Consider the following 72089-nt stretch of genomic DNA (forward strand, 5'->3'; position numbering starts at 1 on the left):
TCAACTCCTAGAGGCCCTGTGTAATCTTTTCTATTATTTGTCTTGCAGTGACACCTGGCCATATTTAAATAATTTAAATGATGTCCAAAACATCAGAAACCAAATACAGTGCAGTGAAATCTTGAATATTTTTGGGTTGTGGAACGAATCATAGGAGCTTCTATTATTTCTTATTGGAAAATATACAAGTGCTTTGATATAACAAGCACACTTTCAGACTGAATTATGCTTACAATCCATGGTTTAACTGTAATTCATTTGGTATTTTTTATTTACAACATAATGTACACGGTGGTGTAGTGGGTAGTAGCATTGTGGCCTCGCACCATCAGGGTCGAGAGTTCAGTTCCCACCTTGTATGTTCTCCCTGTGGTTAGTGGGTTTCTTCCAAGTACTCCGGTTTCCTTTCATAGTCACGCTGACTGGGTAAATCAGCTGATCAGAATGTTAGGGCACTGATGTTTTTGTCCTAGCTCCACCAAGCTGCCATTGTTGGGCCCTTGAGCAAGATCCTTATGCTGGGATACGTGAAGGAAGTGGCGGTACGTCTTAGTGGTGCCATGCACCTCCAGGGTCCGGGTTCAGTTCCCGCCCTGGGTCTGTGTGCATGTTCTCCTTGTGATTGGTGGGTTTCTTCTGGGTGCTCCAGTTTTTTCACACAGTTCAAAGACATGCATGTGTGAATGAGTGTTTAAGTGTGCATATGTGTGTGTGCCCTGTTATAGATTGGCATCTTGTCCAGGGTGTACCCCACCTAGTGCCCCAAGACTTCTGGGATAGACTTCAGGTTCCTGCAACACCGTATACACATTAAGCAGTGTAGTTTAAGAGTAAGTAATGTATGTGTGACAAATAAAGGCTTAACATGAATTTTCTTTAGAATTAACATAAAATAATTGGCATTCCCGAAATTGCCTGGTGTGTGTGTGTAATGATGAATGAATGAAGATACTGGACACGATTTGATTCACAATTTACCTTAAAAATGATTTTTCACATATCCCAGTTAGTCGCCGGAGCAGATAGGGTTAAGGGCCTTGCTCAACAGCTCAACAGTGGCTGCTTTGTCAGTGCTGTTGATTGAACCCCTGACCTTCCGATCAGTAACCTGGAGTCTTAACCGTTTGAGCCAAGACTGCCGCTTAAAAGCAACAATTTCCTGTAAAGGACACTGTGGTGCAAACAAGCAATATTTACCTTAGTTAGTCTCCTGGGTGTCTGTGAGTCACAGCGAGGAAGTCTGTAGTTTCTTTGTTATTTTGTTACTGTAGTTATTAAAGTTTGGATTTATTGTTAAGTTGTTCTAGTTGCTACTTGTTTGACTGGTTAGTTAAATTGAATGGGTTTCACTCCAAGCATCACAAAAACAAGCTAGGCTAATAAATAATATTAACTTGGGTATACCGTGTTCTGGAAGTGGAAAGTTTAGGAATAAGTCTTTTTAGTGACATGACCTGTGAAATGTATTTTACATTTAAACAAATGCATTTACATGCAAAACATTTGAAAACCCCCGCTGTGGGACCTTTCAGCCATTCATCCGTAGTCTCTAGGTTTTACCCTAGATTTAGGATTGCCGGGCCGCCGAAGGCATAAATCACACACCGATCATGAAATCATCCTTTAAACAAAAATGACTAGAAGCATAACCGTGACTGGCAGTAAAAAAAAACCTCAAGCACATGATCTCAGTGCTTTAGGTTTCAGAGAGCTGGGAGGCCACAGGAGCAGGCCAAAGGGAGATGAGTAAAGGCTGAAATGGGAGCAGACAGGCGCGAGGAGGCTCGCTGAAGCATGGCAAACTCAAAATGTAAACAGTCCCAGCGCTCCCTCAGGAGTTAACCCCCTTTACCAACATGCATGTGTGAGCGTCTCACGATACAGGCCTGTCAGCCCGCATTTTGCCATGACGGCGGTCCAGAGAAGCAACAGAGAGTCAGCGACATTTCACACACAGTGGGGAGGTGGAAATGGGTTGGCAGGTCACACGGGAACTGGACCTGATCTGAGATATGGCTCTCTGGCTATTATGATAATAAACATTATAACCATATCACTTACAGTTGATCAAAATCAATCAACAGATGTAAAATCATTTATTCGACTCAAAATAAGTGTTTAGGTAATGTTAATTAGGAAAATTATAAAATCAGATCAAATGATCAAAAGTCCTAATCGGTTAAAATCTTTTAAATGTCTCTAAGCACAAATTTCTAAGAACTCTAGAAGAGCCACAAGATGGCGTAATAGACCACCATGATACCTTTACTCCTTCAGACCCTGGTGTCCTTGGTGTTCTCCAACATCTTGTATGTTGTATTATCTCATAATTTCGGACTGGTCGATATTGTAGGCATGAACTAAAAGTAAATAAATAAGTAAATAAATCAAATAAAAATTCACCTTTATGCATCTACTTGTACATGATCAATTATCCAATCTGTCAATCATGCGGCGAAAGGGGGATACATACAATCAAGTACATACAGACATTTAACAGAGTTTTAGCTAATGTTCATAATCAAATATGAGAATGGGGACTCAGTGACCGTGGCATGAGAAACAGGTTTGAGTGTTTTAGAAACTGCTGATCTTCTCTCTAATGTTTAAACAGAATTCTACGAGGAAAAAAAATGAAGCAAGGGGCAGATCCATGACCTGAAAAGTCTTGTAAAGGAGAAGATTAGTCTAGTTAGTGCTGTCAGGAAGGCATTATTAAATAAAAAAATAAGAATTTTGGTGATAAGAAAAGCAATTTAGAGCATCTTGAACATTGAGGAAGACTGAGCTAAAACAGCAATCAAGATCCAAGAACTCGAATGAGCCTGAATTTGGCACTGATATTACTCCTGCTTATTTTTGTATACAGGGTCGTAGGGGGCCTGGAAATTGTCCCAGGGGGCTTAGGGGCCAAGGCGGGGTGCGACACAGACACACACGCTCATTCACACACTACGGGCAATTTGGGATGGCTAATTAACCTAAATAAACCTCTAATCTTTGGACTGCTGGAGGAAACTGAAGTACCTGGAGGAAACCCACCACCCTCGGGGAGAACATGCAGACTCCATGTGCACAGACCCGAGGTGGCGATTGAACCCGGACTGTAGAAGTCCAAGCTTACAGTGCTAACCAGTAAGTCACTGTGCTGCCCCAGCTGATATTAGTGTTGACTATTTTATTGGTTTTATAATTAATAACATTTAACCATATATTTAAATAGAAAAAAAATGTATAATGCCTTATTTGGTTTGTTTTGATTTGGATAATATAACAGATACAAGCATTCTAATTACTTATCCAACAGGTCTGTTTTTATACAGGAAGTATGGAGAAATCTTATGGAGAAATCACATTAACAATCCGGATTATGTGTATAATGCTCTGAAAATGCGAAAAAATAAGCGAACTTAAGTAAACATCATATGAGCATATGAATAAAAGTACAAATATCCCTTAAAATAAAGGAATTGTGAGAAACATATGTTTGTTTAAATAGATGTGTGAAAAATATAGATATAAGATAGAGACAAAAAAAAAAATCACCATAAGTTATGTGATCACCATTTATATAAACTTCATGCAAACTTTCTGAGCAAATCCTGTAAAAATGAGCCCTCGTCTAAAGACCTAGTGCGTCCTTCCTATAATGTACCTCTCAGCTTGTAGTGATCATCAACCTATAATTCAGTAGGGCCAAATTTAGTGCACTTGATTAGAAGGGCAGGGAAACACTTTACAGGGTTATCAGAGGGAACCGTATGAAGGTGACAAGATCCATGAATAATTCACAGTGAAACCAAGCAGAGCGTCCTGTCAAGCTCTGCATTACGTACGGCTCCCTCCGGTTCGGCTGGGCTGATTAAAAAGGCAATTAATCATTAAAAATGATGATCCTGTTCTGTACGTTAAACTAATGAGTGAGCATGTCCTGTTGCGAAAGGCTGCTTTAATGTCCTGATTAACACTACAGGGTGCCACGTGGTTGTCCTTGATCGATTCCAGAGTGAAGAACTCAGACAGGAAGAAGACAAGTGGTCAAGCAATCAAGGAAGATCTCTTCAGGCTTTCAATAGGGTTTTTTATGATATGGCAATCAGAAATTGAGGTATTTTGGTCATATTACACGGATATGGGATATATACATATTCTCATATTTATTCGCACCTAGAACTTTTTAAAGAGTGGAGAAAAAATCTAGATAAAACCCCGTACAGACAAAAGGAGAACTTGCAAAATCTAACATTAACCATGCTCAGGATTCAACCCTGGATTTTATTTAATTATCCGTAAATTTAAGCCTTCTGCTCTTTTTAAGCAACTTCCCCATAGGCAAAAGTTTCCGAAAGGAAAAGGCCACCCGATTCCATCTCATTCCATGACTGTTATTTGTTTCACTGACATTTTTTCTGACATGTGGAAGAAAAAAAAAAAAACAGCCAAATCGAAGGAGTGAAAACTGTATGGCCTTTATTGCTGTCTCCCATCCTCCTTTAATCCCTCCTTTACTGCTAAGGATGCATCGGAGTGTACAAGATTAATGGCAGGAGGAGGTCAGGGTATTGGTTGTGTCACTGCTGTAATAATTTAGAGTCAGCAGGTTCACATGAGTGGGTCAGTTGGAAAGAAATATAGCCTATTGGAATCGCAGCGTCTATTTAATATGGCCGAAAATGGCACATAGAGCATCTTCTGCTTGTGTAATCTATTCTGTTTGATTCAGTACAGAAAAGCTCTCTGTAACCAGGAAAAATCCCACCAATCTACTGAGTTAAGAAGAGAATAGTGTAAATAGCAACATGTGGTTGGGAATGATCTGTGATCTCATTTCTCTTCCTTTTTCTTGTCTATTTATTATTCATTTGTTTGTTTTTCCTCTAGGTCTCCACATCATCAATCATCATTATTGTAAACAATTTTTCTACAGCAATGTGGCCTTGCACCTCCAGGTTCTGGGTTCGATTCCCGTTTTGGGTCTGTGTGCATGGAGTTTGCATGTTTTCCCCGTGCTTGGTGGGTTTCCTCCGGGTACTCCGGTTTCCTTCCACTGTCTGAAGACATGTAGATTATGCTAATTAGCGTTCCTAAATTGCCCATAGTGTGAGAATGCATGTGTAAGTGTATGTCCATGTGTATGCGCCCTGCAGTATATTGGTACCCTATCCAGGGTGTACACCGCTCATGCCCTAAGTCTCCTGGGATAGGCTTCAGGGCCCTCACGAACTGGTATACAGGATAAAATGATATAGATTATTAGTGAGTAAGTAAGAGTGTTAATTATTTGAGAATTCTGTTTCTGATAGAGCGTAGCTATGCGTTGCTGTGAAGGGGAACTTGTGACTATCTCTGAGTAAGGAAAATCTGTATAACTTTGGAAAAGGTGAAGTTTTTTGTATATTTCTTCTCCAGTGTCAGTATTTTGTAACAGCCAAATAGAAGGAGTGAAAACTGTATAGATTGTGCTTTATCTATCCCTTTCTGACACATAATAGTCTTCGGAATTGAGTTTTTTTCAACCTGGGTCACATGCCAAGCTGCATTTCTGACTCATAACTTCTAAGAAGGTGAAAAAATATCCTTGTGTATAGAGAATAGTGTAAGTGTTTATAGGAACTGGCTTCTTGCACACAGGTTGCACACGACACTAAATGCAACTATAAATGAATAATACATTTAATAAATGGCATTCTCTAATTAACTGAAATTGTGGTTAATTGTTGCGGTGTAAGAAGTATACAGTAAAACACTGCTGTGAAGAGTAAGAGTGTCTCCTCTTCATATTTGTCTTAAAATTAGAAACCTCAAACCTCTGAACAATGCTGCTCAATCCCCCTGGTCACCTTTCACCTGTATGCTGAGACAACCCAATAGAATAAGTTTATAGAGATGTTTAAAAATGTAAATCCTCCAGTACTTTTGCGTAAAACCTCCTACGTTTTATGACGTTTTAATATATTTTTTTTTTTACTGCTCTGCAGCTTCTCTTGATGATATAGTAAGTACTCTACCTGTCTTTAAGGAGCGGATTGAAAAAGGTGTTCTTACTTCAAACATAAAATAATCATAAGATTGTTATAAAGTATAAAGTAATGCAAAAGTGGGCATACCTTTTTTTTTTTTTTAATCGGCCAAGGTTGTTCAAATTACAAGCAATTCACTTGCACCATCATTAAACCCAACTCTCAAATCCTCTTTGTCACAGTTGATGGTCTCCCATTGCGTAGTTTGACTTCAGTGCTGTTTTGCCTTTCTTTATGCTTCTTCATCCATCTGTGCACACTGCTCTTCTCAATAGTGTCATCTCTGCAAGCAATCTGTAGCTCAGTGGGAGCCCATCAAAGTAGCTGTACATCTGTTTTATTCCCTGTCCGAGAAAATCTGACATTCTGACAATGAATATTGCACATCAGAAAATCAGAGACAAGTTGTTAGCACTTGAAAACACTGCTCGCAAATCTATATGAGGTGCATACAGGTCAACAATCATTGTCAGTTTGTCCCTGATGAGCAACTCAGGGACAAACTGGTGGAAAACCTTGGTGGATCCTTTGGAAAGAACTACTGTAGACTGCGAAGAGAACCCATCCTCATTTGGGAGATATCAGCTAGTGCTGCCATAAATCATTTCTTGCTATAACTGTGTGCTATCACAGAAAAGGTGTTTAGGTGAATGCATGGTGATTTACTCAAAAGAGAATCTGAATATTCTGTATCCTGGTGCCAGACACCACAGCACACAACCAGAGGACTTGTACTTGTGGAGTCTTGCCATAAGGGGCCAGAGCTCTGTCCGATTCAGGGGCATCCCGTTATGTTAGGCGCTCCATATACTAACAAGCAATCTGAATGACATAAAATACAATGTGCTTGTTATGGATCACCGAACACAATGGGATGCCCCTGAGTCAGACCGATACAATGTTTCTGATATACCCTCAAAGACTCTTATTCAGAGGATGGTACAGAAACCGATATCCAGCAGAAAACAAAGATCACGTTCAGCATTGCATGTAATGCAATCAATTACTTGTACTGTAAGTCAAGATACGTGCCGGATTGCATTGGTTCAGATTGCTTCATCATAGTGAGCGTTATAACATAATATTTAGGGCCTCCTTTCAGTGAAAGAAACCCACTTTAACTGATGGAGGCCCCGGTACAAAATAGTTCATGGCAATTTCAGTCCTAAACTATTGAGAGACTGCAGTCCCAAACCATCACAGAAAAACTGCTTGCATCAGACTACGAGGCCATCTTCATGGTCATCAAGTGGAACCATCCTCCATCATACAACATAGACAGACCCCCGAGCAAACCACACACGGCCAATCTCAGCAGCAGCCAGAGGTCTTAAACCAAATAGAAGTAGGTGTCTGGGATGTGTTAGACATATCCGAAGGGTTCAACAGGTCAGGATCATTGGTAACTGAGGATTGCCATGTGTAGCTTGACAGAAAGAGAGAGAGAACAACAAAACGAGACGTTACAGGTTATTAGTGTGGTGCATGTGGTGCAAACTTGATGATTAACCTTGGGTTCTGTAATAAAAAAGCTAACATCCACCCTGCAGATCACAGCAGGCTTCAATCACATCTACACTAAACCTGTCCAAATGAATGACAATCTAGAAAACAAATGTGCGAACTTTAAACTCAATTGTCTTCTGGGTCGTATTTTATAACAGTGGTCTGCCTTTCGTAGTTTGTCACCAGGCAGTCTTTGGCCCCTTTCTAATAAAGAGCTAGATTGGAGTTGCCATTGATGATTTATCTGAGGGTGTTGTCCTCTCCATGTATTGCTGCTGAAGATAATTGAAGCCCTCGATCTTATATGAGCAAATCAAGCATCTGTATGTAGTCCATGCTGTTCTGCTTTGTGTTTTATGATGCATAAGAAATCTATGTTTGTGTTTACATCACAGCTTTAGTTTTTCATTACATAATCAAAGTTTGCTTTGAGCTCTAGGATAGTCAGTAGTTTTATTGTTTACAAGAAGATTGGTTGTTAAAATCAAAAGTTGATCATTACCATTGGTATTATACCCCTATATCTCACCTATGCGTTTTGACTCGTGGTTAGATGCGTTGTTAGGCACCGTGAGCCGCCGCGATTGCCCGCCGACGTGGCCAAAAAATGAAATGTCATGAACCATTCTTACAGCCACTGTGCGAAACCCTGTAGGTGAGATTAGTAGTTAACAGATTAGGGGCCAAACTTTGCTGAGTTGATTGATGTGATGATGGTACAATAATCATAAAGGTCTTGATTAAAGCAACATGCATGAGGAATCACAAAGTAGTTTTCATTTTCTGCAATGGAAAAGTACTCTAACTAGTTACTTTTATCAGAAAGTAATGCTGTAAAGTAACTGATTACTTTTTAATGACAGTAATTTTGTAATGTAGTTAGTTACTTTAAAAAAATAACATCCCCCAACACTGTTGATTAGATGATTGGATTGGCTAATTGCAATAATGTGCAATGTCAATGTTATAGCACTCTAATTAAAATAGAATTATTTATACTAGATTCTTTGGGGGCTGTGGGGCCTCCTTGGATCGGACTTGTTTCTCCAGTGCATTCCATGGGTGCTTGGTCAGATCGGGATCTGGGGTGTTCGGAGGCTGATTCGGCAGTCTTGGGCTCTCTTAGGCTCTGTACACAGCTGTCTGTGGTGCACTGGGTGTTCTGGTGCCTTTCTATAATGACCATTTATTTTATGGATGGGTCTTTGGCCCTGGACCCTAAGTGAACCATTGGGTGCCCATGATCCAGTCACCAGTTTATTGGTAGGTAATTGGTAATCATTATTGATGTGTTTAATGTTAATGTCATGGCTGATCAGTGTACATACATGAAGATGCTTGTAATTAAGAAAATGACAATTGTATATAATGGTTTTACACACCTATTTTTATTTTAAATAGCTCAACAAAAGAGTCCTTGGAAGCAATTCAAATAGTTTCCTCTAGCAAGGGAATGACTTCTTTTTCCAAATGCAAGCTAAAACCACTCATCAATTTCTCCTCACTTCACCATTCCCCTGTCTTTAAACTTCTGTCTGTGGATAACAGCCCAGCTATTATGACAATCTAATGGCTTGGCAGCACAATGATCTGTGTTGTTCAGGAATTTACCACTGTAGTGTAATATCATTCTCTCCACAACCTTAAAGTAATGGCGAGTTAACCCAACATCCCACACTGCCCAAATATCATATATAAGCTGATGGTCTGACACAAACTCGATAGCCATCATCATTCAAAGTGAAAGAGGTATTCATGCCAGCTTTTTATCCTGCGGTATGAACTTTTCCCTGGCGGTTATAGATTCACAGCCCCATCAGATCATGCTTTATCGTTAAGTAAATGCCTAACACTTCATCTTAACTTGCTGACTTTGCTGATGTATTCCAAAGTGGTTTAGATTCAGTAACAGCAAACTTCCACAAGTACACATCCAATCTTCTTTCAGTGCTCAGCAGAAATACATCCAAGCTGAAAAAAATTATTCACATCAAAGAAAACGACACTGCTTGTGTTTCGAACAGTATATAAATTTGTATGCAGTAGATGTGCTTCTTTCTTTAAATCTGCTTTATAAATTCTCTCAAATGTGTGCTATCCTTTTTTTCTATATGTTGATATCTCTTTAAATCTGTTTTTAGCAATATATACAGTATATAAACAGTGTTTTTTTTTGGGGGGGGGGGGGTATTTATAAAATAGAAGACTATATGGGCTATATGGGTTTATGCTTCCTGGAAGGATATTATAGTAAGTAAAATAATCACTCTTTACAGCCATGGTGAGCAAAAAAGCATCTCAGCATGGAAATCAAAATAGACCTAGATGGGATTCAACGACCGAGGACCACATTATGTTTCGCTCGTGTCAGTCAGGCGGCACGGTGGCTTAGTGGTTACCACTGTCGCCTTGTTCAATTTCCACCTTTAGTCTGTGTGCACAGAGTTTGCATGTGTTCCCAGTGCTTGGTGGCTTTCCAGTTTCCTCTCACACTCCAAAGACATGCAGGATAGGCTAATTGGCGTTCTCAAATTGCCCGTAGTTTGTGTGAATGACAATCCAATGTCAAACTGGCAACCCAACCCCTTACGTAAATACAGTACCACTAAAATGACAGATATATCTCCAGGGTGGGGAGTATCCATTGCCTGATGTGCCAGATAGCACGTAGACAGACCAAAATACCAAAAAGAAAAAAATAGGGAATTAGTAAGCATAATCCTAATATTAATAATCCTAATAATGCTCTAAGTTATGTTACGTTCAGCCTTTATTCATCACATGTACATTACTGCCCTGGGAAATTCTTTATTCCACACGTATCCCAGCTTTAATAGTAGGCTGGGGTCAAAGCGCAGGTCAGCCATTTTTACGGCACCCCTGGAGCAGACATCGTTAAGGGTCTTGCTAAAGGGTCCAAGTTAGCAGAGCTGCGGCTCGAACCAACAATAATCAAACAGATGTGGTCTTCCTTGTAAAAAAGTCAGGCAGCAGAAGATAAAATAAAAAAGAGAGAGAGAGAGAGAGAGCGAGAGAGCAAAGAGTGCTCTTCCTGTTTAATATGAAATCGTATTTCAAATTTTGATGCACTCCTCCTTTTAAAGCCACCAGCTTCATATATCCTTCTTAACTGCTGCTTGAGCAAACAAACTTGGTGCTTGTAATATATCTACAATTTATATGATCTTTCTACCAAAGAGGCTGTTCCTTAATCGAAATGGCACTCTTAGGAAGAACCCACTTCCAGTGAGCAAGACTGCACTACATTAAACATCCTGTTGTATAATCGGTGACAAGCTGTTGAAAATATTATAAACTCTACATATTACTGTATGCCATAAGTGCATTAGATGTGCTTTTGCAAGGCACTGTAGATAGATAGATAGAATAATAATTCACCAACAAAATGTAGTTTAGCATCTACCACTGCAGTCCAGTGAGCCATAGAGTAATAACTAATAAATTGCAATATATGGGACGATGCTAAGCCTTGTGTTCTGCATTTTTTAACTTCCTTCTGTAGTTTAAAAATGCAGAGGAAACCCAAGAATGGTTTTGAACCATCGACCTCTGGATTATAATTCCTGCATGATTTTCATGTGAACACCATTAAAACATAGCAGAACTATAGCAAATCAAAATTTATTATATTATAATGGAATATAGCATTATATCAAACCACTTTCTCAGTCATGGTCTTTATCCTGTACAGGTTTGCTGGAGGCCTGAAGTCTATCCCAGGAGACTTAGGCCACAAGGTGCCAATTCATTGCAGGGCACACACTCGTTTACACACTATGGGCATTTGAACACCAATTATCCTAGTCTGTAGGAAGAAACCCAACAAGCACGAGGAGAACATGCAAACTCCATGCACACAGACCTCTTGGTAGGAAACCAAACCCGGAACCTGGAGGTGCAAGGCTTCAGCGCTAACCACCGTGCTGTCCCAGCTTTTAAATCAATTCACATTCATTTGTATAGTGTTTTTAACAATCAGCATTCTTCCAAAGGAGCTCTATATGAATAGAAATTCCAGATATACCTTTAAAAAAAAGAATGTGCAGTTATATAAAAGAAAACTTATTTTAGCTAACCTGAGGTCCAGTTTGTTGTCACAAAATTATCAGATCAACTACGGTCATAAGCCCTCATAGTGAATTTGTTTGTATAAAATGCAGTTTTCATGGTTTCTCAGTAGACTCTATCTTTAAGCAGACCATATGCGGCCACCCTCAGCGGCAGCGAGTCCTCTCCATGTGATGACAGCTCCATCCAGATGTACTGCATTAGGATGGATCAGGCAGAGCCAGAGGGTAAAGTGAGACCAGGATCACTTGTAATTGAGGCATGCTAGTCATCCAGCTTCTCTTATTTTAGGATGCAAGATGTTTAAATCAATGTGGCCATCTTTGATTAAATACACACCAGATTGCGATGTTGTTTAATGAAAGACTTCATAATACACTTGGAAAACATTTGGGCAAATTCTCAGAGTTAGGAATGAAAGTTTCATATACTAGTTTACTCAAGCTCTGCCAAACGAGCCCTTATTAAAATGGAGCAAATAAATCTGTGCATAAAGACTCTCACCTGAATCTCCTACATTCTGTATAAGAAGGTCATCATTTTAGGGCACCGTGTAGTTTGAGCTGCGTATATTTCGGAATAACCATTGGAGTGTAATAGAATAATGGACTGAGCTGAGCTTGCTTAATTGGATAATGGTTATCAGTACATCAGCAGCAGACACTGGGTTCTGTTTCTCTCCATCCTCTCTAACCAAGTAAACAGCAGGCTAATCGAATCCACTGCCAGAGCCTATTTACCTCACCGGTTGACGATATCCATCGGATGTGTGTCTGTTTACATACTGTGTGTGAGCGAGTTTCTTTGTGTGTTTTTATTGGTTAAATATGAATAAAAGTGTACGTGTGCAGTTCCGATGTTAGCAGAACCTCTGCCAATCCATCAGTCATGAAGTTAATGCGGTTTATGGGGCCTGCGAGGATCCTGACAAGCCGACAATGAGGGAAGCAGGCCTAGCTTAAATCAATTAGCTAAGAGGAGAGAGGCAGTCTAAATCACACACACAGCTAAAGAGCCAGTGCAGACATGGGGAGATGAGAGAGGATGGCTGTAGTGCTTAGTCAGGCTAGAGTTGGCATTATTGGCAAAGGGCTGTGCAGATGAATCAAAAAGAAGGAAAGATAGAATGAGAGAACAGAAGAGAGCATGAAATTTACTTGCAAAATGTAAAATCAGTTTGGATTTAATATTAACATCAGCTTTGGGGTGATTTCCTGGTGCAAAAAGGGTAGAAGATTAAATCTAATCAAACTGTGACTTTGCAACCTGTCTGTTTTTACATCCTTCCACTTGCATGAGTGCACAGACACCCTGATTGGCTGTGGTGCGGTGATTTATCTGGGCACTAAGTATCTCTGACCCCCGGCTGCGAGAGGTTACAGCATCACCCAAAAATCGAAATCGCAATCTTCGGACGATAGGGCGAGCACTTTACCACTGCGCCACTTGGAGGCCCAATTTTAGACTGAAACGTAACAATGTTCTAAAAGATTTAATGCTTTCATCCTCAGCAATTATACGAGTATAGGAATGAGTTGTTCGTACAGAAAATCACAGCAGAACAATTTGCCACTTCAGGTAGAGAGTGAAGAGAAGGCTGTAAAGCCGAGGATGAGACTGCACAGGTTTGACCATCTGGACTCCAAAGGGTGGACTGACTAATCCGGTTTTAATCATTTAAGATTGTGGCAGAAGGATCCAAGATCTCACAGAGAACGGACAGGACAGAGTCAATGAGGTCATGTGCAGTCACACCACGCACTCCACCACGTTCCCTCCGATCCTCCAGCACTGCTCGTCACATCCCACCCTCTCTCAGGGATCGAGGGCGGGATTTATCCAGGCCCCTTTTTTTTGTTCTGGCACCTAGGTGGTGGAACGAACTTCCTGTAGATGTCCGTATGGCAGAGACTTTGACTATCTTTAAACGACGACTCAAGACGCATCTGTTTCTCCAGTACATGGACTAACCCCCCCCCCCCCCCCCCCAAAAAAAAATAAAAAAATAAAAATGCCTAAATGTAAATGTAAATGTCTGGCGGTTTGTATGTGGTAACTTTGCTTAAAAGTCGCATATTATACTCTTTTTTTAAACATTTTTTTTTTTTTGCATAAGAATACAAAATATGTCGTTTCCAGCTAAAACACAACTCAGATGACCTGCATCTTAACACCTCATTTAAAAAGTGCATTTACCTAGCTAATCAGAATACGGGGACCTGAAACGTACATGCTTCGGGACCTTATCAAGCTTGTTTTCAGGATTTTTTTAACCCACATTTCTGATGTGCAAAATATGGGCAGAAATACAGTACTGTGCAAATGTCTTAGGTACATGCAAGTAACTGCTGTAGGGCAGTATGTCTTAAAAAGTTTCTACATTAAAATAAATATATCATAGAAACAGCAGTAAACAGTATTTATGAAGTAATTAATAAAGCAAGGTCAATATTTGGTGTGATGAGCCTTTGCTTTAAATGTAGCCTCAAGTACAATTTGTGCAGTTTTGTAAGGAATTAAGCTGCTTAGTTTTACTGAACATCCTGCTGAACCAGTCACAGTGTCTCTGGGGACTTCTGCTTCTTTTCTCATCCATGCAAGCCTGAAAGGTAATCTTTTACATAATATAGTGCTTTCTTTTCTGGCCTACAGGTATTTTCCTGTATTATTATTATTATTATTATTATAATTGGGCCTCTGAGTGGCGCAGTGGTAAAAAAACAAAACAAAAAAAAACGTACAAAACCTAAAGCTAAGCTTAGCTGCTAACTGTTAAAGGCTAACATAGCCCTTCTAATGAGATAAAAAAATTCTTTTAATGTAATTCTAGCAAATTGATTAGAATTTACATTTAAATTACTTTTACATTAATTTTATATTAGGCAAATAAACATATACATGTTATAAGTTTTTTTCTTACAGATAATTTAACATATTGTTGAATATCTGTAAAACAAGTGAATTCCTTGTAAGGTGGTTGTGATAAAACTGCTATAGATGCCGGTACTCTGACCAGCCATAAGTGCCTTCAAAAAAGGTTTAATGTTACAAAGGCTACAATCACATTGCCAGCCATACGGATCAATTTAGATTTTTATGTCATGAAAGTTGTCTGACTTGCATGTACATGCACATCGATATGTCTTTGCTTACGTAACCTGGCTCAAAACATGTCATATTTGTGTGTGCACTCATCTATTTCCAACATTGGAGGCTACTGTAGCACAAATAAGCTTCAGATTTTGCTTTGGAGGATGGCGGGTTGTATTTTTTGAGGTCCAGAAGACGGAAGAAAGCCAGACGGCTCATTAATGCTGTATTAGCAGTTGTTACTAGTACTGCTGTGAAATCCCCATGCTGCTGGTACTGAATGTTAATGTCACCAGCCTACAGTACACATGCACAAAGGCAAAAAAGTTGCATGAATTCCAAGGTGATCGTTCTCATGACCATGTATCGGATATGAGATATATTATATAGGACCACAGATCCAATCTGGAAAATGTCAGATTTGTGCAATTAGCCGAAGAATGAATAATAAATAAATAATTAAATGAAATATATCTGATCTGTTTCACATAAGGATAAAAAAATAATCGGATTGGAGTCAGTTTAGGCTGGCAATGTGAACATAGCCAGAGAAATGAGATCATAATAGGTCCAAAGTGCTGACCGTGCAGACTTCTTCCACACAGATTTTTTTTTTATTTTTTTTTTATATTAAATAGCATTTTAAGGTTTTTAAGCTTAGATTATAGTACATCATTCCACCCAACAAGTCCCTGTTTTATTTTGGATATAGAAATACTAGTGTTATATAATGAGTGCATAAACCTGAGTTATGGAAGAAGAAAATTTATTAAAGCAAAGAAACATGAGAAGGTTTAAGAAACAGAAAATGCAAATTTACAGCAACAGCAGCTATTAGGGAAAACGTTTTCTCACTCCTTCCTTCCTTCTCTGTAGTTACCCAGTAATTTATAGTCGTTTCTGTGTTAGACTGGAAGCATCCACCACCCAGCCGCCCCCACCCCCACCCCCACCCCCAGCCCCCATTTCCCCCTGTTGAGGAAAAATCAATTGCCCTTCCTTCTGTTATGTTAGATAAGGTGTAATTGCATTTGTTTTGTAGCTTGTAAACTGATCCCCATATGGATATTTCAACTTTATCTACAAACTGGAAACAGTATCCTTTTTTATAAACACACTGGTGGTTAATTATTTCACACAATTCTATAATCACAGTGCATTATCAGTAATAGATTATCAAATTTAAATATAATGAGATTATATTTAATTTACTAGGTGTAATATTTTAAGGAAAAATGGATGTTTAATGACATAAAGATTAAATACCTTGTAACATGAGGGTGATAAACAAACTTAGATGAAATGGGAAGCCGGTTAGGGTTCAAGCTACTTTCGTCATGTTACACAGAACATTAAACAATCCATCTAATTTCATCAGTTAGACTTTGAACATATAAAGCGTGATATAATTTGAGACAAAGCTTTTGCATTTGGAAAATTCCTCTTCCTTAAACTTACCCCAAGTGTAAAATCGAATTTTACATTTTTCATTTGTGTCCAAAGAGCTTCTAAAAGTTGCACTTGATATATAAATTGCTACAACACCAAACTATTCTTTATTAATCTAAAGGCTAAGTAACACTTTTATTGTAAGAATTTGAAATTCTATCTGCTACTATGAATGAGGAATTTTAATTAAAATCAATACTACGTAAATGTGTCAAGCTTATCAAGGTCTTCCCTTTTTTCGAATCAGTTTGAACTGACTATGCAATAGAACCCTACATAAACCCACTGTGTTCACCTCGACAATTTTTAGAATTTTGAGGATATGGAAAGGTGATACATCTCATAAGGCATAACTTGCGTTTAATTAAATTGAAAAAGATTTAAGTTAACATATTAACATTTCAGATGGGATGGTGGCCTCAGTGGTTAGTACTGTTGCCTTGCACATTCAGGGTCAGGGTTCAGTTCCTGCCTCTGGTCTGAGTGAGTTTAGATGGTCTCCCTGTGCTTGGTGGGTTTCCTCCCACAATCTTTCAAAAACACCCAGGTTAGTGCTTATTGGCATTCCCAAATTAGAATGTGAATAATAATTGGGTATTGGTCTGGCACTCTGTCCCCAAAAATAACTGCCATGGAAACACATACACATACCATACATCTCCAGGGTGATGGAATGTGGACAGACCAATATACCAATAAAAAAAATACTCTCATAATTAGATATGCAGTATTGCTCCACCTTGGTTACTGGTTGTTTTAGGTCTGCATTGTACTGATATTGATCACGCTGGGGACCCTCGACCATTTAACCCTTGTGGCGATAGGTTGTTTTTACAGCAAGAGTAAAAACAGCTGTTGACAGCTACATAAACTCACTCTAAGCTAATCAAACACCTATAATATTGATATGGTTACAACCTTAACAACCAAATAAACAACTGAGTTCAACAACTTTATTGGGTCTCTACTTAACTGAATTGTCAATAAGTCAACAATTTGGATTTTTCAGTCACCTTAAAATGAATGCACTTACCCTAACCTTTGAGTCACCATCCACACAAAAGGAAGTGTGATTGGGAAAGACATACCAAGCTGGGGTTGATTGCAGGACATAGATGCTTGGTAAAATATGATAAATGCCATCTCAAGAAAAGACCATCTTGAACAGCATTAAATAAGCACCAAACATTGTAATTCAAGTACATTATAGCACAGTCTCAAGTCTCTTGCCACATAACACACGTTTCCTTTTAGGACTGCCCTTGATCTATTTCAACCTCAACCCTGAGCAGATTTCGCATCTACGCTTATGAAAAACATTCCAACAAAACAATGCTACCACCACCAGGCTTTACTGTGACATTGGTGCGCATATGATGATGACCAGTCTTGGGGTTTTCACCAAACCTTGTGCTTTGTTAGCAAGGTGGTGGCTCAATCGGTTAAGGCTGTGGGTTACTGGGTTACTGGTTGGGGGTTTAAGCCCCAGCAACACTTTTGAGCAAGACTTGTAGCCCTATCTGCTCCATAGCCAGGGTGTTGTATTCTGGCTAACTATATGCTCTGACGCTTCCTAACTGGGATATGCGAAAAAATTAATTATTTTACTGTACTTTATGGTGCACATGACAATTAAGTAAACTTATTATTTATTAATAAATGTTTTGGTCTCATCTTTCCAGGAAAAAAACTTTTCATCATGTTTGCAAACTTAAACTGGATTGGTAAAGCCCGGTTTTGTGACATTTAAGGGCTTTGCTCAAAAACACTGCTGGGACCTGAATCCCCAACATTCTGTTAAAAAAAAACACTTATTTCCTGTGAGCAGGGTTTGAACTTGAGCAGGAAACACCATTGGATTTCAAATCCAAAACCTTAACCACTCTGCTATCGCAACTAATTGTATGAAGGTCCACACAAACACAATGAACAATTACCTACACTCTTACAGTAACTTCACATTGTTTTCTTATCAAATTTTTGGTATATCTTATTGTCATAAGTCAGCGTTATGCTTTATTTTATTTTTTTTATCTAAGTCAGTTTGAGGATGGAACTTGTTGCAGCTATTAAGAACAATCTTTGCTACCCCTTTGTTGCATGCGATATCTATTACACAATTCTTTTTGTTGTAAATATTTTGCAACCTGGTCACTAAATGTGCATTTGCAAATTACTACGTATTATATTCGATGTTAGTAAATCGCAGTCGAACACTTCAAACAGCCATACAGTATTACAGACAAACAGAATAGAAGAAAAATAGAAGGAAGTCATGCACTCATTCTCTGATTCTTTTTCCCCTAGCAGTGGTTACGCATTTAATGTATGAAATATTTAGCTTTATGTTACACTGCAGACTTTACCTGCCAAAAAGAAAAAGAAAAAAAAAAGAAAAATTTGCCGCATGTCAGGCATCTGAAATTCCCTTTTTTCTTCACTGGTTGCTCTGCAGATACTCAGAGAAGAATCAATACCTCACTACGTCTGCTGCCTCCCTGCCATAAGAGCCAAGCACTTGAGCTAATGAACTGCCTGGCTGATATATCTCCCCTAGAACAGCATCATGGAAGTACAGCTCTGCTACAGTAGCACTTCTTTGCTTTCGTTTTCTTCACATTCTGCAATCCTATAACAACAGGTTAAGCTAATTCCAATGTTTACTCCCTGTACTTGAATTCATTTTTTATGTATCTGTTCTTGATTTAGGCATTACCATTTTGGGAGACTTTGTACTTTTGCTCCACCACATTTCTAAGTAAAATATCAGACTTTACTGCATTATGCACTTTCTGGTGTTACTTTTTTTGGACAAAAAAGAGGAAGTACAGCAGGCCCATCGATCAAATTCCAATTCCAATTCAAATTTTATTTGTCACATACACAGTCATACACAGTACGATAATGCAGTGAAATGCTTGTATCATCAGTGTCAAACTAATGTAATGATCTTGTATTATATTATATTATATTATATTATATTATATTATATTATATTATATTATATTATATTATATTATACTTACAAGTGGATAAATCAAGAGTATTATCACAGTAATGGTAATATAACATTAGAATCATAATCAATTGAAGCACTTTTACTCTTGATACTTAAGTACATTTAAAGACCATTTTACCTTTTATTCAAGTGGAAATGTAAATGGAAGACTTTTTCTGCAATTACACACAAGAAAAATTGACAACTTTAATATTTTATAGGACCTTTTTATTGCTTTGATAACAGCCATGAAATATTTTTGATAAACTTATGCTTTTTCACAATTTTTCTTTCCCTCCAGAGATCTTGTACTGATAATTTAAGAGTCGCACTCCTGTGTAAAGCCTTCTCTAGCACATCCCACAATTCTCAATGGGGGGTCTGGACTTTGTTGTGTCCGATCCATGTGGTAAAATGAGGCCCCATGTTACCTGAACCACTTTTTTACAATTTCAATGTTTACCTAATTTTTTTGGGCACATAACGTTGCTGATCCTAGACCTGAACAAACAAAAGAAGTAACCTCTGATCATATCATACACAGGCTTGTAATGGCAGGCTCTAGGCATGATGGGTGTTTACCCTGATGCGCCCATCACATCAGAACAGAGTAAATCTTAACTTATCAGAACACATGATCTTTTTCTCATGCTCCACTGTCCTTTTCTTTTTGCTCTTTAGCAAATTGAAGCCTTTTCCTGATTAGTTTCACTGATAAATGGTTGCCTTAAGGCTACACAGCTGTTTAGTCCCAATCCCTTGAGTTCTCTTCGCATTATTTGCATGTGGAAATGTTCATCATTAATTATAGCTGTGAGTACCCCTGTTTTTTATTATATGATTTCACTAAACGTTTAAGTGATCTTCCGACCACATTTCTTCCTAGAAAATGATGTTTCAGCACTATCCTCCAAGGTTTTAAAAATGCGTTTTTAACCCAATTTTAGTCTCCTTACTTGTTTTCTTTGCTTGATGCAGGACAATAAGTGACCATTCTATAGGCCTAACAGAGTACATTTTTGCAAGGACCACAGGACATATCCTCTTACAAGGTTGTTTAAGAAATGAGAAGTTCCTCACTGCCTCATTTAGGGTTAAATAACCTGTTTCCAGCTAAACTATATTAATCACTGCAATAATTATCCAATGGAAGGCGCCTTTTTTTTTTTAGTTTTTTTGGCTGGGCAGTGTATTTTTCTCTGGGGATCTTTACTTTTAATCAAGAACAAGATTTGTGTACTGCATACACAACTGTGTATACATAGCACTGGCTCAGTTTAAAAGGTACTGTGCACATTCAGCAAATCTTCAGAGTGATTGTAGTCTGGACATACATGACTCTCCAGTGATTAGAAATCAGTGGCTCCTTTGTGATTTAGAGCCGAGTGTATGGGTCTGAGACAGCAAATCTGTGTCCTTGACACACACTGATTTGCTCCAGGGTATGTCTTTAAATTGTGTGTCAATAAAAGCTGGAGAGAGAAAACACAGTGTAGATTTGAAGAGTTACAATCAGAGGACATGAAGGTTTTGCCTTCAGTAAGACACTTGAAATATATATTTTTTCTCATTTATTAAACTAGACATTCACAAATTTGTTCATAAATCATTTGCAGGATCATTTAGAAAAAATGGGATATTCATGAAATCCATATGAATGGTTACATATGAGTGTCTTATAAACTTTCCAAAACAAACTCACAAATAAGCCTAGCTGTTCAAATGAGATCATATTAATTACCCCCCCCCACCTTCCTTTAAAAAGGAGGTCAAAAGGTGTTACTGTGACTGAAGTGCTGCAGTGGTTGAGCTACATTATTGGACCCACCTTGTTTAAGACGTGCTCTTTTACTGTTCAGTAATAATTTTACCATATTCAACTCTTTGTAAGCATTTGAAGAAGTAGTCTTTAAGTGTCACATACACATTAGCGCATTATTTTATTTTTCTCACGTCCCTATTGGGGTCAGAATCCTAAGAGTGATCCTTGGGCAGAGAGGGTGAAGAGCCTTGCTTGAGAGACCAATGTTGATAATTTGGTAGCACTGGGGCTTTACACCCTGCCCAAAACAGCATCACCCGCTGTGAGCAGGGTTCGAACCTGCGCAGGGAAACCCTATTGGATTTCGAGTCCAACGCCTTAACCACTCGGCCATCACAGCTACCCTGGGGGCAGGTACGCAGAATCCACAGACAATATGACATTTGCTTCAAAAGAAAACAAGGTCTTACTTATTGTTTTCCCTTCTCTATAACAGTCACTCAAAATTCAAAAGGCTAATATTAGCCAATTTTCTAAATCAGGTGTGCAGGGAGCTGAGGAAACTAAAAACTAAAATATACAGGGCAGGTGGTCCTCCATGACTAGAGTTGAGAACCACTGGCATACACTCTTATAGCAACTTAATCCAGTATTGTACTAAAAAAAAAAAGTCTTCATGCTTGGAATGCTAAGTTTATGAAAATTTGTAAAAAGTAAATCAGCTATGTGATGAGCACGCTCGTAAGGTTGTTCTGCTTTTTCTGCTTTTAAGAAATTTTTCCATTGTGGAAACGAATAAAGAAAAAAATATATCTTATCTTACATTACCGGTGAGTGATTTACAAATAATATCCCACCATCCATCCAGTAACCTTTTTAGACCAACTAGGGACCATGGAGTCGAATGGTGACCACTGTATTTATCCCCATCTTGTACTCCGGTCAACATTCACATGCAATGGGCAATTTGTGAACGGCAATTAGCCTAATCTGCATGTCTTTGGACTGTGGGAGGAATTCGGAGGTAAAATTCCAATGCGGGAATCAAACCCAGGACCTGGAGGATCTTGGTGACAGTGCTAACTACTAAGCCACCATGCTGTCTACAAATAATATCACTGTTATAAAAAAGTTACCAAATAAATCTGAGTGGGTGTTTGCTGAGAGAAAGTGGCTCTGAGACGTTCTCAGGAAAATTAAATCCCACAACCCCAAAACTCAGTCCTAATTTATTCTGGGTTATGTTAAATCCTTCTTCTAAAGCCTTCCTAAATGGTCTCTCTCAAACTCCTGTAGGTGATGTATAACTGAAGATCAAGTTGTTTACGTCTCCTTATCCACTACAAGCTGGACCATGGGATTGACGTAGTGTAACCCATTCATTATGAGTCTCGTATGAAGGACATTGTGAAGCTAATTGGGAGCAGAGAAGCGGGAGAAAGGAGATAATTAGCTGTGATTATGTGAGGAGAGGCATGGCGAGTATTAGCTCAGGTGCTGTGTTTTCAGGAAAGGACAGGAAGTATGAGGGATTGAAAATTATTTAAGATAATCAGAATGTCAAATTAACCCCATGTTCGATAAATTTGCTTTTAAATATTCAATCATTCACAGCACCACTTGCACATTACAGGAACTTGCTTGTTAATTATTGCCAGACCCCAACTTAATGTCCCGTTTGGACCATTCAACAGATTAGTTGATGTTTCTGGGATGCCAGTGTTTCAGATGTGATGCAGGCAGTGTGGTCATGGCTTGAGCTTACTGAGAACACTTTCTACCTTGATGGTATCCAGGCACTAGTGAATTACCTGGTAATAAGTGCATTTGTGTAAAATGGGATTACATAGAGAAATAAGGTTTCTCTCAACTGTATTCTGTTACTCTGCTCAGTCAAAAGTCCCAGTTTGCCTTAAACCCGCCTATCAGATTCTTGTGGGGAAATAAAAAAAAAAAAAATTAAATAAAAAATATTGTATACTGTATGCCTTCACGTTATGTTAAGAGTAAGGTTTAGCTTGGTGTTTCAAATTCAGCAGGTTTGCTTTCATCAGTCAATGCTGCACAAGTTTTCAATAAAACCCGGTTTATAAATAAATCCACAATGTTTTACGATTGTTCTGGCATCCCGGGTTTGGGGTTGGGTAGGTGCTGACATGTAATATGTAATATGGATTAAAAAAAAAAAAAAAAAAAACACCTTTTAATATTTACAAACACCACATTTTAAAAGATGTTTCATGTTTAAAAAAGTGTTTCTTGTACTGGTAAAAAATGATTTATGACAACTTAAAATGTAACCTTTTAAAATGAGTTAATTAGAGAGAGAGACAGAGAGAGAGAAAGGAAGAGAGAGAGAGAGAGAGAGAGATAACTGTCCCAGACCCAGGGTCAGCTCAGTAGCAGTTATGCATTACAGGTCCTGACCTCTCCTCCTAAGCTGTGACCTCTCTGTCACCTCTTACCACAAATGTCAAACAGCTCTCTCTAGGCATTAAGCTAGATGATGCCAGGCACAATAATCATCATATTTACACAGTAAAATATGGATTTTATTTTATTGATTTTGTATCATCATTTTTTTTATGAAAGTGTTATTTTTATAAATTAAGCAGAAACATTTAACTAAAAATAATAATAATAATGTGTTACAATAGTAAGTCCTAATTTAAGTCCTAAATGTATGTTTGTTTTTCTTTCTTTCTTAAATCTTGTGGAAACAAGCTGTTTCCTTGTGGCAACAAGTAATTATCTTGTGCACACACAACTCATCTTCTAACCACAAAGCAAAATACTTGTTCAAACAATGCAATGAAGGTGTGTACCTTTCAAACATATTTTGATATTCAACAGCGTTAAGGTAAACTCATTCATGCATACATTTGCAATTATTTTAAAATAATTTTAAATGTATGCATATTCAATTTTTTTTAATTAAAATTTTATTTGTCACATACACAGTCATACAAAGTATGATATGCAGTGAAATGCTTAGACGACTGCCCGTGACCTTAAAATAAAAGACTATTAATAGAAAATAAATATGAAAAAGAAAAATAGAAAGTAAATTTAACTAAGAAGGAATAAAAAAAATCTGTGCAATACAAAATATACAATATAAGAATATAAAAAGAACTAAGAAAAAAATTCAAAATAAGAAAAGTAAGAAAAAATAAGAAAAGTAATAAATAAATAATTTCCAAATATTTGGGGGGGGGGGGGGGGGGGGGTGTTAGAAAAAATGAAAAGAAAAATAAAAACAAAAAAATAGGGGAGAAATTGACCTTAAGGTGAACAAATGCATGAAGTGACCTTGGGCATGGAGATGCAACTCAGGAGGAGAGGAGCAGAAATGGAGGAAAGGGGCAAGAGAGGAGAAGGAGTGCAGGATAGGAGCAGAAGTGGACGAGAGGGGTGCATGAGGGAAGGAGAGGGGCAGGAGCACAGGAGAGGAGGAGAGCTCGAGGAGAGGGACAGGAGCACAGGAGAGAACAGGAGCGCGTGAGAGGAGCAGGAGCACAGGAGAGAACAGGAGCGCGTGAGAGGAGCAGGAGCACAGGAGAGAACAGGAGCGCGTGAGAGGAGCAGGAGCACAGGAGAGAACAGGAGCGCGTGAGAGGAGCAGGAGCACAGGAGAGAACAGGAGCGCGTGAGAGGAGCAGGAGCACAGTATTGCTGTACACTGCAGTTCCTGGACGCTTTGAATCCGACTCGGTGTGTGTGTGTGTGTGTGTGGGCGCAGGTCCGTCTGTTAAGGATAAGGCGCGTCCCCGTTGCGTATGCCCGCGGTATGGGAGTGAATGAAGGGAGCGCGCACGGACACCGCGGCGTTGACCATGACACGGAGCCTCGGCACCCTCCTCTACGCGTTCACCTTCATCCAGAGTAAGTACAGATCCGCTTCATTCTCCTCTCCGAGCACGCTAGAAGCCTGGGTAAACTTTCAGAACAAAATAATAACTTCACGTAGTGTTGATTGTGAATTTTTTTGTAGACTCCTATTAAATTATTCAGCATTTTCAACTGAAAATAATGTTTACAGACATACAACACACATGTTGCATATAAAATGTTTCCAATGTTTATAAAAAATAATTTATCATTGTACATTACACACACACACACACACACATCCCAGGTGAAAAATGTCATATGTGAAAAATGCACACACACACACACACACACACACACACACACACACACACACTGTATGTATTGATTTTTCATTAATTTACTAATCCACTAATCCTTGAGCTTTATTTGATCCATCCATCCATCAGAAAGTGCTTTATCTTAGTCAGCATCATGATGGGTCTCAAACTCATCCAAGGGAAAACTAGGCATGAGGCAGGATTTAGCTACTCTTGACATTAACAAACTTTTTAGTAACATGGGCCTAGCTGAAATATTAGAGTGACTGAAGGTTTTGATGTAGAGAGTAAAGTGCATTTTCAGCTTTTTAATCTTTTTTAATCAACACTACACTGCTCAGATATGCAATATGGATATGGAATCATGTACAGTATGTGCAGTTTCGTTTAAAAAGTTTTTTATTTCATACTCTTTATGACTCTTTTACAGTGCTGCTGATTTCTCTATTCTGATTGGTTAATTGTTTGAACTGTCTATATAGTCTATTTTCTATAGTAATAACTTACATGGGAGACTAAAATGTGTAATTACTTATAAGCACAGATGAGTTTTCTGTAAAGAAGTGTTTAATTAGGATTTCTTAGTTTTCTTGTGCATTTCATATCTAACTAATTGGTGAGGGAACGTTGTTATACGTTATAATATAGCATTATTACAGTATATAAAAATAAGTTGATTGTAAAGTATGTTGTTATACACAAACAATTTGCGGTGGTAAAAGGAGAATAAAATGCTGAGGGTGTTTCCAAACTATATGATACAAGTTACGTTAAGAAAAATGTGTGTGAATGAGTTACCTGATATATTGCACTCATTGCGGGCCATTGAAGGATTTTAAACAATTTATACACTGGTACAGTATTTGACAAAGAATTGAGTAAAAGTTCTAAGAGCCACTTTTCAGTCTCAGCAAAACAACCATACTTTGATAAATGTAGCTACATAAACCTCGGTTGGTTCTGTGGTGATACTGACCTTACTGTTGGGGCAAATTAAACATAAACTCTGTCTATGAAAAATTACACCACTTTTAGTTCCTTACAATTTTAAGGTCATGTATGACATCACATTGATAAATATCAAATGTTGTTATAAAGTCCCATGTTGCACTGGAGTAGGTAAATGTCTAGTTCAGGACTAGAAGACAATTGCCCAGCACGGTATGTGGAATTTTCTCCTCCACAGATGATTCAACTAATCTGTTAATTGCCAGGTTCAGTGGGTGTGTTGGAGTCTTGGTGAATGACAAACTGTGCTCTGCATCCAGGAATAGGTTTAAACAATCAACTATCTGGGCAAAAAAAATACATAGAACTATTAAAGGGTCTCCCAGAGGGACTATTATAACGGACAATAAATCTAGGACAGTTCTAGATTTAAGCTATTTTTGTAAGAGTGTACACCATAAAGAATAAAACACTTCAGCACATTTTGTTATAAATAAATAATTAGGATGAAGTGATGCAGACTAATTATTTTTTTTGTGGCCAATTTGTGCTACATTGGCTTTTCTGTGGAATGGGACCAGATTGACTGGCCTTAGGTCCCCTCAGACATACTGTAAACGCGACTCGCTTGCCCATAATCCTGTCGCCAGTTTTCTGTCACATAATTTATAATCAATGTTATTCAGTTCACCTGGTGGTGGTGGTGTTCAATTATTTTATAACAGCTACATTAAAAAAAGAGATTTATGTTTACATTTAAATGTATTTAATTTAAGGCCAGAACATAAATAAATAGTGGTAAATTATGGTTATAGTTAAATTTGATATACTTTTTTTAAGCCCATGGAATAGAAGTCATGTCAATGTAGAACTTAAATAAATTTTAGTAAACCTGAGAATAAGTATCAATATGTAACTGCTACATAATGCCAAGATATATGTTTGAGCATGCATACGTACAGTGTTAGCTCAGTGCATTACTGTAGATCTGTACATTACATGTTGTTTGAAAAATGTCACCACATCTGTGAATGTGGGTTTTTCAATCTTTTTTTTTTTTTGTCTTTTCACATGGAGCATTTGCCATATAAATCCCTGTGCGTGAGTTGTTACTATAGTTACAATTAATAAATGTAATAATTAATTTTAATTATAAAATTAATGAAACTTGTTAAAAACATTAATAAAATTAAATGTTTTAGCTATGATTAATAAAATGAATGCACTAATATGCATAAATTGTCTAAACTCCCGCCAAAGGTGCCTAAATATAATAACATTAGTAACTATTGGCACAGTAGCTTAGTGGTCTGCACCTTGGGTCTGCATGTGTGTTGTATTTCTATTTTTATTTTTAGTTCTATTTTTCCTAGTTTAATTTAATTTTTTAATTTAATTTCTATCGTATTTCTTTTATTCATATTTATTTCTTATTTGTAAAATTTAACTCTCTTTTAGGGTCAATGGCAGTCGTATAATGCATTTCACTACATTTCGTACTGTGTATGTTTGTGTATGTGACAAATAAAATTTGAATTTGAATTTGAATTTGTTTGCATGTCGTCCCCATCCTTAGTTTGTACTCCGGTTCAATGGACAATTAGTCCAAAAAACATGTGAATTGGTGTTCCCAAATTGCCGTTATGTGTGCCAAGTGATGGATTGGCACCATGCCTTGTGCCACTCCTGAGATATGCTCCTTTGTCCCTGTACAGAATAAGTGGTATAATAATATTAAGTGGTATTAATATTAATAAGTGGTATAATAATATATAAGAATATTTTATATTTGTATACACTATTGTAATATACAGTGCCGTTAATTGCAGATTTGTATTTACTCAGGTAATATTTTTATTTATTACCTGTGAGTAATTACTTTGTGTAATATTAATATTTGTTTGATGATTTGAATCATTTAAATGTGACAAATATGCAAAAAAAAAAAAAATCACAAATCCTTTTTCCATGGCACTGTATGACCATAATGTTGGTTAAGGTGTTAAGATGAACTTGGTAGTCCTGTGCAAAGAACTTCTAAGGTAAAGTTACAGCTCAGCATTCTTTCAGTATATATTGCTTATTACATCTTGTCCCTGCTCACCTCACCATCTGTTTGAATAAAGGTTCTGCCACCTCACTAACTTGTTTATTAGTGTAGAGTTAGTGTTCATTTGTCTGTGTTCTCATTTCCTCCAATCAGCATTCAAAGAGTAAAGCTCATGGCTCGGTTCTAATAACTGTTAATTAATGCAAAGTTAAACAGCGTCACAGCTTATTTGTATCAATTATCCACTATTAGCGCAAGGCCAAAATCTTTATGCAAAGAATTAGCAGTGGATCCATAGGATAGAGGCGTGTGCATGGTAAGCACAAAGCATTTAAAATTGGAAAACCTTTGTTAAAGAAAGTTTAAAAAGCGTAAAGACATGCATGTGTCATCTTTTTTTCTGTGTTGCTGTTGGTGTTCCACTGCTGTCATGCATTTAAATGTGTCTGACTGATTGTGGATTCTGGAACAGATCATTCTTTATAAAGCTGCAAAGTCAGCAGCAGGTCTCCTAGCAGTGTAATAAAACATGCTCCATGCTGCTGATGTCTAGACACACAGAGGATCTATGAGTGCGATTAAGCCAGGGAAATGCAATGCACATTTATCAGAGACAGCAACAATTAATGAATAAATAAATAAAGCTTGTACAACTCATTGTAGCAAAACTAAGTTCTATTAAAAGGTTTAATTTAAAGCAAGATTACTAAACACAATATTAACATGAACAAAACATGAACTTCAGGATCAGTACTGTAGAATATGCTCAGTCGCAGTACACAAGCATGTTAACACACTTAGTCTGGACAATTAGGGAGCAGTAATCTGCATGTCATTGGACTGCCAGAGAAAACAAGAGTACCCAGATTAAACCCACCAAGCATGGGCTGGTCTTTTGGCTGCTTCCAGCAAGGGATTGTCATAGCAGACCATCTGATCTACATACAAGCTTGGCACAGGTTTTACACCAGATGCCCCTTCTGATGCATTTTATCTGGGCTTGGGATTTATTAAAATAAATAAATAAGTGCTGTTAACCAATGTTTATACCATTAAAGCGGAAACTTAATTAACAGTAAGCAACATGAAGACCTCGATGAAGATGCCTGTGATTGTGACAGAATTCAGAACAAAGACTCTTAAGATTAAGAATATCATAAAAATATTTATGTCTGGAGACTGAAGGTTAATACATAAACAACATTTAGTAGCATGCTGTATAAATTTTTTTGGATTATTTACTATATGCTGACTTCATTTTAACCATGGATTGGTCAAACCTTGTTTAATAAAGGTGTTGTTTTTTTAAAAACATTTATTCAACCCCATTTCATCAACCTCATAAACAATAAAAATATTTGTTATGGCACTGGCAAAGCAATAAAAAGGTAAAAATCGTACAATTTAATAATAATCACAAAAATAAGACGGTCAGGTTGAGATTTTCTGCATTTCTGTTTTGCAGGTGCCATCGGGGCAGACGCTGAAGAGCGGCTCATGAACTATCTCCTGTCCAAGGAGCGCTATAACAACCTCATCCGACCTGCCCTGAATAGAACGGAAAGAGTGACCGTGAAACTGCAGGTCTCTCTGGCACAGCTCATTAGCGTGGTGAGGACTAGCTCTACCTACGGATAAAAATAAATGAGCCTTAGTTGTGATTTTTTTCCTTCAATTTTTCTTAAATGGGAAAAAAAAAAATTTTTGTCTGTGTTTCTTCACTTTTCTGTAAGGCATCCAATGTGTTTAATGTAGCTATAATAGTAGCTCTAATATTGGTTTCCAGTTATAATTTACAGAGCCATACCCATCAGGGAAAAACACAGTGCTATATTCAATTTTATGAGTCTGTCTTCCATCTGGTAATTGAAACTGTTGTTGCATATAAAGCTGTGCAGTTTCCACTGTTTGGGTGCAGGTCAGGTATATGATTTGCTTATCTTCTTCAAAAAGAAATTGTTTGTTATAGGCACTCAAAATAATTTCTACTCACCATTTAAAAATTAAAATATGCATATAAATTGGCTCATTCAACAAACAGCTATTTGAAATGAAAATTACCCTCATGATTAATATTTGAACAGTTTCACTGCAAAATGAGAAATCTCCATTAAGGCATGTTTTTTTTAATTATTTTTTAAAAATGTTTTAAAAGCGTTAGGAAATATTTTGTGCATGCTTTCTTTGAGTTGTAAGAGTGTTTAAAAGCAAAAATGGCAAAAGTTTTCTTTAATTTCTGTTATGATGTGGCGGGATAGCGCGTTGCGCTAGCGCGCCCGGCTTTCCTTTCTATAGAGCCCTGATGCAGGGCTTTGGAGGGAAAGTTGTGTATGTGAGCGGTGGGGAGTGATTGTGCACACTGACAGGAGGCTTCTCCCGTTCGGAGATAACGTGGGATTATTAATTAAAACAAAGAGCAAACCTAAAGTGTATAACTGAATCCCCTGTCCCCTCCAGACAGGGTTACTTCTTATTTACCTTTAGTTCTTTCTTTTCTCTTTTCAGTTTTCTTTTCTCTTTTTCTTTTCTTTACAGTTTTCTTTTCTTTTTCTCTTTTCTTTTTCTTTTTCTCTCTTTCTTTTTTTTCTCTTTTTTTTCTTTTTTTCTTTTCTCTTTTTCTTTTCTTTTTCTCTTTTCTTTTCTCTTTTCAGTTTTCTTTTCTCTTTTTCTTTTCTTTTCACTTTCTTTTCTTTTTCTCTTTTCTTTTCTCTTTTCAGTTTTCTTTTCTCTTTTCCTATACCGGAGCAACGCTCCACACCCTGGTGCTTCCTAAATGTCCGCACGCCTAATGCTTTGTGTTGGGGGTCTTTATAGGCATGGATCCAGGTGTCATGCATTCCCCTAATTGCGATCATGGCGGCGTTGCCTAGCAACTGCACCTGAGGGTGGTCGTGGGCCTGCCTGACTGGAAACCTGTGGAGTAGTTGTCTGTGGGTTTGCCTGTCGCAATACCCGCGACGTTACAGTACCCCCTCTTCTACGAACGGCCCCCGACGTTCCCATGGCCATGACCCGATTGCTGCAGAACTCTCTGATGAGCTCGGGGTCCAGTATGTGTCGGGCTGGGACCCACGAGCGTTCCTCTGGGCCGTACCCCTCCCAATCCACCAGATACTGTGTGGCTCCCTGGACACGTCGTGTGTCCAGGATTCGCCTAACTGTATATGCAGGAGCCCCATCGATAATTCGGGGCGGGGGAGGGGCGGGGGGTGATGGACCTGCCAGGGTACTACACAGGAGAGGCTTCAACCGCGAGATGTGGAAGGTAGGGTTTATCCTCATTGAGCGGGGAAGCGCAAGGCGGTATGCCACCGGATTAATTTTCCTTACCACCTTGAACGGGCCTATGTACCGCGGAGCCAACTTTTTTGCCTCTACCTTCAGCGGAAGGTCCTTGGTGGATAACCAGACCCGCTGTCCCACACGAAGTTGGGGTCCTTTCTGCCTTTTCGCGTTGGCTGCAAGAGTTGCCTTTCGTGCTGCAGCACGGAGGGCAGACTTCGCTTTCTGCCATATTCGGCGGCATCGTTGCACCATGTGTTGTGCAGCGGGTACCCCCACTTCGGGTTCCTGTTCCGGGAACATTGGTGGCGGGTAGCCGAATTGCCACTCAAAGGGGGACATGCCTAGGGAAGAGTGCCACAGGGTGTTGTGGGCATATTCCACCCAGATCAAATGGTCAGCCCAGGAGGAGGGGTTGGCAGAGGCCACACACCTCAGGGAGCGCTCTAAGTCCTGGTTAACCCTCTCTGTCTGTCCGTTTGACTCTGGGTGAAAGCCTGAGGACAGGCTGGCTGTGGCCCCGATTAAACTACAGAAGGCCTTCCAGAACTGGCTGGCAAACTGTGGTCCGCGATCTGACACCAAATCAAGGGGAAGACCGTGAATGCGTACCACATGCTGTAATATTAGTTGCGCGGTTTCCTTCGCTGATGGGAGCTTTTGAAGGGAAATAAACTTGCAAGCTTTAGAAAAGCGATCAACCACGACTAATATTACAGTGTATCCCTTGGAAAGAGGTAACCTTGTTATAAAATCAAGGGAAAGGTGGGACCATGGTCTGGATGGGATGGGCAACGGGTGTAGCAGCCCATGAGGACGCGTGCGGGGCTCCTTATTTTGCGCGCACACAGGACATGCTGTCACATAGGCTCGGACATCTTTGTCCATGCCGGGCCACCATAGACGACGGCGCAGAAATTCCAGGGTTCTGGCTACTCCTCGATGGGCTGCAAAAGGGGACGTGTGACCCCAAGAAAGAGCTTGAGGTCGGACGGCGGCTGGCATGTATAGTTTGCCCAGGGGTCCACCTCCAGGGTCTGGCTCTTGTTGCTGAGCCTGAAGAATCGCCTGTTCGACTGCCCATCGCACGGGGGCTATGATCCGGGGGGCCGGTATTATTGGTTCCAAGACTGGCTCCCGAGAAGGGGGGTCCCATTGCCGTGACAAGGCATCAGGCTTCAGGTTCTTAGAGCCGGGTCTATATGACAACACAAAATCGAACCTGGTAAAAAAGAGGGACCATCTGGCCTGTCGTGGGTTGAGGCGCTTCGCTGACTGGATATACGCCAGGTTCTTGTGGTCTGTCCAGATGAGAACCTGGTGTTTGGCCCCTTCCAGCCAGTGCCTCCACTCGTCTAAAGCTAATTTTATGGCCAGGAGTTCACGGTCTCCAATGCCATAGTTTCGCTCCGCTGACGTCAGACGGTGAGAGAAGTAGGCGCAGGGGTGAATCTTTTGATCTGCCTCTGATCGTTGGGAAAGGACCGCCCCTATGCCTACATCGGATGCGTCTACCTCCACTATGAATGGTGCCTCCTCGTTGGGCAGCTGTAGGACTGGTGCAGTGGTTAGCTTGGCCTTGATGGTATCGAAGGCGCATTGGGCTTCGGTCGTCCATTTAAATCTCCCCTGATCTTTCTTGGTAAGGGCGCTGAGTGGGGCTGCCAAAGTACTAAAGTTTCTAACGAAACGACAAAAAAAGTTGGCGAACCCCAGAAAGCGCTGAACGGCACGAAGCGAGGTAGACTGTGGCCATTGTGCCACTGCTTCTATCTTGGCCGGATCCATGCGCAGGTGTCCACAGGACACTACAAAGCCCAAGAAGGAGGTAGTGGTCACGTGGAATTGGGACTTCTCCAGCTTGACAAACAGGTTGTGCTGCAGGAGAAGCTCCAGGACCCGCCGCACGTGAACCGTATGCTCCTCTAAACTGTCACTAAAAACGAGGATATCGTCTAGGTAAACAAACGTAAAATGGTTTATCGTCTCCCGGAGCGCCTCATTTATAAACCGCTGAAAAACCGCGGGTGCATTAGTGAGACCAAAGGGCATGACTAAATATTCATAGTGGCCTGCGGGTGTGATGAATGCTGTTTTCCATTCGTCTCCTTCTTTAATGCGAACTAAGTTATACACACTGCGAAGGTCCAATTTTGTAAAAATTTCGAAGGCCGAGTTCATTAAAGGCAGGGGATATCGATCCTTTATGGTTACAGCATTTAGGCCACGATAATCGATACACGGCCGGAGCTCCCCATCTTTCTTTTTTACAAAAAAGAACCCCGCCACCGCAGGAGAAGTAGAAGGCCGGATAAACCCTAATAAGAGCGCCTCCTTAATGTACTTCTCCATGGCTGAGTGCTCCGGGGAAGATAGGGAAAATAGTCTGCCCCTGGGTGGAGTGGTGCCAGGAAGCAGATTTATTGCACAGTCAAAAGGCCTGTAAGGGGGTAGTTTTTGGGCCTCCCTCTTGGAGAACACCTCTTAAAGGTCCCAGTAATCTTTGGGAACTGTGGACAGATCCACCGGTTCGGGAGAGACTGGGGAAGGTGGTTGGATCCCCTTCAGGCAGCTCTGGGAGCACCAGGACCCCCAAATGGAGACCGATCTGGTCGACCAGTCTATCCTGGGATTATGGAGCTGAAGCCAAGGAAAACCCAGCACGACTTGTAACTCTGGAATCCGTGTCACCAGAAATGACAAGCGCTCTGTGTGTTGCCCAATTTGCAACATGACCGGCCCTGTTTGTTGGGTGATGGGTCCCGATTTAAATGGCTGGCCATCCAATGATGCGACTGGGATCGGAGAGGGGAGCAGGTCAACTGGTAAGCCTAGTTTCTGAACTAGCTGGCAGTCAATAAAGTTGCCTGCCGCCCCTGAATCGACAAACGTTTTCAAGTGGGTTTCCTGAGCTCCATTCCAAGATAGAGTGGCTGGCAGAAAGAGTCCTGCATGACAGGGGTCCAATCTCCGGGTCATTACCGAGCCCCCCCCCCCGGGAATGACCCTGCCCTTTTAGCTGTTCATTGAGTGAGGCTGTTTTGTGGCGTTGACTGACCCTGCCACGCCCAAAGTAAGTGTCTGCGCGACCGTGTGTTGCGTCAGCTAAAGAAACGAAATCAGCCGCACCCAACTGCATGGGTTCTCCTAAGTCCCGTTGGGGTTCAGACAATTCAGATGGAGGCGAGTGATTCCGCTTGTACGAAACCCGGCCCAGACGCTCGGCACGACGCTCACGCATGCGGTTGTCAATCCGAGTTGCTAGCCCATAAAGCTGCTCTAGATCACTTGGGGGTTCCCGAGTGGCTAACTCGTCCTTAAGCCGATCTGATAGGCCTTGCACATAGGCGGCCATGAGGGCTGAAGCATTCCACCCAGAGCTCGCCGCCTGGGTCCGGAACTCAATAGTGTAATCCGCAACTGACCGAAAACCCTGACGAATGCGGAGTAATGAAGCAGTTACGCCCCCCTCCATATGGGGATGGTGAAAGGTGGCTTTAAGGGCCTCTAAAGTGGTGTGATTAGACAGTGCACTCTGCCAGACCGCCGTGGCCCATTCCAGTGCTCTTCCTGTAAGCAAGGAGATCATGAAAGCAATCTTAGCTCGCTCTGTGGGGAACTGGGATGGTTGCATTTCAAACACCAGAGAGCACTGTAGTATAAAAGCATTACACCTTTCAGGTTCGCCTGCATATGGCTGGGGGGGTGGTAGGCGCGTCTCGGCCACCAGAGGGGGCGATTGCACCACTTCACCGAACACGGGAGCTGACTCCCGTGACGAGCCGTGAGAGGGTGGAGACCCGAAAGTACTACGCGCACTGAGCTGTATTTGGATCTGCTCAATGCGCTCTGATATCCCACGTATCTCCGAAATTAAGGAGGTTAGAGCATGTTCATGTTTTCCAATCACTCCTGCCTGCCCTGTTACTATGTGTTGAATTCTCTCCAAGTCCGCGGGCTCTTGGTGAGGTGCGGACATTTTGTTATGATGTGGCGGGATAGCGCGTTGCGCTAGCGCGCCTGGCTTTCCTTTCTATAGAGCCCTGATGCAGGGCTTCGGAGGGAAAGTTGTGTATGTGAGCGGTGGGGAGTGATTGTGCACACTGACAGGAGGCTTCTCCCGTTCGGAGATAACGTGGGATTATTAATTAAAACAAAGAGCAAACCTAAAGTGTATAACTGAATCCCCTGTCCCCTCCAGACAGGGTTACTTCTTCTTATTTACCTTTAGTTCTTTCTTTTCTCTTTTCAGTTTTCTTTTCTCTTTTTCTTTTCTTTACAGTTTTCTTTTTCTTTTCTTTTTCTCTTTTCTTTTCTTTTTCAGTTTTCTTTTCTCTTTCTTTTCTTTTTCTCTTTTCTTTTCTCTTTTCAGTTTTCTTTTCTCTTTTCCTATACCGGAGCAACGCTCCACACCCTGGTGCTTCCTAAATGTCCGCACGCCTAATGCTTTGTGTTGGGGGTCTTTATAGGCATGGATCCAGGTGTCATGCATTCCCCTAATTGCCATCATGGTGGCGTTGCCTAGCAACTGCACCTGAGGGTGGCCGTGGGCCTGCCTGACTGGAAACCTGTGGAGTAGTTGTCTGTGGGTTTGCCTGTCGCAATACCCGCGACGTTACAATTTCTTTTTGGTTCTAGCGCTTTAAATTTTGGATGATTTTATAAATTCCACCTGTCAAAGTTTTGTTTAAATGGATAAACCAGTTTGCAGTTGTGTTTGTTGCCATGCAAGTACAGTACTATGAGTTTTAGTGTTGGCTGACTTTTCATGCTTTGATCTTGTTTTTGCTGTGAGTTTGGCAGCGACTTAAAACAAGCCCTTTATTATAGAACAGGACAGCATGGTGGCTTTGTAGTTTGCACTATTCTCTTGTATCTCCAGGATCGGGGTGCATGATCATTAGATTTGTACTTGTAGACAGCCAGATCACTTTACTCAAGAAATCCTAGTCATTTTGGAGTTATCTCTATATGTAAAGTTTTGTCTTAGAAAAATATAATAAATGGCCAAATAGGAGAAAATTGCTATGCTAATGTCACATACATGCCTTGATCTGAGGGTTAATGTGTGTATCCAATCCACACAGAATGAAAGGGAGCAAATCATGACGACAAACGTGTGGCTCACACAGGTAAGCAAGGATAATCCATTACTCACCAATTATTAGCTAATAATAAGCAAAACAGCTTCTGTGTCCTTGACCTTGTATGTGAATATAACCGTAGACATTCTTTTCCCATTTATCAGCCCCACTCACTACAACTTATTAAAATGATAACGAAGTGTGTAATTAAGTACCATCTGACTGCCGCAAAACCATTATTTCAAAGTGACCTAGACTTAAACACCAACTGTCTTTTTTTTTTCTTCTCTCAGAACTGGAATGATTACAGACTGTCATGGGACCCGGCCAAATATGACGGAATTGACAAGCTACGAATTCCGTCTAGACACATCTGGCTACCTGACATTGTATTATACAATAAGTAAGTTTAGTTAAGCACATGGCATATATAGAAATATTTTTGAGCAATTCTGGGATTGCATAATGCTCAGGAATGTTATTTTGTACTGCACAAAAATGTCCAAAAGATAAGCATGATTTATGGCATTATATTGCAACTTGTTTTCTTTCCAGTGCTGATGGGACGTATGAGGTGACAGTCTTCACCAACGCTATTGTGCTGTTTAATGGCACCATTGAGTGGCTTCCTCCTGCCATCTACAAGAGCGCCTGTAAGATCGAGGTCAAGCACTTCCCTTTTGACCAGCAGAACTGCACACTAAAGTTTCGCTCGTGGACCTACGACCACACAGAGATTGATCTTGTCCTAAAGTCTGCAGTGGCCAGTATGGATGACTTTACTCCTAGTGGAGAGTGGGACATTCTAGCTCTGCCAGGAAGGAGGACAGTCAACCCACAGGACCCAACATATGTGGACCTGACGTATGATTTTATTATCAAACGAAAACCACTCTTTTACACGATCAACCTTATCATTCCTTGTGTGTTGATCACGTCCCTGGCCATCCTGGTTTTCTACTTACCATCTGATTGTGGCGAGAAGATGACCCTGTGCATCTCTGTTCTCTTGGCCCTCACTGTCTTCCTCTTATTGATCTCCAAAATCGTTCCTCCTACATCTCTGGATGTCCCTCTAATTGGCAAGTATCTGATGTTCACCATGGTGCTGGTGACATTCTCCATCATCACTAGTGTATGCGTTCTCAACGTGCATCATCGATCTCCGAGTACGCATACCATGCCGAAATGGGTGAAGCTGGTCTTCCTGGACAAACTTCCCATGCTGCTTTTTATGCGAAGGCCTGATGGGAACTCATCTAGGCAGAGGCTACGGCAGCGGAGACATGTCAAAGATAACAGGGCTCTTCTTGAGTTCAGGTGTGGCGCTCCCTACAGGTCGAGAATGTCTTCTTCTGCCTCAGTCCTTCTTGCCGCATCTTCAGCATCAGCACTGTCTTCACCAGCAGACTTTTACAGTAAAGGCTCCAGCTTTTACAGGAAAGGTGATCAGCGGCCTACAGAGTTCCTGCCTAATGGCAATGCCATGAATCAAGGAGACATGAGAGGAGGCGGAGGGCAAGCAGACCTGGGGGCTGATGTTCAAGAAGCAGTGGATGGAGTTCGTTATGTAGCTGACCATATGATGGGAAATGATGATGACCAGAGTGTAAGTAATGTTTTAGGTAATATCTGCATCCTTACTCTTTATAATGAGTTGGGCTCTGAGTTTCAGATTGAAAGTCTGTGAATTTAAATTGAGGAGAACCAACATTGGGTTCTTAAGTAAGAATTTAAACCCTCAATTTCTCAGCTGTAATTAATTAAAATGTTTTCTTTATTAATAGAACACATCACATAATGTAGGGCATTTATTTATATACATACAGTATAAGGGGCTATACAAGCACAATTTTTATTAGATTTAAAGTTGACGGTTAATGGACACATTAAGGGGACAACCCTGGGTTAGCATTCTGCTAGCATGTACTGTATAGTATATAGTATAGTAACTTTTCAAATTAACCCTGCAACTAACAACCAGGGTACTATTTCCCAACTGTGCAAACTACACAAATATGCTTATTGAATTTGGCGACCTTTTACATCTGAGACACGGACTCGACTGTTGTGTACACTCTCTACTGACTGTTTCTTTTTATTTGTAGATGATAATTAAAAATAGAAGGAAAATGTTTGGCAAAAATAATTATACCTAACATATGAGGAATGTGAAGGTGAGACAAATAGAAGTTAAGAAAAATGTCCCGTCCTCATATGAGGACATTAGGGTCTCAAGAGCATATACCAGGAAAACTGAATGAGAAAATATGTGTAGCTGAAAATTGATTGATTGATTAAAGTCTCAGAGACAACACAAAAATCACCTGACTTTTTTGGCAGTTTTAGGAAACAACATTGAGCAAGGCCCTTAACCCTCAACTGCTCGGATGTGTAATGAGATAAAAATGTAAGTCGCTCTGGATAAGAGCGTCTGCCAAATGCCCTAATGTAAGTTTAAGATTCAGACACAGATGCATAGCCTGCTTTTTTTTATTGTTATTTGGCAGTGTTTTCTCTCAAATACCTTTGTATGCTCTCTTTACTCATTTGTATTTTCTCTAAAGATTACAGTATGGACACGCATGTATGAGATAAGCACACTTCCGTTTAAACAAACTCGCTGCACCAGTTTACCCGAGAAAGAAAACAAATGAACAACAAATTAAATGAACTTTGGCTTTAAAACAATAAATATTAGAATCTAATGTCACCAAGAAGGCACAATTGTCACATGTTAAATCATTGTCCTTAAGTTGTTGATTTCTAACGTGATGTTCCTCTTGGTTTCTTTTCAGGTTATTGAAGATTGGAAGTACGTTGCCATGGTGGTGGATCGGATGTTTCTCTGGATCTTTGTAATTGTGTGTGTAGTTGGGACGTTGGGTCTTTTCCTTCAGCCAGTCTTCCAGAACCAGACAGTTCCCGTCTATCAGCCGAATACTGAATCCTCTAGGAGAGATGGGATGTAAAGAATCCATCAACATGGAATGAAAAAGAAATATCTAAATTTACAAATGAGTCACTGTACAGTAGTAATGAAAGGACTTTTGATATAATCTTAAAAATAGTTTTCTTTTGATATAAAAGAAAAATCAGTTTTGATGATGAGGCCGTTACAATGAATGATTAATGTCTTCAAGATTACATCACAGGTCAAATCAAATTTTCTTTCTTTACCTACTGATGTGTTGACATCCATAGAAAGCGAGCCAGGACTAAAAATGTCACTAATTTTTGATTAGGCGTCAACATCATCCATCAGCCACCGTCACCTTTCTTTACAGTATGGACTGCTACTGGTGCTTTAAGATAATATCAGGACACTTTCTCTTAAGACAAGGTCACTGTTATTCTAAAAATATTATTTCAGACTGGTGAACTAAATATTTATCCGTCATTGTTTAATGGTTTCTTCTTTTTTTCTTCAGCTTTTCTTTAGCAGGACAATACAGCATTTTTTACCACATATGTATTCAATTACTATATACTGTACAATATTATGAATCAAATTTAACGTTGTCTAATAAAAATCATCTTGTCTGGCAAAGATGTGATTAAATGCTTCCACTGGTTGTTGTATATTTGTTTGGTCTTAAAGGTCATTGACATTAGGTGACATTAGATGAAAGACTTATGATAAGAATTACATGAAGCAATCACATAGTTAAAGATGTTTTTTAAGCATTTCAATTATTGGCTGGGTTCATGCTGCTGGGTTTTTTTTAAATGTCAAAAATGATAGAGAGAAAATCTGATAATCGGAAATAAAATCGGATAATCTGTTAATTACTTGTTTTAAGCCATTTTAGAAAAAAATAGATCATATTTAATTAAATGATGCATATTAAAGTAATTAAAGACAGGCTGCAAAGTGGCTTAAATTACTATTTTAAAATAGATTGTTACTGTATGTAACAACCTCAGCAGCAACCTCATTTCCCCTCTCGTCTGTTCCTACCACTCTGCATTCAACATCAGCATTATACCAATCACCGACCTGATCATCTGTCATCATCTGCACCAGTTTCTCTTTGGTTCATGCCTTAGGATAGATGTTTATTTTTAAGCTTGAATAATTTATAGGTTACTGTATGTGCGCTCTGGTACAGGGACTGGACTGAAAATGTGAGCCCAAACTTTGCCAAGAATGAAACCGAAAAGTCTGGAGAACTTTTCCTTCAGTTTACGTTAAAAATACTGAAGTAAAATAAGTCTGGCTCTTTGAAAGCAAAATATGAAAAAGAAAAATATATATATAAAGGGTGGAAACTTTTGCAAAGTACTGTATATTTATATTTATAACACCCATGACTGTATTCCACATGCACTTTCTCAATTACTGCTAATCTAAGAGGTGTGTTCTTATTGTATAAGTGGATACTTTCTTGCATGTGAAGTTTTTAAACTTCGCTAACATCAAAGATAAAGACCTCTATATTAGTGTAACTTGGGTTATACTGTTAATCTGATCATAAGAACAACAACAGCTAAATGACTCCACAGTCTCAGCTAGAAAGAGATCAGTCGTAGGCTTACTTATTCATACCAATCTGTGCAATCTTACAATCATTAGTGGTGCTTTTTTTTTTATCTATAATCTATAATAGGTCCAAAATAATACATTTATAAACAGTGAATAATATAATGTTAATATTAAAAAAACTGAACCTTATACTATATTGATAAAATTTGAATTTACTGCTTTAGGGAGTATGTTTTCCTTCCTGTACCAACTGTACCTGTAGATGAATCGGCAGTTCTAAATGACCCATAATGCTAAATAATGACCTGTGATGGATTTCTGTCCTATTTACGGTATATCCTTGCTTTGTGATTTACTCCATATCTGCCATGACCATGACTAGGATAAAACATTTATTTAAAATGAATGAATGATACTATGACTAAAATAAATGAATTAAATTAATTAATCTGTCACATTTTTTTTAAAGTCTCCAGAATTTATTCCAGCGTACATTTTATATAATGTTATGCATGTTTAATACCAGGCCACGTTAGGCAATTTACTTTTGTGTACTTAGCTAATGAGTTTGGCACCGTTCCCTACATAATTTATTATGCTTATTATGGTTTCATTAAGAAAGAGATCAGTGTGTATGGATAGTTCTGTGACAAGAAGATCAGAAGATATTCTACTGTTCTCAAGCAAACGTATTTTAAATTATGAGGATATATTACATTTTTCTATATTGATTATGAATTTTTGTTATGAAGATCAAAAGCCACACATGAAAAGGCTGCTCTTACACAGCAAGCCCTCTGCTGGACACAAACACAAAATGGTCATATCTTTAGAATTCGTACCTCAGATACAGAAAGTTTGGTGCTGGCAGAAAGCATATTATTTATCTTTGTAGGTCATCCTTTCAATACATGATCGATTTACGGTGTTACTGTACGTCCCTGCTCCAGGTATTATTTAGGTAGTATTTATTTATTTATTTATTTATTTTTTGTTTAATTTAATAAATAAGAAGAGTCCAATCATTTTATTTAATCAGGCTCACATATCGTGAACTAGGGTCAATGACTTTTATACTGTAGATAATAGTGTTATTGTAAGTTTACCTGGTTGTAGGCAGTGAGCTGTACCTATCGACAAACTCATGAAAGAGAGAAAAGCTAACAGAAGACGCCTGGTTCTCTCTCTCTGTCTCTCTCTCTCTCTCTCTGTTTGACTCACTGCCAGACTGAACAGTATTTCACTCATCACTATTATTTCCAACGACCAATCACTGAGCACTATTGTTTATTATGTCATTTGTCTCATACAGTATGTGAATTTATCCTGCCACTATTTTCAACAAGACCATTTTTAACAAACGGTTTAGGATAATTTATAAAAGTGATACCAAAGTAGAACCAAATTTATTAATACCAATAAGTAACCTTTTCACCTAGTCTCACCAAATAACTAAACAGACTAACCTGCATTAAATAAAACATTCTACATAATGTTAGTCATAAGCAGAAGTTATACATTTCATGGCCGTGGCATAATTATTCATGACCACAATCTACTTAGTTTGGGTTTGTCATTTCAAAACGCTAACTCATGGCCATTATGCAGTATTAATTTGGGCCAATGCTTTATTAAACAATATCCAAAGGATATTGAATAGCAGTCATTTGCATGCATCAGTGGTTCCTTCTCCACTTTCCTCAAGTTTATTTTTCCCATACTAAAGATGAACATGTGGAAACTAATAATGCTAAGACATAAGGAGAAAATTCTTCAATCTAAGAAAACTAAGTAGATTTATATAGATGATATAGATTAATATAGATTTATATAGTCTACTTTACTGAAAAAAAAAGAGCACTACGAAATTCTTTACTGCAATGACCAAATCCAACAAGTACCCTTCTATCAACTGATGTTTTATTGAGGCTCGCTGCAGGGCATGAGGCGGGTACACCCTGGACGGGGTGCCAATCCATCACAGGGCACACACACACATACACACTCTCACTTTCTCCTTCACACTCTATGGGCAATTTGGGAACAAAAATCAGCCTAATCTGCATGTCTTTGGACTGTGGGTGGAAACCGGAGTACCTGGAAGAAACCCAACAAGCACGGGGAGAACATGCGAACTCCATGCACACAGAGGTGGAAATCAAACCTGACCGAGAATCGAATCAGGACCCTGTTGGTGCAAGGAGACAGAGTTAACTACTAAGCCATTGCTTATTATGTGTTCATTTCAGGTTAATTCTTTTTTGTGCTTTTCCAGTAGAGCAAATTCTCATCAGTGATAATCAGCAATAATGTGCATGACACAAGATAATAATAATAATAATAATAATAATAATAATAATAATAATAATAATAATTAAATGTATAGCCTCCATTAATATAGACTTGAGACTTTTATTTTAATATATTTTTATTATTGTAGGTTTTTTTTCTTCAATTCATTGTTTCTCCAATTTAAGTGACCAGTCAAATAAACCTATTTGGAAAATCCCATATAAAAAACTGAAATCTAATTAATACACAGTCCACATTACAATCATTCTATGTGATGCTAAATGCCCTCCCGTCTCTCCCCCTTCCTCCTCCTTCCCTCTCCCCCCCCCTCTCTCTCTTTCTCTCTTTCTCTCTCTCTCTTTCTCTCTTTCTCTCTCTCCCCACACTCACTGCACATCCCAGCCGGTGCTCTTCCTTCTTTATTGCTCTCATTTCCACTCTCTCAACAAGATTCATGGATTAACCTACGGGGACTTGCTTTGGGTTTCATGATGAAAGCCACGCTTTTCCTCGTCACTCCTGCGTACTACTTTCTCCTTTTCTCTCAGCTTTTCCACAGTAAGTATGCAGATTGAAATGCTTTTCATGAGAGCATCCAGAAACATGTGCTACTTGTTGCTGAATATGAAACGTAGAAATATAGAATGTTGTTTATCCATAAAATATTTCCATAGAGAAGTGATATGAAAAAAATAATAATGAGATTTAAATCATATGTGAATGTTTATAAAATATAACTTGTCAGTTTCTTGCTGTTTGTCAATCAAGGATAAGCATATTTGATTACAATCTTTCTAATTTGCAGAACATTAGTTTAGTCTGTCTTTGTGAGAGCAGCTTAATTACAGAAAGTGTGTGTACTTGTGCAGTGTGTGTGTTTTGGTTTGGCATTTGCAGCTATAATAACTGTTTCACACTGACCGATTTGGTAACTGAAGATTATTTAAAACATGGCTTATAATTATAGCTTATTAGCAGAAGGATTAAAAAAGACATTTAAGATATGCAACAAAAATGTAAGGCTTAAAAATTATTCAGTACATCAACAGGCAAAGTGTTTTTTTTTATTTCCTTAAATGTGAACCTTTTTACAGGTGGAATGTGTTCCGAGGCTGAGCATCAACTCTTCTCTGTCATCTTCTCCAACTACAACCAGTACATCAGACCAGTGGAGAACGTCTCTGACCCTGTGATAGTCCAGTTTGAGGTCTCGATGTCCCAGCTAGTGAAAGTGGTAAGTGTCTGGAAGTGGAAATACAAGGACAAATACAAGTGTCTTTCATCCATTTTTATAGCCTCATTCGCACATTGGTGGATTTAGTTAAGCACACAGAAAGAGGCTGGACTCTGTCACTAAAACAAATCATTGAGCGAGGTTTCATCAGGCTGGCCGGAAATACAATCTGCTCTGACGTCTATGTAAATTGGAAGCGGAGTAATTAATTCTCTCATGTACGTGTGATATGTGTGATGGTTGGTGTGCTTATTGTTCTGTGTGCTCGCATTTTCCCGTACACCCACTCGAATAGTTATGGAATTAGTCTGGGTCACAGGTTCCATTTTCAGACAGTAACACAGCATTGTGCTCAAAATTAGTCCTGCAGCTTTAACGCCAGGGTGCAAGCTGTCAGTGCTCTCAAGCTTTGGCCGAAAATCAACGAATTTGTCACCGTCAATGGGCACGCGATTGGCCAGGAGAAGACAGGAATTGTCAGCTTTTCTCTCAGCTCATCTCATTTCTCTTATTCTTATTCTCTCACATCTACAAAAGGAAACTAGTTGCCTTTTCTTCCAGTTCATGTGTATATGGCACTCCGTCTGTGTGTGTGTCTGTCTGTCAAAATCCATAAAACAAATTTGGTATAAGATCTGACCCTGTTTGTCCAGTATGGACTGTCTGTCTGTCAGACAACTCTGAAAACTCAATATGTGCATTAATAAGCCAAATCCAGTATCATTACCCAAGTCCATAACAGTGGATGAATATAAAAAATCCAATCTTTGAGAAAGTGTCAAAAACAAGAAAACAAAGCTCGGAAATACTAGATAGAAATTGCGTGGTAAGACTTTGCCATGAGCCTATCCCAGGAGACATAAAATATATAAATAATTAAGTTCCATATCGCACTTTTTAAAAATGGACAAAAGCGGCCTCACAGAAATAAAAATACTGGAAATAAATGTACAATTTTAAAATATTAATACATATATGAGAAAGTCGGAGGAGAAAAAATCCCTGGGGTGACATGAGGAAGAAACCACAAGGGGAATCATACTCAAATGGGAACCCATCCTTATCTGGGTAATACTGGATAGCACAGCAAGAGATCAATCCATTCTAAAAGGCAGGAAGTTAGCATGAAGTCTACTCTTCTAATGTGGAGGGTTCGAGTTCTGCCTTAATGGACAGTTCGAGTGCCACCTCAGGTCTGCGTGCCTGAAGTTCTCCCTTGGCTTTGTGGGTTTCCTCTGGGTGGACCGGTTTCCTCCAACAATACAAAGAGATGCAGGTTAGACTAAATGGCATTATAAAATTGTCCTTGTGAATGAGTGTGTGTGTGGTTGTGTGCCATGAAATGGATTGGCACTGTGTACAGGGTGTAACCCACATTCTGCCTAAAGTCTCCTGGGATATGCTCCAGTCTTCCCATGTGTTGTACAGGATAAGCGGTATAGAAATTGAATCAACGAAGGAATTTTAGAGTGACTGCCGTCATAAGCCATAATGGCAAAAAAATTTTTTATCAGAAGCAGTCCTAAGGTATCTTCATGGTTATTAAGTGAAATCATATTCAGTTATCACATGTATCTTATGCACACTATTTATACATGCATCTAAAAAAAATGAACATGACATGGGGCGGAAACATGACTAAAAAAGAAGCCAAAACAAACATAAATAACCATGACACTGTCTGTCTGCCTGTCTATCTGCCTGTCTGTCCATCTCTGTTCAGCTTGCCCTTAATATTCTCTTTAGTCTCATCCATACAAAACATGTTTTTATTAAGAAATTTTTCAACATGGAGCCCTATTAGGAAGCTAGAATTATCCCAAGAAAAAAATTATTTAAATTACATAAAAAATATATTTCTTAAAATAAACCCTTATGCAAAGAAAATAAATTTTTCTATATGTTAACTGTTAATATATTAATTGATTAAGTGTTCTGATCTGCCGGGGAATTTGAATTATTTTATAATGTTAATATTCCTTGTTGCTACACTAACTGATACTAACTAATAATTAGCAGAAAGAAAAGATAGTAATTTTTAAAAAATATCTTTAAAATATACAGAATGATATATTGTATTAATATATATATATATATATATATATATATATATATATATATATATATACAAAAGGAATAGCTGCTTTTCATAGATTGAAAAATATTTTTAAATTTATATATATATATTTTTTACAATATGTCTATATGTTTATGTAGTTTAAACAAAATGGACTATAGGCATTAATCAGCACACAACGAGGTAAAAGTGTGTGTAAAATTCCTAAACACACATAAAGTTAAAAAAAAAAAATTTCAGAAAAACATGTTCATGGTGAATTATTTGTGCCTAGTATACAGAAAATGGGTTTAACTGATGATGCAATGTTGGACAAATCTCACTTTTTCCAAGCGAGTCTGAGCTAAATGTCACAACATGCACTTTCGATGAATGAGTGTTATTTTTCTGCATCAGTAAACTCATTTTAATGGCATGAACACAAATGTCTAGCTTAAACCTTTGGAGACTTGTTTATTTATTTGTATGTACTGACAAGCAGTCAAGAATATTTACAATAAGCGAGAGAATAAACCAGTGATGGTGCTGAAACTATTAAAAATGAAGATATTTGCCCTATATAGTCCTCACCACTCATAAATTTCATTAAAGCCCTCACCACCTTCCAGTAAAACCAACAACGAGAGCTTCTTACGATGCATACTGAGCAGAAGGAGCATTGCCAGGCCCATCAGGAGGAGGGCAGGCGGGTACTCTGGAGCTTGGTGCAGACTGGTGGTACTTCAGCAGGACATCCGTCTCTTTACATGACAATACCTCACCTCACCCTGGCATTTGTCGTGCAGTTTAAGCAAGCTGCGGATATTTCTGCCCATTTGCTCCCCCTACTCACCAGTGGGGCACAGCTCACAGTGAAAGAACAGCTGGTCGACTGCTATGATATTCTGACCTCAAAAGATCAATTCTGCAATAAAACCACTGGCCATCCCAGAGCACTCTTGTGCCGTCGATCATTAATTTAGGTACTCTTAGATTATTATGTACTTTCCAGACCACTACATGTGGGCATCACTTTGAATTATGCAATTTGATACCTAAAAGTGGTGCCCAGTGCAACATCTTTGTAAACAGTGGTTATCTCATTGGTATCTACAGCTTCAGCACAAATCTCAGGTGATCTACAGGATAGGGGATTAGATGGCCAGGCCAGGTGGTTGGCTTCCTCTTCTCTTCAAGTCAACTGTAGACCAGAGGGCTTCTTGACCTGAGACAGATTGGGGGAGGTTGGTATGTGGTGGTAGTGACATGTTCAAGCACCACTCTGTGAAGGAAGTCATGGGACCCATTAAGAGGATCGGACTAAGGATGTTTTCACATTAGGGACCCAGGTTTATTTTGGAGCAGATCCCCAAAGTTTGGTTCATTTTGATCAGTGAGAACACAATCGGTTTAGGTTCAGGAACTGGATCAAATCAGATAAGAAAGCCAATCCCACCTAAACACGGAAGTGGATCGGTGTAGAGACGTGACATCGTTATTGCTGTCTGTCTCTTCCAAAATTTCCAAATGTCTCATTTGACCTACACAGCCATAGCTGATAAAGTAGGAAGGGATGCAAGAGCATTGATCTTTGTATCATTGATCTAAATATCAATAATATTAGGCATAGCGTGAAGGTTGACTTCCTTGTTCTCTTGTTCGCTTTGTGCTTAATGACACCTCATTAAGGTGCATAATTCCATCTGCTGTATCAGAGAGTGAAAATCCGCACTCTCACAGAACCCACACATATTTACATGCATGCGTGTGCCTACAAGAATATGAATGTTCTAAAAAAGATGAGAGGATTTTCACAATAAAAAAGAGAATAAACCTTAACTCACATCAACTGCCTGTGTCGATCTTTTCTTCCAAAGTTACCCTGTCACAATATGCATCTGTGAGTTCATTGAGACGTTCAATGAAATATGTCCTTCTAATTCAGGTAACAAAAATGTCCGGCTCGCGCAGTAAAAACAAGTCTGGGACTATTTTAGGGATATTACTCATCTCAGAAACCTCAATCTCTCAAAAAAGGTCACCCTTATCTGGGATAAGGGCTGGAAACCAAAATAAAATACTTAGTCAGGTCTAATCAAGAAAGGTTCCACATATATATTTATTTTAATCTTCATGTGAGAAATTAATTTGTTCTATGGCACTTTTATTTGTGTTTCTGTGGAGAAGTTTTAGTGCCAAATAGCAAAGCAGACATTCCACACTGAAAGGAAAGCCTTTTTTGTGTCAAAATTAATACAGTCAGTATAGAATGGAATGAACCTAGCTCTTGCATGACTTTATTTTTATTTGGATTGTTTATTTTAACACTGAATATGTGCCAGAAGTGAATATTCATCCATAGTTTCTATACTGACTGTTGTAGAATATAATGCACAACTGTATTAATTTGACACAAAAGGTTATCAGGGTGGTTATTATTTATTAATTGCATCTACAGTACTAATACAAAACAATACTGAAACACAAGTGATGACCTTGCCCAAGATGGAGTAGAGGTCAAAGGGGTCAAAAGCTCATTTAAACTGATATCAGTCATACATGTGTGCATTTAAGTGATTTATTGTCCTAAATAATTCACTAAAATAAACATGTATTAATGGAATTATAGATGATAAAAACATGATGAAAAGAACAGATGGAAGTGTAAATAAGGGATAAATTGTAAGTGATGGGGATTCGAATCTTCTGTGGTATGCATGACTTTCTCTTCCATATTTATCATTAAAGAATTAGCAGCATTAGAGTCTTAGCATTCCTACAGCAGCAGCTACGGCGTTGAGCCAACACATTGCACAAACAGCCTAACGCTCCTGTTGTGCCGAGTTCAGTGCCTGCAAGAAAAAGGGCTCAGGTGGTTTTTAGGTTGTCTCTTTCTAACAGACCATCTGTTAGGCATAACTCGTTCTCCTTAGACCGTTGAAAATTGGAAAATGATTACTTATGACAGCCCCTTTCTTTCTTCTATTCGAAGACACATTTATGTAGTCATGTCAATCCCAATAATAATATTGGATAACTATTCGCAATTACGCTCTTTTCCTCGTCCTCAAAAATAAATGCTTAAATACCAACATCACATACTTTGTGATATAAGCCTAGTATACAGTATGTTGTTGTGCTAAGAAGTAGAGAACAAGAAATAAAACTTTGATTTTTATCATTAATCAAAGCACAATTTCTTATAAATACTAGTCTACAGACTAGAGTCTCTCTTTTGCTCACTCTCTCTCTCTCGCTCTACTGTATATAGAGAGAAAGACTGTCTTTCTCTCTATATATATTTATATAATCATAAATGTTCAATTTTCATTGCTGTCTGAAACAACTTTTACTTCTGATTTCAAACACCTGCTATATGATTAAGTATTTAATAGAGGGGGAAAAAAATCACAGAATTCCCAATAATAGTAAGCAGATGGCAATGAAGTGATTAGCACTGCGGCCTCAAACCTTGTTTGATTCACTGTGCTTGGGAGGTTTTCACCGGGTATTCTGGTTTCCTTCCATTTTCCAAAAATATGAAGAAGTGGCTGTGTGACTGGTGTTTTTAAAATGGCCTGTAGTGTATGAGTGAGTGTCTGCGTCTGTGTGCGCTCGTGGGCCTTGAGATGGGTTGGCACCCCATGCAGGGTTCACCTGGCCTTGTACAGTCCCCCGGGATTGGCACCAGGCTTCCTACACCAATGCAATTAAATAGAAAGTACAGATATTTTCTGTAGATTGTAGTAGAGTAAAAAGTAACAAAATGTTCCAGAATCCTCATCGTGGAGTAATGTTATAGACAACAGCAAAAAAGATTTCTAGGCAGAATCGCTAATCTTCCTAATTTTAGAAATAGCTGTGATTCTCTTATCCATATAACTGAGCGTCAATCTGTATCTGAGAGTTTGTCCTGTTTGTTTCCACAGGATGAAGTTAACCAGATTATGGAGACAAATCTATGGCTAAGACATGTAAGTTTTCCTCTCTCTCTCTCTCTCTCTCTCTCTCTCTTTCTCTATATATATATATATATATATATATATATATATATATATATATATATAATTATATATATATATATATATATATATATATATATATATATATATATATATATATATATAAAAGCACAAACAACACACATACATAGATTGAGCTAAGTGGTAAAGTCTAACGCACACTGTGCCTCATAATACATTATAATTTAATATTTCTACAATATAACTTTTAATTATTGTACTTATTTTATAATTATTTGGAAAATTGTACATCTAAGTCTAAACAGTAAAAAATATTTATTGTATCTATTGTAATTTCAAACTTTTTTCTTATTTATTTGTTAAGGAATCTTGAGTATTTAATGTCTTAGGGAGGTCTTTCAAGTAGATTTGAGCTTGTAGCGGTGAGCTACCAGCAATGAACTCCTTTACAGTGCTTATTAAAAAAGTATTAAGAAAGTCTAATTTACAAAATTTAGTCTAATTTACATTCTGTAAAATCTGCTGCATGTATATATAGGTATACCTAACTATGAGGGACAAAATAATAAACAAAAATCCAGAAAATCACATTGTAGGATTTTTAATGAATTAATTTGTAAATTCCTTGGGAAAATAAGTATTTGGTCACCTACAGACAATCAAGTTTTCTGGCTCTCACAGACCTGTAAGTTCTTCTTTAAGAGGCTCCTCTGTCCTCCACCCGTTACCTGTATTAATGCCATCTGTTTGAACTCGTTATCAGTATAAAAGACACCTGTCCACAACCTCAAACAGTCACACTCCAAACTCCACTATGGCCAAGACCAAAGAGCTGTCAAAGGACACCAGAAACAAAATTGTCCACCTGCACCAGGCTGGGAAGACTGAATCTTCAATAGGTAAGCAGCTTGGTGGAAGAAATCACCCAGTAGGGTCAAAATGATCACAAGAACTGTGAACAAAAGTCTCAGAACCACACTGTGGGACCTAGGGAATGAGCTGCTGAGAGCCAGGACCAAAGTAACAAAGGCTACCATCATTAACACACTGCGTCGCCAGGGATTCAAATCCTGCAGTGCCAGACGTGTCCCCCTGCTTATACCAGTACATGTCCAGGCCTGTCTGAAGTTTGCTAAAGAGCATTTGGATGATCCAGAAGAGGATTGGGAGAATGTCATATGGTCAGATGAAACCAAAATAGAACCAAGAGAAAATAGAGAAAGAATTCTGAGTTGCATCCAAAGAACACTATACCTACTGTGAAGCATGGGGGTGGAAACATCATACTTTGAGGCTGTTATTCTGCAAAGGGACCAGGACGACTGATCCGTGTAAAGGAAAGAATGAATGTGACATGTATCGTGAGATTTTGAATGAAAACCTCAGCAACGGCATTGAAGATGAAATGTGGCTGGGTCTTTCAGCATGACAATGATCCCAAACACACCGCCCGGCAATGAAGGAGTGGCTTCGTAAGAAGCATTTCAAGGTCCTGGAGTGGCCTAGCCTGTCTCCAGATCTCAACCCCATAGAAAATATTTGGAGGGAGTTGAGAGTCTGTGTTGCCCAGCGACAGCCCCAAACCTCACTGTTCTACAGGAGATCTGCATGGAGGAATGGGCCAAAATACCAGCAACAGTGTGCGAGAACCTTGTGAAGACTTACAGAAAACATTTGAATATTTTTCTTAATTTGTCTCTCATAGTTGAGGTATACCTATATATATATATATATATATATTATTATTATTATTACTACAGGCCTCTTTCATTGTTGTAAGTGGCAGAACTTGCACATTTGGTGGCTAAATATGTTTTTTCCCCACTGTAAATTAGAATTTTAGTAGTATCTGTTTAGTGTCACTTCCCAAAGTACTAAATACTGATAATCTAATACGTCATCAGTAACTTTAAATTAATTTTAAATCTCAAATCTGACTGATCTAAAGGTGTTAAGTTTCAGTTCATTTTTTTGTTATACAGTAAATCAAAGGTCTATTTAAAGTAATGCATTCATTCTAATATTTTGTTTCTATATTAAAATCTAAATAATAATATTAACTTAAATAATACATGTCATAATTACTTAACACAAAAAAGAGTATAGTACAGTACTCTGATTAGTAACATTAAAATGTTATAAAAACATTAAGCCCTAGGTTCCTCTTTTGCCCCTAAAACAGCTTTGAACCATCAAGGCCTGATTCCACACATCCCTGAAAGTGTGCTGTGGCACCAGGAACAGCTCATCCTTTAAAGGTTTTAAGTTGCAAGAAGGGACCTCTGTGGATCAAACTTGTTTGTCCAGCGCACCTCATGGATGATTGATTTGTTTGAAATCTGGGAAATTTAGAGCCCAAATCAACGACCTTGAACTCTTTGCCTGCTAATCCCCAGGCACTGCAATCTATAATGCACTGAGTGTTCTCATATCTTTCTATTATAATTAACATTTGCTTTTCTGTTTAATTAGACCGGACAGACTGACCATAAATGATTTTTATAATTCTTTCATCAGTTTTCTGGTATATACTGTACAGTAGTTGCTAATCAGTCCTAATAGTTTCTGTAATTATCACCATTTGAGCTGTACCACGCTGTTTAATATTTTTTTTACCTTTAAACAGAGACGGTGACATGGCCTGTAAAACAAAGCCATAAAGCTGATGTGAATTTGATCATTCTATCCTCTTGATTGATTGAGGAATTGATTAATGTATTGATTGATGGATTGCCATCAATCAATGTTTACTGTGAAAGTTGGTTGCATCTGAAAATGCATAATCCCTATTAAGGGAAATTGGAATACAGTTTATTTAGTCAGGAGGGATTATTTGCAAATAAGAAACCACCCAAATGCCTAAAGATAAAGCTTTACATGTAAAATTTATATTTGTATGCTCTACAACTTTTCAACTTGTACAAGCTATCTTATTATTATACTTATTCCATTTTTTTAATGCCTCAAACCTCACTCTGTTTATGAAAAGGTATTGCATCTTTTTGTGTAACTGCCTTTGATACTTTACAAAGCTCTGGGAAATTTATTCCTGCTCTACTGGATGTCAAGCAGCTTGCCCTGACCTGCTCATAAACCGGGCCATAAAGCGAGAAGACAATAGTGCGTTTTAATATGTTATATAATAAGGGGCAGTGAAAAAATGAAAGAAAGTGAAGCTGTGGGAAAGAGTAGTGGAAGCTAGGTTAAGGGTAGAGGTGAGCATTTGTGAGCAGCAATATGGTTTTATGCCTAAAAAGAGTACATCAGATGCAGTATTTGCTTTGAGGATGCTGGCGGAGAAGTACAGAGAAGGTAACAGGGAGTTGCATTGTGTCTTTTTAGATTTAGAGAAAGCATATGACAGGGTGCCAAGAGAGGAGCTGTGGTATTGTATGAGGAAGTCTGGAGTGGCAGAGAAGTATGTTAGAGTGGTGCAGGACATGTATGAGAGCTGTAAGACAGTGGTAAGATGTGCTGTAGGTGTGACAGAAGAGTTTAAGGTGGAGGTGGGTCTGCATCAAGGATCGGCTCTAAGCCCCTTTTTGTTTGCTTTGGTGATGGACAGGATGACAGATGAGGTAAGACAGGAGTCCCCATGGACTATGATGTTTGCAGATGACATTGTGCTCTGTAGCGAGAGCAGGGAACAGGTGGAGGAAAATTTGGAGAGGTGGAGGTATGCTCTGGAAAGCAGAGGAATGAAGGTTAGCCACAGCAAGACGGAATACATGTGTGTGAATGAGAGGGACCCAGGAGGATCGGTGAGGCTACAGGGAGCAGAGGTAAAGAAGGTGCAGGATTTTAAGTACTTGGGGTCAACGGTCCAGAGCAACGGAGAGTGTGGAAAGGAGGTGAAGAGGCGGGTACAGGCAGGTTGGAATGGGTGGGGAAAAGTGTCAGGTGTGTTGTGCGATAAAAGAGTATCAGCGAGAATGAAAGGAAAGGTGTACAGGACTGTGGTGAGACCAGCGATGCTCTACGGCTTAGAGACAGTGGCGCTGAAGAAAAGACAGGAGGCAGAGTTGGAGGTAGCAGAGCTGAAGATGTTGAGGTTCTCTTTGGGAGTGACAAGGATGAATAGGATTAAGAATGAGTTTATCAGAGGGACAACCCACGTTAGATGTTTTGGAGATAAAGTCAGAGAGGCCAGATTGAGGTGGTTTGGACATGTTCAGAGGAGAGATGGTGAATATATCGGTAGAAGGATGCTGAGGTTGGAACTGCCAGGCAGGAGGTCTAGAGGAAGACCAAAGAGGAGATTTATGGATGCAGTGAGAGAGGACATGAAGTTAGTTGGTGTGAGAGAAGAGGATGCAGAGGATAGGGTTAGATGGAGGCAAATTATTCGCTGTGGCGACCCCTGAAAGGGAACAGCCGAAAGACAAAGAAGAAGAAAAAAAGAAAAAAAGTGCATAATTCCAATTAAACAAAGACTGACTGAATGAATTAAGAAATAAATGAAAGAGTAAATATCATTATGTGGCATTCAACTGTAATGAAGGTCAGTTAGAGACTGTAGGATTGCGATGAAGGAAGGAAAACATGCAAACAGTCTGTCATGCTATTAGAGCGATAATCGATTAATAACGTTAGAAACCATTTATCCGTATCTGTGTCTGATTATCTTTTGTCCTCATGTCAATGACAAAGCCCGTCTGTGAACCTGAAGGGAGATGAAGAGGTCAGCGTTTCAGATATCACACAGAATAACTAATGAATGACAAGTGTGCCATCCTGTCACTGATCTGTTTGCACTGACTCATACACTAATTAGAGTTGTACATGTAAGCCATAACCTTAAAACTCCTTTAGGTCTTTTGGAAACCAAGCAAGATATAAAAAAAATTGTGGTTAATACAAGTGAAATGATCTTGAATAATCAACATATGGTATTACTATATATATTTCACTCAGTTATAAATAATCCAAATCATCAAATGTTTAACAAATATTAGAATATTACACACAGGAAGGGGGCAAATACTTTTTCACAACACTATACAAGAAGTGTTATAACATGTAGCCTTGGGAAAACTTTATCTTATTATCTAATTTTTGCAATATGTTTATTTACCACAGATATGGAATGACTACAAATTGAAGTGGAATCCCAAAAATTTTGGAGGCGTGGAGTTTATCCGTGTCCCGTCCAACAGGATTTGGAAGCCAGACATTGTGTTATATAACAAGTAAGGACAATGACATGTTGTCTTTTGGAATGAATCAAAAGGTTCTATCCCTTAAATGTATTGTTTGTGTTGAATGTATGAAAAAAACATGTTTGGTTCACCTTTATTTATGTCTGAATCACAGTGCAGTGGGAGACTTCCAGGTCGATGATAAAACCAAAGCTCTTCTTCGCTACAATGGAGATGTGACATGGATTCCTCCTGCCATTTTCAAAAGCTCTTGCAAGATTGATGTCACCTACTTTCCCTTCGACTACCAGAACTGCACCATGAAGTTCGGCTCATGGACCTATGACAAGGCCAAGATTGATCTGGTTCTGATCGGCTCCACAATTAACTTGAAGGACTTCTGGGAGAGTGGGGAGTGGATGATTATTGATGCTCCAGGTTATAAGCATGACATCAAATACAACTGTTGTGAGGAGATCTACACTGACATTACCTACTCTCTCTACATCCGTCGGCTCCCTCTCTTCTACACCATTAACATGATCATCCCATGTCTGCTCATCTCATTCTTGACCGTTCTGGTATTTTATCTTCCATCTGATTGTGGTGAAAAAGTGACACTTTGTATCTCAGTTCTCCTTTCCCTCACTGTCTTCCTCTTGGTTATTACTGAAACAATTCCATCCACCTCTCTAGTCATTCCACTAATTGGTGAGTACCTCCTCTTCACCATGATCTTCGTCACCCTTTCTATAGTCATCACTGTCTTTGTGCTTAATGTGCATTACCGGACACCAAAGACCCATACCATGCCACGCTGGGTGCGTCATGTATTCCTTAGCCTTCTTCCCAGAATCATGTTCATGACCAGGCCTGATCGAGAGCCAGGGAAGCAAAGAAGTTTTGGTGGTTCCCATCAATCAGGTTCCCTCCATTCATCCAATTCTTTTCCTCAACATCTTACTAAGCAACAGAGCCTTCCAGGTAACTTTCCTCGGCGCACTCATCTCTTGCTCAGCACCGAGCTCAACACCCTGAGTGATGCTGTGAAGGCCAGCTCAAGTTTCTTGTGCAGAGATGGGAGATGTACCTGCTCCATAAGGCAGCTTTCTACCAAACTGTGCACAGATGGAACTGGAGGGGCTGGAGTGGGCACTTTGGGGGCAGTTAGTGGAGCAGGTGGAAATAGCTCTTGTTCAAGCTCTGAGTCTCTGGATATGGGACTTTTGACTCTTTGCACATTGTCGCCAGAAGTTCAGGAAGCTATTGAGAGTGTTAAGTACATTGCAGAGAATATGAAGCTACAAAATGAAGCCAAGGAGGTAAGATTTTTATTAATGTATTATTATTATTATTATTATTATTATTATTTAAAAAAAATTAAATAATGTAAATATTGGTTGTATTCAGAGCACAGTTATGCACTCATGCTTATGAATTGATCCTGAAAAATATGTACAGTGCTTTACATACCGTCCTAGCTACTTGAATTGGAAATATGGGAAAGAGTTTGTTGAAAGCAGACGCGTGTCTAAGTAATGTACAGGTCTAACTTTAGTGTTTTGCACTTTAAGGCCACTGTAAAGGGCTTTATTTAATTGTAAACTAAATCTAAACTAAATAACTAATGAACTAACTTAATTAATTATTTAAGTATAATTATTTAATAGTATATCAACTATTTTGTAACTTTTTGATTACTAAGCGTAGCAGCCATATTGCTAAATTTACATTGATGAATATAATAATTACAACTGGGGCAGTGTTGGATCAGCTGGTTGAGGCTCTGGGTTTTTGGCTGGCAATTGTAGATTTAAGTTTCAGCTCTGTCGGGTCACTGTCCTGGGGGAAGACCTTTACAACCCAGCCACTTCATGCCATTCCCAAGCCTGGTCATAAAACTTGACAGGTTGTGATGGTTAGGGCATCAAACCTAAAACCAGTGCTAGATGCAAATCAAATGATTCAATAAAGCGACCCATAGGATAAAAGGGACCAAGCCCAAGAAAAAAAGATTATATAAAAAAGCTAGGACTATTCATGCAGCAGTGATGGCTTGCCAATATTCTTTACTTTTAATAGTTTATTTTAATGTTTGCTATAAAGATCATCTTGGTGATCTTTTCTTTTTCCTTTTATACAGTTTGCATTTTCTTGCTGTTTTTACATTTTTAAAGACAAGTACTTGTAGATACTAGTAAAGGTACTGTGTTTTTTAATGCTGATGAAAAATGCTTTCGCAGACACTTCCACTTTAGAAGAATCATGCATCCACTACTATATGCTTGTGATTTTAACAATCTGTACATGGAGCCCTGCAAATCAACTTAATTACCTGCCTAACTCCCTCTCAATACAAGGACATTTTTAATGGGTTACTGCTGCTGCAACTGAAATTAAGTTACTGACTCTAATTCCGGCCCATCGTGGGTGAGCATGTTAATATACAATAACTGCACACACAGTACTTCATCAGTGTAACTACCTGATGGATAGAACAGAGGGAAAATAGAATTTTCACTTTTTTATTATTACATTGAGTAATAATATCAAATATATATATATATATATATATATATATATAAAATACATATATATGGGCAAATTGAGGGCAAGCTATATTAATTGAGCAAAATATGCAAAATATGTTATTTCCTTGACGGCATACAGAATTCTGGAACAAAAAAATATCATTGTATCTTATCAACACAAATTCATCTATACAATTTGATTCTAAATGTAAACATTACCCATTTCCTTGGTGCCTTTGCTTCCATTTTGGTGTGAGGATAAAATCCTCTTTGCTCTGCTGATCTTTCTGCCAGAGCAGATTCTTCTAATTCATATCTGCTGTTTCGCTCCACCTGTTCAAGGTCCAGGATGACTGGAAATACGTGGCCATGGTGATTGACAGAATCTTCTTGTGGGTGTTTATCCTGGTGTGCATCCTGGGAACAGCAGGACTCTTTTTACAGCCCCTCCTCATGGGCGAAGATATGTAATTCTCTACAATCAATCTTAAGTAAACTTAAAGAACTCTGACTGGTGCATTTGACTTAATGAATGGCTAATCGGAGATGTCTACTGTGCTCAGTAGTCCTTGTGGCATAACTTTTTTTTTTGCCTTTATTTCTAAAAAAGACTTCCATGAAGCCAGTAAAAAGCTCCATCTTTTTAACTTATTTGTACCATTCATAATCAGTGTTTCAAAGAATGTTTTGTTTTGTTATCTACTGTACAGAGTATTCTTAAATGTACAGGCTTGTGAACAGGCTTTTGAAAAAAAATAAAAGTCTAAAACCGTCTAAAGTGTCACATGAACTGCATTAATGCACTGATGCTGTAAGCATAGTCTAATGATGCAAATTCTGCCTCTTATACTGTATTTCATCCAGGCTTTGTGGATAGTGCCATCCAGTGGGTGTATTAAGCGTTTGCAACAAAATTATTTTACAATAAATTATTGAGCTGTGAATTATACTCATTAGGTATTTTATAATCTAAATATTACAATTCTTCAGTTTTGACCTAGCCTTAAATGAGGACATGGTTGCAGATTAATTTCTAAAAGCTATCCTTTGTCTTCCCTATGCTAGTGTTTGTCCCTTAAGATTCAAGATTCAGATTCAAATAACTTTATTAATCCCAGAGGGAAATTGCTTAAGATTGCTTAAGGTCGAAGGTCGAAGTGTATTAAACACAGTTATTGTAAATTATGTCATTTTGATTTTTCATACACTTACTGTTCATGTGAATAAAAGCTTGTGTTAAGTGCCGAGGTTTTTTTTTTTGCAACATTGCTCAAAATTAATAATTCCTATCAATATCCTATATATAACGTACAGTACTAAAGTTTTACTATCTTTAATAAAGTTTTAATAAACCTTCTTAGCAACAAGACAGTGGGTGATTTGTTTTTCTTATTGACTTCAAGAAATAGAAAATTAGGCTGGTGAGGCAAGACTATTTATAACTAGATAGAATGTAGGTGATAAAAGGGTGTTGTTTCAGATACAGATACAGTGCCGTGAATAAAAGTATTTGCCCTGAAGTTATATTTTTTTGCATATTTTTTTTTACACTTTAATGATTCAGATCATCAAACGAGTTTTAATGTTACACAAATGAGAACAGTTTTTTTAAAGGATTTCATTTATTTGTTATAAAAATATGTCCAAACCTATTTGCTTCCTTGCTACATCATGAATAAACTGTGATTTTTAAAAAGCTTTGAAAAGAGTTAAACTTCACCTGTCACACCCAGGTCTGATTACTGTCAGATCAGATCTGTTTAATTAAGACATAACTTGTGAAGTGAAGCATGCGAAAAGATTATTTATTTAAAGACAAAAACATTATTTAAAGACATTCAAGCATAGATGGAAAACAGAGTATCAGTATGGAAAGGGTCAAGCTATTTCTAATGCTTTAGGACTCTAGTGAACCCCAGTGAGAGCAATTATTCACAAATGGAGAACACTTCCTCCCAAATAAATCTTCCCAGGAGTTCCCGGACCACCAAAATTACTCCAAAATCATAACAAAGACTCATCCTGGAGCTCATATAAAAACACATAACATCTAAAGAACTGCAGGCCTCACTTGCTTTAAGGTTAGTGTTCATCATTCAACAAAAAGAAAGAGACCGGGCAAAAATGGCATTCAGAGGAGAGTCCCAAGGTGAAAAACACTGCTGACCAAAAGCAACACAAAGGCCATTCCACCCTCTGTGGTCCAACCAGGGACCATGGAGGACAGTGGTAATCATTGTATTTGTATCTATTTTTATGACTATGGTAGGACTTCTGAGCAACATTCACTCACGCATTCACACACTACGGGCAAATTGAAAAAAGGCAATCAATCTAATCTGCATGTATTTAAACTGTGAGAGGAAATGGGAATACCTGGAGGAAACCCACCAAGCATGAGGAGAACATGCAACTCCATGCATACGAGCCCCAATTCAGGTACCAAACCCAGTCCCTGTAGGCACAAGGCAACTACAGTACTAACTAATAACTATGCCACCATGCCGCCATAAAAAAGTTAATATTAGTAGCCTGAAATCACCACAGTAGCAGCGACAGGTTGCAGCGTGTTCCAAATAAAAAAAATTGTTTATGGGAATTTTGTTTTGGAAATTTCCTTTAACTAACACTGCCTGAACAGGTATAAGGCTGTAGGGCGTACTGTTTAAGTGCCCTGTGAAAGGAATCTCTGCCAGTGATATTGATTATCTTCTTAAATATAAAAATGTTTTGAGAGCATGACAAGGGACTTAATGCATGATCCATTGCTGGATGTCCCTGTGAGGAAACCATGGGACTAACCATGGGAAGAACATAGACACATGGGAACCCCAAACACTAATACAGTAAGGGTTAACCCCTAGAGGGCGCCAAACGCCCATGTTTTGTTTGTTGGACTTTGTCTCCCATGGTGCACCTTGGTCAGGTAAGGGGAACGCACACCTATACCGAGGTGAGTCCTCAGAGAGATTATAAATAGCCTGTTTGAGTTTGGAAGGAGGTCTAGCATTAGTTATGGTTTTTGAGAAGGTTGTTTTTCATAGTAAGTGTTACTATAATGCTCTAGCGAAGTTTATTTATGTTTTGTATATTTGAACAGCAATAAATCTACAACTTTAAACCTCTTCACTGCCTCTGCAATTATGCCACGCCGACACAGACATCCGAAACGTGACACATAATTGACGCAGGAATCAAACCCTCGACCCTGGAGATGCAAGGCCACGGTGATCACCAGAATCCCACCAGGCCATGATGCACCCAAATGCATACACTGCATTTACAACAATAAAATATTTACTTGACTTTACACAGCCTTTAAATTTACCAGATTTAAATTCGTGTACAAGATCGCTGTGATCAGCATTACCATATAATTGTAAATCTAAACTAATTACTAGAGGTCAATAGGCAGTTGTGGTCAAAATATATTAGGCAAAGTAGTTTTAAATTATTACTGCTACTATGTAGCCAAAAGATGAGCGGAAAAACCCAATGGAAATGGTGGACAATCCTGTAAAATTTTTTAATTCTTTATTTTATCAGGGATGTCCTATTGAGATACGTTATCTCTTCTTCCAGGGAGTCCTAGCCAAAGTTTCCAAAGATACAATAAAATAAAATAAAATAAAAAACACTGACTAAAAAGACAAGCAGAATTTTAAATGTCAAAAAGAGACAGAGAGAGTTATGGACAAGAAAAGAGAAGGAAAAAATAAAGAATTCATAATATATGTCTATATACTCTAAAAAAAAAAAAAAAAAAAAAAAAAAAAAAAAAAAATATATATATATATATATATATATATATATATATATATATATATATATATATATATATATATATGAAAAACAATGGCATTGTTATATAAGAACTGAGTTTACTGAGTTTAAAAGATTTTTGAAAACATTTAGAAAGGGGTTGGGAGTTCAAATTTAGGATATTTTGTAGTGAATTCCACTCATGTGGTGCATATGAAGAAAAAGCTTTTTGCCAAACTCTGTCCGTGTTATTGTAAAATGACAATAACATGTTTTAAATTTGAGATTTGGCATCTTTTCTCTACTCCATACCACCACTGAATCTTTTAGTGGTATGGGTTACTGGAATGTACCTACTTCCCCATGCACCAGAGGTCTTACCCATCGTTTCATCTTTGCTTATGACACAAATAAAACATTAGTTTTTTTTGTATAGGCCATAGACCAAGTAAAACAGCTTTTTAGGTTTTACTATGCGTGCTGGAGAGTTTTTCTGGTAACTTCTCACTCCTTTCTATGTTCATGCAAGACCCAGGAGCCTACATTAGCATTTTTGGTTTCCAGCTGAAAACTGGTTTGTCTTGTAATATGCTGCTTTCTTTACAGACGTGCAAATATTATTCTGTAATGTTATTTATTTATAACTTTTCAAGTTATGTTTGAAATGGTTTGGAGTAAATGGTTTGGGCATAATAATGCAGATGTGATAAACACACAGTATGTAAAGAGATTGTACTAAAGATAATAAAGACTTGCACAGTGCTGCACATCGTAAACACTTCATTCTATGCAAGACTGAGAAAAAGTTATAAGACAACATTAGCCTTTGTGGTACACCACGCTGGATCAGAATACAATCGAGAGCACGCTTCATCAGACAAATTCTCACTCCCCTCTCTTTGGCAACCACGCACGCATACAGAGTCGATTTACATCGGGGTAATTCTGAAGACATACAGGCGTAGACAGTGTGCAAAATTATATTTAGGCCTTTGACAGACATTGTGCTAGTTTTGGAATGTAGAGAAGTTCTTGCTGTGCATTAATGGGAAAAAAACTGACAAACAGAGTATAAACAAATATGCCATCTGCTTTGTAAAGAAGAAAAAAAAATAAGAGTGAAGTTATTGGATATATTTGTTTTTGTGATTTGTAATAACTGGGCAGTAAAAAAAGGGTTCTAAATCTAAAATATTTATTTATTTAAATTAAAATGTATGTATTTTAATTCTGCCACCATGTGTGCTGTGCACCTGGAGCCTGTTCCATAAAAAGCAAAATAATTACTAGTATAAACATCTCATAAAAAACTAATGAAATAAAGAAAAGGTTATAAATGAAGGAAGATGTTTGTGAATTCAGTTGAGAGTATCTATAATTGTTTAATTCAGGATAACTTTAGTGAGTTTTAGATTTAATATACATTATATACACATTATGTACATCTAAACACTTGAACACGTACAGGTATATATAAAGACAAACATGATAAAACTGTATAATCTACAGGACGTCCTTTTAATGCACCTAGTTTATCTCTCTATTACATCAGTGACCTTAGGTTTACCTTGCCAGCAGAGCAGAATTACCCTTGAACACAATCTGACTTGTGAAGAAAAAGAGAACTGAAGACATCTCTAGCTCAAGCGCTACAATGCCTCACATCATCATATTAAGTAAGTAATTCTCATTAAAAAAAACTTTATTATGGAGCGCATCTATGGCATTTAAGAATTTAAATTTTGTCTGATTTTTTCATTTGATTTAGCAGTGACCTTTGTGGCTTGGTTATCTCAGGCTGGAGGTATGGATTAATTTATGTAAAGTGCTTCAGCATTACAATAATAGTAATTTAGCATGTATGTCCACTAATATAATATAATATAATATAATATAATATAATATAATATAATATAATATAATATATATACACACAAACAGGGTGACACAAAAAAACGGGAACTTTTTTACAATCCAATTTTATTCATAGTAATTAAAACCTAAAACTTGCCATTTACGAAAGATTGATGGAATTTATCTTTTTTTTTTTTTATTGCTGTGCAGTGTGTAATGTTGCTCCATTACGCATTTCAAAAATTCCTGTTATTCTGTGTCACCCTGTGTATATATATATATAATTTTTCTTTTCTTTTATAGGTCAAGAATTTCATCAAGCAAAAATTTACATTAACAAAAACAAACACTACATAGAGTTCACATGCAGCATACATGGGCTGAAGGAAACAGTTACGAAAGACAGCAATTTCTATATTTACCTGTGTAGAAATGGCATTGGTATAAATGTAAAATCAAGTTGTCAAGATGCTACATTTTATATCGATGACAATACAATGGACAGTACAGGAGACTACAGTTGTGTCTTTTCAGTGAATAAAAAGAACCCTTCAGATGTAAGAGGAAGTGGCCTTAATTCAATCTTCATTACTGTAAATGGTAATACTTTTTTAACAGTTTATTTTGTTATTTATTAATAAAGTAGTTTAGGAATAAAGCCTACTAATACTGCATGAATATGCCTTTAAATTTCTTTCAATACATAATTTTATTAAATGCTTTCTCTTATGTTCAGATTCTTTCATCCCGGCTGAGATAGCCTTGCTGGAGACAATTGTCAAAACAGGAGATGATGCTGTATTCCAGTGTACTTCAAAATATATGTCATCCAAGAGGACCCAGAAAGGCAATATTTATGCCTATTTGTCCAAAAACAGAACTGTAATACAGATGACTATTTGGAACACTGTTAAAAATAACACAAGGTTTACTATAAAAGAAGTTACGATGCAAGATGCCGGGACATATAGCTGTTTTCTGATGTCAGAGCCATGCCCTTTTCCTAAAAAAGTGCACAACATCAATGAGGTCAACCTTTACGTACATGTAAATGGTACTATAAACCAAGGTATCAATGACAAATCGACCAGCTATATTTGTTAATAAGACTTAATTTTCAGTTAAATTAAGTGTCTTTTTTATCTATTTAAATATACCATGCTTTATATGTTATTTATAAATGTTCTGTATTTTCAGGAAATGATAATGAAACCCTAAGGATTACTATTGGTGTTGCTTTTATGCTGATGATGATTTTTTTGTCTCTTGGACTTTGGGCAATATTTCGAAAGCAAGGTCAGTTATGTTAACTTACAATTCTGTGTATTAACAGCATTAATTAGAAAAAAGTTGCGGCGAGTTTACAGTTTAAACAATTCACGACACTGCAAATGTCTTTAGCTGCCCCACATTTTTTTTTATATTTTGCTTTAAAGAGACAGACTTCCTTGTATTTTTTATGTAGTCTTTAGAAATAGTTCTCCAGGCTTACCTAAATGACTTTTGTGGCTCTTATTATCAACTGGTACCTGGACAAATTCAGAGGAATGTTTTTTGCACTTTCTTATAAAGTAAGAAACAGGTGCAGATGATGACAGATGATCAGGCCTGTAATTAGTATAGTGGTGATGTTGAATGCACATCAAACAACCATTTTTTAAATGATATCTTTAGTCACTTCACAGAAAAAAAATATTTCCATTTCTTTAATTTAATCTGCAAAATTAAATTAAATTTAATTTAATTTAATTTAATTTAATTTACTTATTCATCATCTATACCGTGAGGGGCCTGGTGCCTTTCCCAGAAGACTTAGGGCATGAGGTACAACCTGAATGGGGTGCTAATCCATTGCAGGTCCACACACAAATACACACACTCACATGCTCATTAACGCAATACAGGCAATTGTGAAATGCCCAAATTAGCCTAATCTGCATGTCTTTGGACTGTGTGAAGAAACCAGAGGAAGCACAGGAAGATCATGCAACTCCATGCACATAGACCCGGACCCTGTAGGTGCAAGGCAACAGTGATAATCACTGAGCCACCAGGCTGCCTTAAATTATTATTATTATTATTATTATTATTATTATTATATTTTTATATAAAAAAATTGGGGGTGGCTATTATGTCATAAAATTAGCATTCACTACTACTACTACTACTACTTATTATTATTATTATTATTATTATTATTATTATTATTATTAACACAATGTTATTTTTCAGTAGGTTGCATTAAAGACTACTGTGAAAGGTTAGTTTGTTTTGTTTCTTGCTATAAAATTGTTTATCTTTAAGTTTTATACACACACACACACACACACACACACACACACACACACACACACACACACACATTCATATTAATGTTTCTGTCAAACAGACCTTCTGAAGATGAAAGTGATTCAATCAACAGTTATGTGAACCAAGGTAATTCCCCCCTCCCTTTTAACATTTATTTTAATATCTAATTTATTACTGCATTTATAAAAAAAGATGATTAAAATACAGAAGAAGTAAAATCATATATTTAAATGCAGTACCACTATGATAAATCCCAATTTATGTACCAATGTGTTGAAATGATAAAATGATGTCCTCACATAACCTTTTCCCAATAAACAGATCAGCTGCAGAACCCGCAAAGGTAAACTGATTAATTTATTTAGTCTAAATCTCGGAAAGAGAAGTAAGAAACTAGGAAAACCTCGCTTTGACACAAACCTTTTCACTGCATAGCATTTCTCATAAAAGTGTCAGCAGATGCATAAACATCACTGAATGTGCTTGCTATAGCTCACTGCTTGCTAGCTAAGGATAGCATTGGTTTCATGATTTCATTTATAAAGGATTTATACACACACACACACACACACACACATGAAAATCATCACTTAAAAACTGCACATTTGCTTGATGATCTGAATCATTTAAGTGTGACAAATATTTTTTATGAAAAAAAAAATCTGGAAAATCAAGAAGGGGCATGGCACTGTAACATGTATACAGTACAGGCCAAAAGTTTTGACATGACCTTTTACATTGGTACAGTAGATTTTTTACTGAAGGCATCAAAACTATGTATGAACACATGTGGAGGTATGTACTTAACAAAAAAAGGTGAAATAACTGAAAACATGTTTTATATTCTAGTTTCTTTAAAATAGCCACCCTTTGCTCTGATTACTGCTTTGCACACTCTTGGCATTCTCTCGATCAGCTTCAGGAGGTAGTCACCTGAAATGGTTTCCAACAGTCTTGAAGGAGTTCCCAGAGGTGTTTAGCACTTGTTGGCCCCTTTGCCTTTACTCTGCGGTCCAGCTCATCCCAAACCATCTCGATTGGGTTCAGGTCCGGTGACTGTGGAGACCTTTTTTTGTTAAGTACATAACTCCACATGTGTTCATTCATAGTTTTGAGGCCTTCAGTAAGAATCTACCAATGTAAATGGTCATGAAAATAAAGAAAACACGTTAACAGATAGATGAGATCTGTGTCCAAACTTTTGGCCAGTACACGTGTATGTGTGTGCTTGTCTATGAATAACAACATTTATATTAAATGTTCCTGTGAAACAGACCTTCTGAAGATGAAAGTGCTTCTATCAATACAGACGTGAACCAAGGTAATTTTCCTCCCTTTTTTTACATTAATTTGAATACCTCATTTATTATTGTATTTATAAAGGAAGATATGTGTTGAAATGATAAAATGATGTCCTCACATAACTTTTTTCACAAAAAACAGATCAACTGCAGAATGCGCAAAGGTAAACTGACTTATTTATTTAGTCTAAATCTCAGAAAGAAAAGTTCTATTTGAACCCTCTATAATAAGCAAACAAAATAGTTTTAGTTTTTACGTGAAACCCCATAGTGCAGGAGTTTTTAATCATATTCATGTGTTTCTGTGGCTACATTTTTATTAAACGATTAAGAGTCATTTGAAATGCAAAAACAGTGGAGGGTAAACATCAATGTACACTTTTTATCTGGAATTGAAATGCAGCTGCACCAGGCCTTTGATGATAAGTTGTAAAATTGCTTCTTTAATTGTTACTGCATAGGAATAATCCTGAAAAAACTTTCAACTTTTCCTCAAAGTGCATGCATATATTCTTCTATATTTCAGCTTTGGTTCAGAATGGGATGATTCCAAAGACAGTGGTGAGTCTACACTACAGTAAGCAATGCTGCACATGCCTATGATCTTTTTTTCTGGATATTTTAAAAATTATTCTACCCTGATTTTTCCCTGTCACAGATCGTGATTCATTTGAGGATGTTTATCAGGTGAAAAATTTGTGATGATTATAACTATGACTATTAATGCAGGAATATACTAGTAGCCCACTATACTATATATACATATTTCATCGGATTTTATTCATGCAATATTGCATAAGTCTCAATCCCATCTCATTTCCATTGTCATTGAAATGGTATTATATTACATTTGATGCAAGACCCAAACACAAGACGCTAGATAAATATTTATTTTGAAACAGGCAGTAATAATAATAATAATAATAATAATAATAATGCAAGAACAGTGCAGGAGTGAGAATAAAGACTTGGCAAAAACAGGTAAAAAAAAAATCCAAAATCCAATAAACAGTTCCAGGTTAGGTGTCTAGTGTGTGTATGAGTGTGTAATAACAGGCAGACAGGGTTACTGACAAGGGGAAGACTGAGAACAGGTCAAAACAGGCAAAGGTATGGTTCACAGGCAGAAAACAGGGAGAGCAATAAATCCAAAAACGATTTATCAGTCCAAGGTTGAAATATTAAGAGATTGCATATATGTATACTTAGTACCAACAGGGAGAACAGGTCAAAAACAGGCAGGGTCAGGTACAGTACATAGTTGAATCAGGAAAAGAGGCAGCTTGCTGGAAAGTTAACTGAACTGAACACTGCATTAGCTGAACACTGGTGCCAATAATTAGGAGCAGAGAGGGTAAACCAGCTGAGTGATGATGCTCAGGAATTAACCAAAATGACGGGTGTAGCATGAAGTGCATAAAAACCATGAGAAAGCATCCATGTGAAAAGCCAAGTTACACAATCCCAGTAGCATGAACAATGAGTGGGTAGTTTTAATAATTAGTTCCATTTAGAATATCAACTAAGTTCATACGTAACGTAGTTCTGAAATCAAAAAATGTTGCCCATGTAAATGCTAATACTTAAGTCTGATTGGAAGTAATCTGTATCTAAATCAAACTGAAAAAGTTGCTACTACATCAAACCTGTCTCTCCTGCAATCACCGTTCACCAATTAATGATGCAGACAAAAAGACAACAGATATTAAGGATGAGAATCAAAATTACGTTAATTACATTCAATTTACATTTTAAGCTTTAATCAATTTAAATGTCTTATTTCTTTCCTTATTTGTGTTGACTATAATTTTCATTTCTAGGTGTGTAAAGATCCATAAAAAACAGAAGTGTGGCTTCAGCACTATGGTTAGACCACAAACTTCAGAATCCCAAGTATGGTATTCTAAACTGTTCAAACTAGTAAAATGGTACACAGTTCACTCTTCTTGAAATACACTGATCTGCCATAACATTAAAACAACATACTATTTGAGATCCACTCAGGACTTTGCTCTGCAGAGCCTCTGGGGGTATACTTAGGTGTCTGGCAACAGGATGTTGGGTCCTATGTGTTGCAGGATGGCATCTCTGTGGATTGGACTTGCATGTCTGGACATCCCATGGATGCTCAATCAGATGAGGCAGAATCAGCAGTCATGGGCTTTCTCTCTGCTGAGTCCTGTGTGCATTGACTTTTTTTTTTTCTGTGATTTGTGCGGCATTGGCTTTTTTGTGTGATCAGACCAGGTTCGATTGCTTTTGCTCCCGGTGGGCATGGGGGCTGCATTGGGTGCCCACAGTTCTGTCACCAGTTCGCTGGTGTATAGTTTTATCAATGTTGTTCAGTTCGACTAATGGATGTGTTATAATCCACAACTGTCTAACTGATACAAAACATTACCAGTTTAAAGTCTTGATAAAATTTGTCTAATGTTACTGAATAATAATTTTTTATAGGTAACTATTATTGTATTTGTTTTTTTTTTAGCTTAACACATTTAACTGTTCTTTATTGTCATAACAGAATTGTCCCAGGCAGCTGAATCCTTCTTCTTGAGTTGTGCATCATGGTGGAATGACAAGATAGTATTGCTGGAGATAATACAAAATTTTAGCAATGAAACCCAAAACCTGAAGCATATCTAATCACAACTAAATCTTTTGTGACATTAGTCTCTAAGGTTCTGAGTTAAAACTGACATAAAGTCTTAATTCTAAAATATACGCTATTGTTCTATTGTGCTTTTAGTCATTGTAAAAACAGCTATTGTATTGAAAGTGTTTTAAACTTTTAAACTTTATTTTATTATTTATATACACTTTATTTTAACATCATTGAATATGTTTTATAGAGTGGTATTTTAGTATGTGTATTTTTAAATGAAAAATTCGTAAAAGCAAAGAAATAACCAGTGCTTTGAATATGACAAAAGAAGAGAAACCAAAAAAAAATAAAATAAAATCACAGACATTGGTATATTTAAAAGGAAGGTGAAAAGAAGTAAACAAATAGTAGTCATAGCAATGGCAACAAATTTTTAATGCATACAATTTATTATAAAAATGTGGTGTCCCAATTTTTTTTTTCAAATTATTTGTTGTTAATGTCTGTGTTATGATTGTTAAACATTATTCCAGTGGCATGAGTGGAAATGTTTCGGCGACAGAATCTACTGTGTTCAATTTCAATTAAACTGTATCGCTATTTCCAACTATTTTAATTTCTATCTATAATTCGACCTATATATCCAGAAATTTGACGTAGCGGTGACCTTGACCATGTTTGGTTCACTTACAAAATCGAAATACATTCACTGTTTAATACCAATTCCAATCTCAGATGGACACACAGGCCAACAGATGGACAGACAGATAGATCGGAGGCCAAACTCAAAAACATAGTGCCTCTATCACTTTGTTGTCAGGATGAAATAAAAAAATAAAAAAAGGATCAAGACATTGATTACAATAATTGATTTTCAAGTGAGTAAAATATTAAGGTGGTTTCAGGCAAATAAAGAAACAAGCAGCCTTCTGAAAAGAACATTTTAGTATTCTGGAAAGGCAGATTTCTTAAAAAGTCATTTTTAAACAAATTTCTAATCCTTTTGGGATCCTTTCCTTTTCCGAAAACTTTTCAAAATTATGTGTGCGGTTGACTACAGAACCATTCTTTGTATACTTTCTTCCTGACGTTTTGAATTTACTTTTTTTTTTATTCCCTTTGAACTCTGAGTTACTTTGACATATTATCTTATATATTGTATCTCTAAAAAACACAAAAATTGTAAAAATAAAAAAATAAAAATTACATTGAAATGATTACCTTTCAAAATAAAAAAAAAATAAAAAATCTAGTGTTTGCATGCATGTCTCCATATTTATTACATACAATCAAAATATAAATATAAATTTTTCCCAAAAATTGATGATCCAGGAACTATACTGTAATTGCTGTACATTATATTAGCCAACCACTGTGTCATAAGAACCCAACAATCTTCTTAGGTTTACAGTTAAACAAACATAACATACCATATATAACATTCATGACAAATTTCTGATTTATATTTGAACTTAAATTATAGCCATGATTAATAGAGGCCTTGGTACTTTATTTAGGTATACTGTACACAAAATGCTCTAATAACAAACATAAATTAATAAATTGATTATTTAAGACCTATGAATTGTACATAAAAAGCAAATAAGAGATATTATAGAAGGCCATACTGCTTGACCAATACCCCCTTACCACATACTACAAGCACATCAGATTGGTGGGCCCTGAATGTTACAGTTAGGGTTGGTGTTTTCCCCATTCCAGGGGTTGGGTTTGTTGCACTCTTTTCTTGAATTATTGTTTAAGGCTTAGCCTATTATTTAGCAGGTTGCTTTTGGAGGTAAATAGAGGAAGTGTACTTTATTCGAGTTTCAAAAAAGTTCATATTATTATAGAATACAATACACCAGTATGCTTTATACAAAAAAATATATACAAGACTACAGATATTTTCTCTTGGTTAAAATGGTATAGGGAACATTTATTAATTATGACAAAAGACGTGTTACAATGTATGATTTTTTTTCATTCAGTGGCATGCTAATTCAAGTTTTCTTTTTTCTAAAAATCACATTTCATCCCCCTGATACACACTCTACTGATTCTACTGTGCACATCACAGTTTCTTCTATTTCTTTTTATTGGCATAA

At 37.8% G+C, this 72089-nt stretch overlaps 2 protein-coding genes and 1 non-coding gene across 3 annotated transcripts; 2 read left to right on the plus strand and 1 right to left on the minus strand.

The window, feature by feature from the left end:
- Nucleotides 1-21232: 21232 nt before the first annotated feature.
- trnas-cga (transfer RNA serine (anticodon CGA)) lies at nt 21233-21314 on the minus strand. The gene has a single exon. It is a non-coding gene; the product is annotated as a tRNA-Ser (tRNA).
- A 3252-nt stretch (nt 21315-24566) lies between these two features.
- On the plus strand, nt 24567-39578 carry chrnb4 (cholinergic receptor, nicotinic, beta 4 (neuronal)). The gene is made up of 6 exons (XM_053500708.1): nt 24567-24799; nt 29529-29674; nt 36433-36477; nt 36723-36832; nt 36985-38038; nt 39228-39578. Exons 1-6 carry the CDS (start codon nt 24715-24717, stop codon nt 39399-39401), a joined length of 1614 nt encoding a protein of 537 aa, XP_053356683.1. The 5' UTR covers nt 24567-24714; the 3' UTR covers nt 39402-39578.
- A 4109-nt stretch (nt 39579-43687) lies between these two features.
- Nucleotides 43688-59007, plus strand: chrna3 (cholinergic receptor, nicotinic, alpha 3). Its single transcript, XM_053500920.1, has 6 exons — nt 43688-43765; nt 44302-44441; nt 50427-50471; nt 55560-55669; nt 55794-56940; nt 58492-59007. Exons 1-6 carry the CDS (start codon nt 43696-43698, stop codon nt 58618-58620), a joined length of 1641 nt encoding a protein of 546 aa, XP_053356895.1. The 5' UTR covers nt 43688-43695; the 3' UTR covers nt 58621-59007.
- Nucleotides 59008-72089: the final 13082 nt, after the last annotated feature.

This window comes from Clarias gariepinus, chromosome 7 (assembly GCF_024256425.1).
Source record: "Clarias gariepinus isolate MV-2021 ecotype Netherlands chromosome 7, CGAR_prim_01v2, whole genome shotgun sequence".
NCBI lineage: Eukaryota > Metazoa > Chordata > Actinopteri > Siluriformes > Clariidae > Clarias > Clarias gariepinus.

Bases quoted from the DNA above. Each gene is read 5' to 3' on its own strand.
- chrnb4 (XM_053500708.1), top strand. From the start codon at position 24,715: ATGAAGGGAGCGCGCACGGACACCGCGGCGTTGACCATGACACGGAGC. The intron at 24,800-29,528 runs GTAAGTACAGAT...TCTGTTTTGCAG, and splicing joins CGCGTTCACCTTCATCCAGA to GTGCCATCGGGGCAGACGCT. The intron at 36,478-36,722 runs GTAAGCAAGGAT...TTCTTCTCTCAG, and splicing joins CAAACGTGTGGCTCACACAG to AACTGGAATGATTACAGACT.
- chrna3 (XM_053500920.1), top strand. From the start codon at position 43,696: ATGATGAAAGCCACGCTTTTCCTCGTCACTCCTGCGTACTACTTTCTC. The intron at 50,472-55,559 runs GTAAGTTTTCCT...TATTTACCACAG, and splicing joins CAAATCTATGGCTAAGACAT to ATATGGAATGACTACAAATT. The intron at 55,670-55,793 runs GTAAGGACAATG...TCTGAATCACAG, and splicing joins GACATTGTGTTATATAACAA to TGCAGTGGGAGACTTCCAGG.